The sequence below is a fragment of the Natrix helvetica genome (assembly GCF_964273705.1).
Source record: "Natrix helvetica genome assembly, chromosome: 1".
NCBI classification, from domain to species: Eukaryota; Metazoa; Chordata; class Lepidosauria; order Squamata; family Natricidae; genus Natrix; species Natrix helvetica.
In genome coordinates this window covers 4631882-4703970 of record NC_138548.1, presented here as the reverse complement: position 1 = coordinate 4703970, position 72089 = coordinate 4631882, and the positions used below count along the sequence as shown (strand labels likewise).

Genomic DNA, 72089 nt, shown 5'->3' with positions numbered 1-72089 from the left:
ATGACCATGTAGCAGCCGTGGCGAGGGGGGCGTTCCACCAGGTTCGCCTGGTGCGCCAAATGCGCCCCTATTGGACCGGGATGCCCTTCACACAGTCACTCACGCGCTGGTGACGTCCCGCCTAGACTACTGCAATGCTCTCTACATGGGGCTTCCCTTGAGATGCACCCGAAGACTACAGCTGGTCCAAAATGCGGCTGCGCGGGTGATTATGGGGAGTACGAGATACTCCCATATAACACCTCTCCTGCGCGAGCTGCACTGGCTCCCTGTGGTCTATCGCGTGCGTTTCAAGGTGTTGATCACCATCTTCAAAGCGCTCCATGGCACAGGACCTAGCTACCTGCGGGATCGCATCCTGCCACATACATCCCTACGACCAATTCGCTCTCACAGAGAGGGACTTCTCCGGGTGCTGTCCACTAAGCAGTGCCAGAGGGTGGCACCCAGGAGCAGGGCCTTCTCTGTGATGGGCCCAGCCCTCTGGAATGACCTCCCCCCCGACATTAGGATTGCTACCGACCTCCGCTCCTTCCGTTCAAAACTCAAGACCCACCTTTTTCAACTAGCTGGCCTGGCTCAACCATAGTTCCATTTTAATCCTCCTGGCAATCTTTTAAACTTGTAATTTTATATTGGGGTATTTTAATTTTTAATCTTATTATTACTATTTCTATGTATTGTAATGATTGTTGTGTGATTTTTATACCTCCTCCATGTAATGTTTAATTGTATAATATGTGCTTTTTATTTATTGTACGTCGCCCCGAGTCCCTTCATGGAGAGGGAGCGGCTAACAAATCTAATAAATAAATAAATAAATAAATAAATAAATAAAAGTTTCCAAATATTCTACCCTTTTCGTTTCCTCTAAATTGATCTTTGTATCTTTCCCTTCGTCCTCCCTCTCCTCTCCTTCCTTCCTTCCTTCCTTCCTTCCTTCCTTCCTTCCTTCCTTCCTTCCTTCCTGTTTCTCCTTTCCATTCAACCTTTCCATTTCCTTCCTTTCTGCAGTCATTCATTCATTCACTCCAGTGTCTTATTCAGAACATACTTATCAATATGGATAATGATCCCAACCAGAAAAAATGTAAAGACTCTTCGGAAGAAAATAAATGAAGCAAACTGTATTATTGGGAACTTATATCTATGTGTTTAATACTAAAGTTTACTTCTATCTTGATTACTGGGGGCTCACTGGGAACAGCAAGAAAGAATGAAGAAAAAAGGATGGGTGACTGTTGACTATTTCGTGATTAGTCACAAAACATTATTTCCAATTACTTAATGGATATTTTCTTGTATTAAATGATTTATTTTAGAAAGCAGATTGAATATAAAAATAACCCAAAATCACAGCATCCAATCCCCACATAAATCAGAAATTCTTCAGTCTCATGATATTCTCTCTACGATTCAGATTGGGTTTTAATAGGATAATGTAGCATTTAGGGAAAAAGATGCAAGCCAAGAGACCAGCCCCAGAGGCCAAGATGGAGAAGATCTCCACGGCCACCATGGACTTCCCTTTGGTGCTCAGGTAGGCAGGGAGGAAGGTGAGCCAAACACTGCAAAAGATTAGCATGCTAAAAGTAATGAACTTGGCTTCATTAAAGCTGTCAGGCAATTTCCTAGCTAGAAATGCAACTGTAAAACTGATGAGGGCCAAAAAAGCTAGATAGGCAAGGACAGCATAAAACATTAAATCTGAACCTTCATTACATTCCAAGATGGCCTCTCCTACCAAGGAGTGGAAGTCCATGATGAGAAATGGGGGAGAAATTGCCAGCCATATGATACAAAGAACTCCTTGGACAAGGGGACATACTAAGATAATGGAGATGGTCAGTGGTTTTCCTAAGAGTTTCCTTGTCTTGTTCCCTGGCTTGGTGGCCATGAAGGCAAGAACCACCATGACAGTTTTTGCCAAGACAGAGGAAACTGCAACGGAAAAGAGAATAGCAAAGGCAGATTGTTGGAAGAGACAGGTGAGCTTCCTGGGTCGACCAATGAAGAGGAAGGAGCAGAGGAAACAGAGCAGGAGGGAGACCAGGAGGATGTAGGTGAGATCCCGGTTGTTGGCCTTGACAATTGGTGTGTCATGATGTTTACGGAAAATCACCAAGATAGCAATTGTGAGCAGAGAAAAGAAAAGAGCTAAAGAGGATAAAGCATATCCCAGGGGGTCTTGATAGGAGAGGAAGTGGATCTTCTTGGCAATGCAGTGCACCTTATCCTTGTTGGCGTATTGGTCTTCTGGGCAAGGGTCACATTGAGCTGCATCTGAAATCAAGAGTTTTTATGTAAGCATTTAAGAGTCATCAGCCGTGAGTATTATCTCACTTTCAGAGGTGACATGACTGTCCCCTTTATGCTATGGCTACCCCCCCCCCCCCATGGAAGTGATGGAATTAACCACTGTGCATTTCATGGTGGATCAAAAAAGTCCAATCCTTCATTATTCATGATCCCGGGATACGTTTGACAACAACTTGCATCTGTTTATCTCTACCTGGCCTGATCAGTTTGCTGCGGAAAAAAAGTGTGTTCCATTCACTGTGCACTTCCATGACTATTGTGGCTTTCAATGTCAGAGTGATGGTTTCCCTCACTTCATACTAGAACCAGAAAAAGACTGTTATATCTTGGGTCCAGAAATTTTGCTCTTTTTGTGTCTCTGTACTTTATCATTTTATGTCTGCTGAGAATGTTCACAGTTCGACAGAGGAAGACATAAATAGGTGCACTGAATATCATGAGAGGGAATGCTCTATTTCTCTGATCCAAAGTGATTTATAGAGAAATTGGTTAGGGAGAGAGGTTATGCACCAAGTATTTTGAAAAGTGAAAAAAGTGATCTACAGGGAGAATCCATAAGATGTATCCTGAAAATTTGAAGATGATCAATTATATGAACAATGATTTTAAAATAAATCAATATTTTGATTCAGGGAATGATTCACTTAATCTGGGAGATCTATATTTGAAGTATATTTTACCTGTCTGATCAGAAACGCTCCCATCTGGACAAGTGGCGCATTGGTAGCAGCAAACCTGCTCGCCCTCTTGGACACTCCTCCTCTCTCCTGCATGGCATCTCTTCCTTCCACACCTGCCAAAGGATGCTTTCTAAATTAGAAAACAGAAATACTGTAGACAGCTAAAGTATTGAATATGATTCTTTTATCCATTTCCACATTCTGTGCCCATCTTCAGACGTGGTCTGTCATAAACCAAGAACAGCTCCTGGGGGATTCAGTTCAGTGGCATTCCTGATCCAGCAGTGGATGCTGGAGATTGAAACTAGGACATTGGCAGTGGTGGGTTTCACACAATTTTACCACTAGTTTGCCACAAACTGAAATTGTGATCACACACACATGCATGCTTGCTTCGTGAGCGTGCATGTCTTTTGTGCATGCACTTTGATCGCATGTGTGGCTTGCACACATGCACACAGTTTAGAAAATGTGGCTAAATAGGACAGCATAGAACCGGGGTGAGTGGGTGGGGAGGGTTAGGGTAAGGGTAAAGGTAAGGGTAAGGGTAAGGGTAAGGGTTAGGGTTAGGGTAAGGTTAAGGGTTAGGGTAAGGGTTAGGGTTAGAGTAAGGGTAAGGGTTAGGGTAAGGGTTAGGGTTAGGGACCCACCCACAGGTGGCCACTACCAGTTTGCCCGAACCGGCTGAATACCACCAGAGGACATTGGCATGGAAAAGAAGACTCATGACACTGAGCTGTAGCTTTTACAAAACAATGAAAGATCAGGATCCAAGGAAACATTGTGAGGAAATCAAGTTGTTGGGGAAGTCAGAGTGGGTTAGCAAAAGAGAAACATAAAAGAAATGTGTGCTAACTGAGGCAGCCTTAAAGAACTTGGTTCCCAGTATGCTTTATCAATGTTTAAGTTGAATATAACTGATCTATTTTTTAATTAAGATTTTTTTTCTGAGGATAGTAAGATAAGTAGAATAGCTGGGAAGTAACTTGAGCTGTACCAATTATGAATATCTGTGGTGACATCTTCTATTACTTGGCTAAAGGGACCTCTTCATGCTACACCTGGCAAAGGGTACCTTCTGAAGGAGGGTGAAGAGGGTGAAGGAAAGAAGTTCTTGGAAGAATTGGAATGTGTTAGCAAAATAGGAACATAGAAGACATTTCTGGTAATCCAGGCATACTGTGAAGATCTTTATTCTCAGTATAATTTAGCAATGTTTCTGTTGCACAACGTTTTTATCAATACAATACAATTTTAATGAGTATAGTAACAATTATAGTAACATTGTCCATGGGGTCGCAATGGGTCAGACTCAACTGTGACTAACAACAACAAATAATAACAGTAGATGGGCTGGGAATAAGCTTGATTTTACCAATGATGAATATCTATGCTTACATCTTCTATGACCTGTCCATAGGTGTAACTGTATCATTTAGAACTCCATCTGTCTTGAAAATTTTAAAGATGAGTCTACCTTATTACTTCCTAGAGGACATTTCTCCAATGCACAAGATCAAATAAATAATTAAAAAAATATTTATTGCACTGCATTCAGCCTCATTTATTGATTTTGAGTGTGGATTCTACAATGGGAATGGTCCTTCGAAATCACTGTTGCCTGCTCTAATGGCCAATTCAGTTACAAGTTCTTTCCAATCCTGACACAAATCAGACCTCAAATGTCTTATATTAAAAGCAGGTTTTTCACCAAATGTCATGCTGTCGTATTTCCTGATTCCGTAATTTCATTGGGAAGTTCTGCAACCCCAGGAGAGAGTGAATTTTCAAGCTCACCTTTATAGGCCAGACAATTGCATCGGAGCGCATAGTGACATCCTGGCCTGTGGGAGCCCCGGGATTTATTTGCCCAACTTTCAGAAGGACAATTGATCGATTGGGGAGGAGAATCCAATTGAGAAGGTCGTAACCAACAGTTCCCAGTCCTTTTTCTGAGAAGGAGACTTCCTCTCCAACACTGTTGTTGAACTGGACATTCACCAAATAAGGAAGAAGCTGAAACAAAAGAGATGTTCAGGAATTGGAATAAAGGACTGAAAGGCACACATAAGGCATCATGGCTTCTATCATTTTGCGGCTTCTCAGACACAAAACAGGTTATGTAGAAAACAAACATAGGGTAGGTCAAAAAAAATTCAAAAGCCTGAACAGCAAATGCACAAAATATGAGGGATAAACAAGTTGAACAAGAAATCCAACAACATGGAGGCACATATGATAGAAAGAACAGTTGCTAAAACTGGGTATGTCTAGTTTAATGAAAAGAAGGACTAGGGGAGACATGATAACATTGTTCCAATATCTCAGGGGATGCCCCAAAGAAGAGGGAGTCAAACTATTCTCCAAAGCACCCAAGGGTAGAACAAGAAGCAATGGGTGGAAACTAATCAAGGAGAGAAGCAACTTAGAACTAAGGAGAAATTTCCTGACAGTTAGAACAATTAATCAGTGGAACAATTTGCTTCCAGAAGTTGTGTATGGACTAAATAAAAAGTGACAGGAATTACCTGCCATGACTTAAAATTTGAAATCCTTTTTCCAAGATTCATTATGGCTGGTTTCACTCCTGATGCATACAGTGCATGTAGTCCATGTGTCACAGCATAAACAGCATTGTAGATATTGTAACTTTCACCTGTCATGCTTGTTTGGAACACGTAGGATGGCAAATTCCATAACTTCTCTTTTCCTGTACAGTATGTCTCCCATTTCATAAAAGAGTGACTTGGTTTGTAGAATTTACAGTCAAAGACCTGCTCCCACCACAATCGGAGAATCGTATCTCCTTGTGAGTTCAAAGGATCCAAAGAGAGGAGGGAATTGCTGAATTCTGAAACATCAACAGTCTGTTCCCTAAAATGCAGGGACCCATGGAAATGCTTTAAAACATTCCAACTGTCTTGAAGGTGGTTTATATGAGGTTTCCAAAAGGAAGTTAAGATCCAAACTTTTGGACATGGACTTTTATCAAGTAAGTTCAGAGTCAAAAGAAATCTTTCAACAATGTCAGGGTCTGCAAAGGAAAGAATAACTTCAACATTAGCCATCATTTTGGAATGTGAAGGGAATTTCTGGATTTCCAAAGGAGAAGCATCGTGTTTCACCAATTGGGTGAAGGCTAGGCAGATCTCCTTCTCCAAGAGCAATGGCCTCAGAGTCGAGATGAATCGTTCTCCGTTGTCGCTATCACAGGCAATAAACCCAACCCAGTTCCACTGGAAATACAGGAGCAGCCAGACTAAACCCACAAATAGAGGCAATTCCTTGGGATTAATCCGGAAGGAGGAAGGATAAAGTCTTTGGTCTCCCTGCATGAACTCAAAGCCAACACTGAGCTGAAAAAAGTGAGAATCTTCTTTAAAAGACAAAAGTAACGATTGATGGTGACTTCAGGGATCACCATTGTCTGGTTTATTCACCCTATCAGTCAAGCTGAGTCATTTTTGAGACAAGCTTCTTCCTTTCTTAGAAAGAGCCACAAATTAATATATTTTCACTGGTTTGATATTTCAAAATACAAGGGAAAAACCCTCGTACCTTCACATTTCGTATAGGGAATAAAATGCAATGAGAGAGTAACTGCTATTACTGTTATATAAGGAATAAATTCCTCTTGAAATATTACATTATATATCTCATATATTATGTAAATATATCTTAACACATAAAATATCCAAGGTATCCAATGACAGGATCAATTCTCTACATCATGTGCTATTGATATCTCCACTCCTTTTGGTGTCATCTTTGACTTCTCTGTTCACTTCCATAGATTGTCTACTCCATTACTGTATCTAAAAAATCCCCTTTACCTGTGGGACCTTGAAGATGCTGAGGATGGAGGCCATTGGCATTGAGTATTTGGGGTCATCACCTCCAATGACAGATAAGAGAGTGTCCCGTTGGTCACATTTGTAACCTGGAACCATTTGGTCTCGTGTGGAGAGCAGAAAGAGGCTGATCAAAGAAACTCTCTTGTTCCAATTGGCATTGTCATACATGTTGAAACCCAGAGAGATGTTGGGGAGGAGAGCCAGATCCTTGTTGATCTCTCTCACTGCAAACACCAGGGACATGAACTGCTGGTAGTTGATGGGTGTGGGTCTACAGTGAGAGAAGCATTGTGAAAAACATTACACCAAAGCTTGTGTGTGATAGTAGGTTTTGCCTTGTCTTCTTTCTTTGTGCGGTTTTCTTTGGAGCAGAAAGTCTCAAATATTAATGGATATGTCTAGTTTAATGAAAAGAAGGACTAAAAGAAACATGATAGCAGTATTCCAATATCTCAGGGGCTGCCACAAAGAAAAGGGAGTCAAACTATTCTCCAAAGAACCTGAGGGTAGAACAAGAAGCAACGGGTGGAAACTAATCAAGGAGAGAAGCAACTTAGAACTGAGTAGAAATTTCCTGACAATTAGAACAATTAATCAGTGGAACAACTTTCCTCCAGAAGTTGTGAATGCTCCAACACTGGAAGGTTTTAAAGGGATGTTGGATAACCATTTGTCTGAAGTGGTGTACGTTTTCTTGCCTAGGCAGGGGGTTGGACTAGAAGACCTCCAAGGTCCCTTCCAACTCTGTTATTCTATTCTATTTGTGGGTTTTTTAAAAAGATGTTTCTTGATTAAACTTGGATAACTTTGTAAGAAAAGAGAAAAGGCTTTCTATCCATATTATGGACCATTTTATATCCCTCTATCATCACCCACTTCTTCACTTTGCTTTAGTGTTTGCAATCCTATCCAATTTCTTCTCTAGTAAACGAAACTAACTTTATTCTGTTAAGTTATTTGTCCTCCATGGAACGCTTACAAATATGGGAGGAAAAAAACCAGATTTGGGTCTGTGTTAATTAAGTTTCCCAAATGCAAATTTTCATCAATAGAGACATCACCACACCTGTGATAGTGTTCCTGAATCTTGTAAGGTTGTGGCAGCACACAAAGGGTTTCTTAAGGTGTTGTCTATTGTCACACTTTATTGTCTTCCTGATGAAGAGTTTTGGAAAGATCAAAAATCTAGCCTATTTAGCCAGTTTGGCTCTTTGTAGAGAAAAGCACAAAGATGCTGACTACACTGGGAAGCTCAAATAGCACAAGAATAAATATTTCTGAGCAAGCACAGCAAATAATGATCTAGATATTTGTGCTCCAGATAAAACTTACAAATATGGAAGAGAAAATGGGTATGGGTCTTTGTTAAAGTCTAAATAAGGGTCCCAATAGTTCCCCAAGTGCAGATTCCCACCAATAATGAGATCACCAGGCCTGTAATACTGTTCCTCAACCTTGTAAACTTGTGGCAGCACACAAAGCCTTTGCATCCTCTTAGCAATGATTGGAGGCAGGAGCCAGAAGAGCAGCAGCAGCAGGAAAGGCAACCAAATCATTCTTGTCACTTTCCCTCCTAGATCAGAAACCAAGATTGTGCAGAAGTGCAATTGCAGGCATCACCGGGGCTTCAACAGGATAGACTCAGGGCACGGCACTTAGATGGATTCCAGGAAAGTATGTCAGATATGCTTCCTCTGACCTGTATTTCGGATGTGGCCAAAGGGAAAGGGCAGCCAAGTCTCTTCGAACCCAGGAATTAGCTCTTTGCAAGAAAAGGTGAGGTGGCATTGCCTGCCCCCACCTGGAGAACTCCGGGCTTATTTTTAAAGCAGGTTTTATCTTGGAAGATGTTTGTGGCTTGAAATCCCCCAGAATATCTTAACAACTATTCTTCTTCTGATAATTGCAAGGAAAGGAAATAGTCCCGCCCACTTAGCATCCCATTTTGTTTGTGCACCGGAAAGAGAGAGAGAAAAACACGTTTGTGTCTCTTGTTGCCTATCCACAGAGCAGCTGAAGTTGAAAGTCAAAGTGAAGAGAGTAATTCACTTAAATGAAACTGAGCACCTGCATCCCGAGGTGGAGTTTGTCCTGTTCCATAGTTTGTTCAGGTACTATGAGTGCTAATGGAGCATGGGGGCACATGACAATCCATCGTACTTTAGTAAGTGTGAGTAATTAATCCAACATTTGGATGGAATGCGTAGTTTCTGTATTCAGTGCCCACATGGCAAGGATGAAAGTTTAGTTTCCAACTTCTTCAGTGGTTCTTAACAATAGCCAGGAGACTTTGTCAGGGTTTTAGGCTGTCTTAAATTCTACAGGAGTGTTGCCTAAAAGACTAGTTAGAGCCGGAGCAGTTTGTGTGCTGTGTTTTTCTTGTGAAGTTTGTTTCCTTCATTGTTGTGCGAAAGATACCATCTCTCAGGCCTGCAATCTTCAGTTTATTTCATTTTGCTGGCATACTTCAAAAACAACAACAGCAACACAGGGAGTGGAGGAGATTAGGGAAGTAAAGGAATGATATGGGGAAAGGATATGGGGAAAGGAACCATAGGGGTCAATCTGGAACAGACCGGCTGATCAAGGACGGAGTTTCCGAAACATCTAATTTGAATATCATTGGAACTTTTTCCAATTTCAGCTGGATGACTAAGTCAGGGTTCCAAGTCACATACCCATAGCAAGCAAGCTCTGAGGCAGGCAATTTCCTCAAATAATGAGTTTATTGGATGTGTCATACTGGCACAGACTGGTGAAAACCGACTGAATATTCCTGCGGTTTCCACCTAATTAAAAGTTAATGTTTGTCACTTTCTCAAAAGATCCAGTCACATGGTCCAATCGGGATACTGTCCAGTTGCTACGTGATTCCAGTCCCCGCTTTCCGAGCACCTGCTGGGATGTCCCTGGTTCTCAAGATAAAGTATTTTGCTTCAACTACAACACCCCAACTATCTCTATTCCTCCCTTCCTATCCCTCTTCTCCAGTGTGTCAACACTGGAGACTCAAAATGGCCTCAGTCATGCCAGCTTCAGGGTTGACAGACTATTTCTGCACTTCTTTGCCTTATCTAGAGTGTGCCGGGTTCTAATCCCTGCATTCCAATCATCTTCCCTTCCCCTGTTACTAATGTCAGGCAGTTGGCTTTGTGAAGCTTGGGTTGGGAAAAAGGCAGCCATGACATAGTCATATCACATTATTTCCAATTATTTAGTGAACAACATTTTCTTGCATTTCATGATTTATTTTAGAAATCAGATCAAATACAAAAACATCCCAAAATCAAAGTCCCCGATCTCCACATAAATTCTACTTTGTTGAATGCCTTACTGAAAGCTAAGTATACTATGTTCATAGCATTTCAATCAATCAGAATGAAGCTAGAAAAGGTATTGGAGGCCTTCTAGTCCAGTCCCTTGCTCAAGCAGGAGACCCCGTACCATTTTAGACAAGTGACTGTCCAGTCTCTTTAAAAACCTACAGTGATTGAAGCACCCACAACGACTGAAGGCAACTTCTGTTCCACTGGTGAATTGTCCTCACTGTCAGGAAGTTTCTCCTTAATTCCAGGTTGCTTCTCTCCTTGATTGGTTTCCATATGTTGCTTCTTCTCCTGCCTTCAGGGGCTTTGGGAAATTGACCCCTCTGGTAGTAAGGCATAATGGCACCTTATGTTGTTACCCTAGTAAGTTTTTAGTAATCATACCAATGTCTGGATGGAATATCTGGTTTATTTATGTCAGCATGGCAGGTAATTAAATTAGAAACTAAGTTATCCCATTAATCTTAAAATTAGGCAAAAGTGTTCTTTCAAGAGGCAACTGGCCTTTCTTATTTTTCCCTCTTCTTTGAAGACATTTTGCTTCTTATCCATGAAGCTTCTTCAGCTGAAGTAGCATACATACATGCATATACTTTACTTTTACTTTTATTTAGACTTTTATACCGCCCCCTCTCCCCAAAGGGACTCGGGGCGGTGTACAGTCAGATAAAACACATCAATAGATAGAAAATACAAACATAAATACAAACATAAAGAGGAGGCAATAAGAAACTGTACAAAAAGCAAAGCAGTTAAAAACAATATTTAAATAACCCTAAAAATACCCAATTAAAATATCTGCCAGGAGGTAGAATAAACTATGAATGGGCCAGGCCGGCTAAACGGAACAGGTGAGTCTTCAGTTTTTGTCGGAAGGAGCGGAAGTCGGTGGTGGTTCTGATATCTTTGGGATTCACAGCTCTTATTTCTTTTAAGCAGGTTTTACCTTGGGAAAGTTTGTGAGTAGAAACCCATAGAAGATACATTAAGAATTACTGTTCTTCTGAATTGCAAAGAAGTCTAACATCCTGCCCTCTTAGCAATAGCTTCTCATTATGTACCGGAAAAGGGAAAACATGACCGTGTGTCTTGTCTCAGCAGGTGGACTTGAGGGTCAAGGTGCAGGTGGTATTCAGCTTACCTGAAACTGAGCATCACCTGACTTGTGATTAGGGGACTGGAGGCTAAAATATATAAAGAACATTTGCAGGAACTGGGCATGTCCAGTTTAATGAAAAGAAGGATGAGGGGAGACATGATAGCAGTCTTCCAATATCTCAGGGGCTGCCACACAGAAAAGGGAGTCTGGCTATTCTCCAAAGAACTTGAGGGTAGGACAAGAAGCAATGGGTGGAAACTAATCAAGGAAAGAAGCAACTTAGAACTGAGGAGAAATTTCCTGACAGTGAGAACCATTAATAAGTGGAACAACTTGTCTCCAGAAGTTGTGAATGTTCCAACACTGGAAGTTTTTAAGAAGATGTTAGATAACCATTTGTCTGAAGTGGTATATGGTTTCCTGCCTAAGCAGGGGGTTGGACTAGAAGATCTCCAAGGTCCCTTCCAATTCTATTCTATTTTGTTCTGTTCTGTTCCGTTCCATTCCATTCCATTCCATTGTGCTATAGTTTGTTCAGATAAGTGAGGGCTAAGGGCCAAGGTGCTAGCATATTGATCAATTGTAGCCTCATAGGTGTGCTCAGTAATGTCATTTTTTATCTGGAAGAACTGCTTTATTCTTCCATGTCAAGGAATGAAATTAGAACTCATTTGTAATCCCTTAAAAATAGGAGTGTTATTCAAGATTTGAGTTCAATTTAAACTCCGCAGGAGTGTTGCCTAAGAATTGGTTAGAGCTTGATAAATTAGTCTTCTCCAAAGCATTTTTTAAAAGTCAATTGAATGACAAAGCGCGAAGTTCAGAAAAGCCTCAAAGAACATGCTGAAACATAGTGATCATGAACTCAAATTGAATCACTTTTGATTACAATAAATAAAGTGTGAAACTTCCTGTTGGAAACTAATATCCACATCTTTATTTTATTTTAAAATAAATTAAAAATTTTATTTCTAAGTTGGTCATAGAATCCTCACTGGGGCAACTGACCTTAATGAAGGATAGAAGATTGGGCAATTGTTATTTATTAATAAATATTAGGTGATTAGTCATATCACAGTTTTTCCAATTATTTGATGGACAAGTCCTACTCTCATTTCGAATCAAAAATAAAAATGGCCCAAAATCAACGTTTCCAATCCCTGCATCAATCATAGGTACTTTTGCCTCATTATATTCTCTCTACAATTCAGATCAGGCCTCAGTAGGATAATGAATCATTTGGGGAAAAAGATGCAAGCCAAGAGACCAGCCCCAGAGGCCAAAATGGAGAAGATCTCCACAGCCACCATGGACTTCCCTTTGGTGCTCAGGTAGGTGGGAAGGAAGGAGATCCAAACACTGTAGAGACCAGCATGCTGAAAGTAATGAACTTGGCTTCCTTAAAATTTAATTTTACCATAAAAAAAGGAATACAAGCAGGAAATTATATAGAGTTCAGAAGACTATGGAAACAAATATACATACATGCACATTGATACAGCACCTAACTTTTTAAAAGACTAGAATAGCTAATTAAAAGGAATAAAATGGAAACATATACCTTTTGAAATAATGAACTTATCTTTAACAGAAAGCATTTTTCCACATAGGGAACTGGGCCCAGACATAGACAACTGGAAGGCATAGGATAAGAATGCCTGCATTGTTGCTGTTGATAGGAGGTTTATTTGTTTATTTATTCATTTACTTATTCATTCAATCTCTATATCTGTGCACCTCAAACAAGCAACTCTTTTTGTAACCAGTTATAGCAATTGATAAGGCATTATTTAATGGACATGTTCCTGTTTCATGGTCACCATGTTTTAGAAAACTCACAGGATGTGAGTTAATGTGCCTTAAAGATAAATTTAAATCTCTCCCTTGCGTGCATCAGACACTTTTGTTCCTTATCATATTTTCCCTACAGTTAAGATGGGGCCTCAGTAGCATAATGAAGCATTTTGGGAAAAAGATGCAAGCCAAGAGACCAGCCCCAGAGGCTAAGATAGAGAAGACCTCCACGGCCACCATGGTCTTTCCTTTGGTGCTCAGGTAGGTGGGGAGGAAGCTGATCCAGACACTGCAAAAGACCAGCATACTGAAAGTTATGAACTTTGCTTCGTTAAAGCTATCGGGCAATTTCCTTGCCAGAAAGGCCACTGTGAAACTCACAAGGGCTAGGAAACCCAGGTAGGTGAGGACAGTGTAAAACATTGAAGCTGAGCCTTCATTACATTCTAAGATGGCCTCTCCTACCAAGGAGTGGAAGTCCAAGTTAGGAAATGGGGGAGAGGTTATCAGCCAGGTGACACAAAGAATTGCTTGGATCATAGGACAGACTAAGACAATGGAGTTGGTCAGTGGTTTTCCTAAGAGTTTCCTTGCCTTGTTCCCTGGTTTGGTAGCCATGAAGGCCAGAACCACCATGACAGTTTTTGCCAACACAGAGGAAACTGCAAGGGAAAAGAGAATGGCAAAGGCAGTTTGCCGGAAGAGACAGAGGACCTTCATGGGCCGACCAATGAAGAGGAAGGAGCAGAGGAAGCAGAGCAGGAGGGAGACCAGGAGGATGTAGGAGAGATCTCTGTTGTTGGCCTTGACAATCGGTGTATCGCGTTGCTTAAGGAAAATTGCCAAAACAGCTAATGTGATCAGAGAAAGGAAGAGAGCCAGAGAAGTTAAAGTGTATCCCAGGGTCTCATGATAGGAGAGGAAGTGGATCTTCTTGGCAATGCATTGGTCCTTGTCCTTGTTGGGATATTGGTCTTCTGGGCAGGGGTCACAGCGAGCTGCATCTGAAATGAAGAGTCTTTGTTCTAGTATTTCATGGGCATCCACAGTGAGTTTTATCCTTCCCACTTAGGGTCTCAGGTGGGACTCCCATCTACAGAGGCCAACTCAAAAGGAAAGTGGTGGAAGGACCCCTGATCAACTTGTGTCCCTGAAAAGGGCAAAGCTTCCTGGTTCAAAATAAGCCTGGGCAGCATTTGTCAGAGATTGTCATTTCTCCCACTCCAATATCTGGGCACTTCCACTGTTATTTTGGCTTTTTTGTCAGATTGGCACATTCTTTCCCCTTTATTGTGGAAGTTGAAGAAGATTGACCTCTCAGTCTGGACTCCTACTTTTTGTTGATTACTTACTCATTTGGTGCATTATAAGATCATCAGTAGGTGCAAATATGTGCAACAGAGAGAGAGGGGGGGAGGGAGGGAGGGAGAGAGAGAAAGAGAAAGAGAGAGATCTGAAAGGCCTGAATGTTTCCAAGGAGACTGATAGTCCTGATAGAAGCAGCACATGACAAGTAACACAACTGTCAGGTTCACCATTGTGTCCTGCCCTTCTGCTGGAAGAGGGGGAGAGGAAGCTTGTTGGCCTTTTCACATTCTTTTGCTTTTCTTTGACTGTAATTGTTTGGGAATTAGGGAGGGGGACTGTCTTTGGAGATGGAGCAGATCCCCTCCCAGCCGGTTAGCAATAGCACTTAGATTTATATACTGCTTTACAGTACTTTACAGCCCCCTCTAAGCAGTTTACAGAGTCAGCCTCTGGTCCCGAACAATCTGGGTCCTCATTTTACCCACCTTGGAAGGATGGAAGGCTGAGTCAACCTGGAGCCTGGTGAGTTCAAACTGTCAAATTGCAGGCAGCCGGCAGGCAGCAGAAGTAGCCTGTAGTACTGCACTCTAACCACTGCCCCACTGTGACTCATTACAGTTTACAGCCTGACTTCAAGGCAGTCATGCCCTAAGAGTGAGCCATTATCTGCCTAACATCTCAGACTTTCCGTAACAATCTTGCGACATCACATTGGCTGCCAGTGGACTGGTCAGGGGGCTGGGTTTGGGGAAACGAATGAATGCTGTGTGCTTTGTGTGGGATTTTTCAGATCTTGCCTTGCTTTTGTGCAATCACTTTCTCTCAGTAAAATTTCTTTTCATTCAACTTAATGGATTCAAGAGCCTTGCTTTCCTGAGGGACTAGCTGAGGGGGGTCCTTACAACAACATTTGAATACTCAACCACCACTTTGTGTCATTCATTCAGAAAAGTGATCAAGAGTCATCCCCCCACCCCCGGTATGTGACAGGAGGATGGGAAACAAGCAAGAAATCAGAAAAATGTCTGCCTTGAGTTCACCCTGTGTGAAATTGAGTCAGGAGAGCAGTTCTGCCTATCATTCCTCAGATATGGAGAATTAGACAGGGGTTCACAATGATTTCCATCCGTGTTGTGAAGCAGGTTATACCTACCACGCATGACCAAGAATCCCTTCATATTTGGGTTTATTCCTTGATCCTGGAAGATCTACATTTGATGTACACTCTACCTGTCTGATTAGAAATGGTCCCTTCTGGACAGGGGACACATTGGTAGCAGCAAACCTCCTTGCCTTCTGGAACACTTTTTTTCTCTCCTGCCCAGCACCTCTTCTTGCCACACCTGGCAAAGGGCACCTTCTAAGACAGAAAAGAGAAATGCTTGAGATGGTCCATTCAATGATCATGCATCATTCAATTTCCGAAATAAGAAAATAACAGCGTTAGAAGGGACCTTGGAGTCCAACCCCCTGCTTAGGCAGAAAACCCTGGTTCTCCAATCTCTTCTTAAAAACTTCCAGTGTTGGAGCATTCACAACTCCTGGCTGCAACTTGTTCCACTGATTCATTGTTCTAATGCTACAACGGACCTTCCTTCCTGTTCTCCTTGGCAAATGATTATGTCTTTCCTGCCATATGCTGGGCTTTCTAATGTAATAAAGAAGTGTCATCTTGTGCCATGCATCTGGGAAAGCACTGTCATTGCCACGGTGTGCCAAGAGACTCCTGAGCCACAGCAGAGCCATAATGCATCCAGATGTTCAAACATTACAGCATAAAAGCTCAGCTATCCCAGCCCAGAAGCATGGTACGTAGGCCCAGTTACAGCCCTGCATTTCACTTGCTGTCATCCAGGACTCCATCACCTCTGCTGACTTTCACCATATTTTGCCTCCTGCTATGGATGAGGCATGTCAGGATGAGCCCTTCACAAGGCAGCTACCCAAGTCCTTATTCCCAAGGTCTCCTGAATGAACCACCATGAGCGACTTAGGCAGGCCAGGTGTGTGCATCCTCAGCAGTGGGAGGAAGAAGATGGTGAAGGTCAGCTGGAAGTGGTAGAGCATAATCTCCCTTTGAGCTGCAGCTTTTTCTAAAAGAAAGAATCATAATGCTGCAACCAAACAGGAATGATCCAGGGAGTTTCTCTGTTGCCTTCTCGAATTATACCCTGCATTTCAACCAGGATTCAAGAGGGTTTCAACTAAGATAGAGCCATGGTGCCACAGTTATTAGAATGCGCTACTATAGGGAAACTCTGCATTCCACTGCCAGGAGTTTGATCCTGACTGGCTCATTGTTGACTCAGCCTTCCATCCTTCTGAGGCTGGTAAAAGGAGGACCTAAATTGTTGGGGGCAAGAGGCCAAACTGCTTAGAGAGGACTGTAAAGCACCATGAAGCAGTATATAAATCTAAGTGCGAAGGAAAGGAAGGCAGGGAGGGAGAGAGGGAGGGAGGGGGGAATGAAGGGAGAAAGAAAGAAATGGCCATGGTGGCTCAGTGGCTAGAATGCATTCTGATTCTGCAAAGTGCCAGCAGCTCGATCCTTACCAACTGTCCTTCCAAAGACAGGAAAAGAAATACCCAGATTGTTGGGGGCAATAGGCTGACTCTGTAAACCACTCAGAGAGGGCTGTAAAGCACTGTGAAGTGGTATATGAGTTTAAGTGCTAAGTGGGAAGGAAGGAAGGAAGGAAGGAAGGAAGGAAGGAAGGAAGGAAGGAAGGAAGGAAGGAAGGAAAGAGGGAGGGAGGGAGGGAGGGCTGTGCTGCCATAGTGGTTGGAATGCAGTATCTATGGTGACCCTACCCACTGCCAGGAGTTCAATTCTGACTGGCTCCAGGTTGACTCAGCCTTCCATCCTTCCGATGTCAGTAAGATGAGAACCCCGATTGTTGGGGGCAATAGGCTGACTCTTAAACCGCTCAGAGAGGGCTGGAAAGCACCGTGAAGCAGTATATAAGTGCTAGTGCTATTTTTTCCTAATCCCAACCCTCCTTGGCCGTGGGACAAATCAGACTTGAATCCATTTCATGAAAAGAGCTTTCACTATGTCAATTTTTCTGGTTCAATTCATCTTTTTTTCCCCCAATGACAAGAAAATTCTGCATTGCTGGGAAAGAATGTATCATTTCCTGGAGTCATAGCATTTCCTTCTAGCCTACCTTTCTGGCCCAGGTGATTGCACCAGAGTTGATGGTAAAATCCTGGCCTGAGGGAAGCCTGGGATTTTTTTGTCCGACTTTCACGGGGACAAAAGACTGATTGCGGAGGAAAAGCCAGTTGAGAAGATCATACTGAGCTGTTCCGAGCCCATTTTCTGAGATTGTGACTTCATTTCCAAAGCTGTCATTGAATCGGACATTCTTCAAATAGGGAAGAAGCTGAAAGAAAAAATAGATCCTTAGCAACTGGGGTGATTGGAAATGAGAAACTATGGCTTCTAGCATTCCATGGTGACCATCAGTTTAGGAGATAATTGCAAGCCTGTGAATCTGGACATCAGGAGCCGTGTCAAATCACAGGAATGTATCATGGGGCATGAGAGAGTGACCCCCATTGCAAAAATATTCTATTATGGGGTGTTTGCATCATGGTTTCTTCACCCAATTCCAATAGAATAATTCTTACAAAACTTTTCATGCAAAATTCCAAATATTGGTGTTTATCTCAGCTGCTGTCATTCTTGGAATGCTGCATACAGTTTTGGTCACCACATTACAAAAAAAGATGTTGAGACTTTGGAAAAAGTTTGGAGAGGAGCAACTAAGATGATTAAAGACATGGAGACTAAAACATATGAAGAACAGTTGCAGGATTTAGGTTTGGCCAGTCTAGAGAAAAGAAGGACTAAGGGGGACATGATAGAAGTATTACAATATGAGAGGAGTTGCCACAAAGAGGAGGGGGTCAATTTGTTTTCCAAAGCACCAGAGGGCAGGGCAAGAAACAATGGATGGAAACAAAACAAGGAGAAAAGCAACCTGAAATTAAGGAGAATCTTCCTAAGGATCAGAACAATTAACCAGTGGAACAGGTTGTCTTCAAAAGTAGTAGGCGCTTCATAACCAGATGTTTTAAAGAATATATATATATATATATATATATATATATGTGTGTGTGTGTGTGTGTGTGTGTGTGTGTGTGTGTTGTATTTGTGCTGATAAAATAAAGGGAGACTAGTATAGATCCATTTCGAGCTATTTAGCTCTCATCAGCTAGCCATACCCTTACTGGGATTCGAACCTGGGCTGTATTATACACTAGGCAAGAGTTTTAGCCACTATGCCACAGGCTTCTCCTCCTTTATCAGCTGAGCCAGGGAAATAAGTATGTGTTTGTGTTACAACCCCTGGTATGACCCAATATGGGAGGGAGCTCACTCCTCCCTCTTTCTGTCCTTTCGGCTCATCACAGAAAACCATCCAGAAAACTCATCCATTTCTGTGATGAGCCGAAAGGACAGAAAGAGGGAGGAGTGAGCTCCCTCCCATATTGGGTCATACCAGGGGTTGTAACACAAACACATACTTATTTCCCTGGCTCAGCTGCTAAAGGAGGAGAAGCCTGTGGCATAGTGGCTAAAACTCTTGCCTAGTGTATAATACAGCCCAGGTTCGAATCCCAGTAAGGGTATGGCTAGCTGATGAGAGCTAAATAGCTCGAAATGGATCTATACTAGTCTCCCTTTATTTTATCAGCACAAATACAACACAAATATAAAAAGGCAACATTAAAAATAAAAATATGGGTTTCTGCCTGGATGGTTTTCTGTGATGTGTGTGTGTGTGTGTGTGTGTGTGTGTGTGTGTGTGTGTGTATATATATATGCATGCTTGTTTTGTTGTATTCGGGTCTTTTCCCGTGTACGATTGAGATTGTCTTTGCAACGTTTCGGCAAGATCTCACCTGCCATCTTCAAGCTTGGGATTAAAATAGGAACGGAGCTGCCGTCTTTCTGTAAATCTTGGTGGGAGGGGCGGCAGCTCCGTTCCCATTTTAAGCCCAAGCTTGAAGATGGCAGGTGAGATGTTGCCGAAACGTTGCAAAGACAATCTCAATCTTACACGGGAAAAGACCCGAATATAACAAAACCAGCATACCTACACCCGTGAAAATCTACTAAAACAAACATATATATATATATATATATATATAGATAGATAGATAGATAGATAGATAGATAGATAGATAGATAGAGAGAGAGAGAGATAGAGAGAGAGAGAGAGAGAGATAGAGAGAGAGAGAGAGAGAGAGAGAGAGAGAGAGAGAGAGAGAGATGTACGTCTTTGGTTGTTCGGGTTTTCTCCCACGTAGAATTGGAAGTATCTTCACGACGTTTCAATGAAGTCTCATTCATCATCTTCAGGCTGGTGCTTCCGGCTTGGTGCTTTCAGGAGCAAAGCAGCAAGCCGGAAGCACCAGCCTGAAGATGATGAATGAGACTTCATTGAAACGTCGTGAAGATACTTCCAATTCTACGTGGGAGAAAACCCGAACAACCAAAGACTTACATACAAACACCCACGAAAACCTCAGAAAACATATATATATGTTTATAGTATTTGTGCTGATATATATATATATATATATATATATATATATATATATATATATATATATATATATATATATATATATATATATATATATATATATGTTGTAATTGTACTGATAAATAAATAAAGAACAACACAAATATAAACAACACAAATATAAAAAGGCAACAGTAAAAATAAAAATATGGTTTTCTGCCTGCATGGTCTTCTGTGATAAGCTGAAGGACAGAAAGAGGGAGTAGTGACCTTCCTCCCATATTTAGTCATACCAGGGGTTGTAACACAAATACATACATACATACATACATACATACATACATACATACATACATACGTGTGTGTGTGTGTGTGTGTGTCTGTGTGTGTGTTGCAATCCCTGGTATGCTCAAATATGGGAGGGAGCTCACTACTCCCCCTTTCTGTCCTTAAGCTCATTACAGAGAACCATCCAGGCAGAAAAACCATATTTTTATTTTTGTATTTGTGCTGATAAATAAATAAAGGGAGACTAGTATAGATCTATTTCAAACTATTTAGCTCTCATCAGCTAGCCATACCCTTACTGGGATTTGAACCTGGGCTCAAATCCCAGTAAGGGTATGGCTAGCTGATGAGAGCTAAATAGCTTGAAATAGATCTATACTAGTCTCCCTTTATTATCAGCACAAATAGAACACACACACACACACACACATATACATACATACACACACACATTATACATACATACATACATACATACATACATACATACATACATACATACATACATACATATATATGTTGTATTTGTGCTGATAAATAAATAATTTATCTTTTATTTGGGCATACCAGGGGTTGTAACACAAATACATATATACATATACATATACATATCTACATACATACATACATACATACATACATACATACATACATACATATGACAATGTTTCCTTTTAACTTTTGGGATGTGTGTTTTTTAATGTTGTACGCCGCCCTGAGTCCTTTGGGAGAAGGGTGGCATATAAATCCAATAAAAACAAAACAAACAAACAAACAAACAATGTGATTAAATCAGTAGACCAGCCAAAAGCTGTGGACATAATTTACTTGGAATCCAGTAAGGCATTTGATAAAGTAGACCACAACCTACTACTTGCTAAAATGGAAAAAAATGTGGATTAGATAGCATCACCACCAGATGTATTAGTAACTGGCTGACCAACCACACTAAACATGTAGTCCTTAATAGAACTGCATCTACATGGAGGGAAAGATGCAGTCGCTCAAGGCTCTGTCTTAAGTATTCTTCAATACCTTAATAAGTGATTTACTTGAGGAGCCATGGTGGTGTAGTGGTTAGAACACAGTATGGCAGGCTGACTCTGCCCATAGTCTGGAGTTTGATTCTGATAAGCTTAAGATTGACTCAGCCTTCCATCCTTCCAAGGTCAGTAAAATGAGGAGCCTGTTGGTCAGGGCAATGTAATGACATTGTAAGCTACTCAGAGAGTGCTGTAAAGAACTATGGAGCGATATGTAAGCTGAGTGCTAATGCTAGAAGATGAATTCATCAAATTAGCAGATGGTATCAAGCTGGCAGGAATAGCCAACACTCCAGAAGATTGAATCAAGAGACAGAGGGATCTTGAGAGACTTGACCATTGGGCCCTATTTAACAAAATCAAATTCAGGGGTTAGACAAGTAAGGTTCCACACGGGCAAGAAAAAACAAATGCACAAATATGGAATAGGTGAAACTTTGCTCAAAAGAAGTATCTGTGAGAGAGATATGAGAGTCCCAATTGACAATTAATTAAATATGAATCAAGAAAGGTAACGGAGTCCTAGGGCTGCATTAATAAAAGGATAGGATCACGTGAAATAATAGCAACACTCTATAATGTCTTGTTAAGACTGCATTTGGAATATTACATCCAGTTCTGGTTGCCATGATATACTGTAAAATGATGTTGAGACTCTAGAAAGAGTGCACAGAAGAGCAATGAAGATCAACTTGAGGCTAAAACATATAAGGAACGGTTGCAGGAACTGGACATATATAATTTAATGAAAACAAGGACTAGAGGTGACATGATAGCAGCATTCCAATATCTAAAGAAGACTGGGTCTATCTATTCCCCAAAGCACCCAAAGGCAGGACAAGGAGCAATGGATGGAAACTAATCAAAGAGAGAACCAACCTAGAACTTAGGAGAAATTTCCTGGCAGTTAGAACAATTAATCAATGGAATGACTTTCCTCCAGAAGTTGTGGGTGCTCCATCACTGAAGGTTCTAAGAAGAGACAGGACAGCCACTTGTCTGAAATGGTATAGGTTTTCCTACTTGAGCAGTGGGTTGGACTAGAGGACCTCCAAGGTCCCTTCCAACTCTTTTATTCTGATACTCAAAAAGTACTGAATGTAGCATCTGGGTCTGGTCGTCTGCGGTGCAGAGTCTCTGACTTACATATGATATAGTCAGGCGAAAGTAACACCTGGACTGCATTTGTCCCTCCATGACCGAGAAGCAACTCAGGTTAAGCCTTGATGAAGGTCAGAAACCATTTTGCACAAGGGCCCTTTTGTGGGAGCTGAGATTCACAGAGGCTCCTTTCAGCCAGCAAGCTAAGCAGCACAACAAATACTAAATTAAACAAATGGTCTCTGCTCACCCAGGATGCTAAACCATTAAAAATAAAATGAAAATAAAATGTCCTGCTAGAGATTGGATTCAGGCTACATTCTGAAAGAAACTTTAGTGGTTCTGCAAAAGTGGCCAGAAGGACCGTTTAGTGACCTGTTGAAACAACACCAAGGACCAAGGAACCCATTTTGTCATCTTCCTCTTCCCTGGAATGATGCTTCATCCCCTAAAACTCAAGCAACCACTGAAGACCTTGTAAGACGAACTTTCCATTCTGGAACTTACTGACAATTTGTACGGTTACCCTTCCCTTTAAAAAAAAAATCAAATCATCATACTTACTGTGCTTTAATAATTGCTGATTTTGTTTATCTTCATGGGTGGCATGGAATTATTTAAACATCCATGAGGAAGCCTAAAAATAAACCTGGGTAGAAAGTCCCAGAATTACCTGCCATGACTGCATATGGGAGATCCTCTTTCCAAGCCTCATCACGGCTGGTCGCCCTCGTGATCCATGCATGTTGTGCAGGGCGTGTGCCACAGCATAAACGGCAGTGTAGATATTGTGACTTTCACCTGTCATGCTCGCTTCAAACATATAAGAAGGCAGACTCTGCAAACTCTCCTTTCCGGTGCATTCTCTTTCCTCCTTTGCAAGGATTACTCCTGGTCCAAGGAACTTGCAGCCAAAGAGCCTTTCCCACCATAAAGGGAGAAAGACGTCTCCTTGGGGGTTCGAGGGGTCTGAAGACAGGAGCAATTGCCTGAATTCTGGGACATCGTGGCTGTGGTCCTTGAAATGCAAAGCTCCATGGAAGGGCATTAGAAGTCTCAAAGCCGTGGGAGATGCACTGATTTCCCAATGGGAAGTCAAGATCCAAACAGTTCTAAATGGAATCCTAATATGTTCTTTAAAGAACTGCAGTGAGTTATATATAGTTTTAATAGATTTGGGTTCTCCAAACAAAATAATCACTTCAGCTTTGAACCAAGTTATGATGAAAGGAACTAATTTAATCCCTGCAATTAAAACATGTTCAGATTTGAACAGATGGGTGAAGACCAGGCAGATCTCCTTCTCCTTCAGCATCGGCATCAGAGTTGAGGTGAAACGTTCTCCATTGTCACTTTGAGGGGCTATAAGGCCGACCCAGTTCCACTGGAAGTGCAGGAGCAGCTGGACTAAACCCTCATACTGAGGAAATTCATGGGGATTGATCCGGAAAAAAGAAGGAAAAGCAATTCTGTCTGCCTGAGTGAACTTGAGGAAGTCGAACCCAAGCTGCAGAAAGAGAGAGTCTTGTTTTACAAATGATTTTTTTTCATGACAAAGTCATACTTTATGCTGAATCTTTATTGAAATACTACAAGGCATTTCGGAGGAGAAACCTCTGAAGTTGGTTTGCCAAGAGTTGATACGTCCCAGTGATTCTCTGACTCTGCCTAGCTAATTTTGCTCTGACTGATGAAGTTGCTTGGATGAGCAATGAAACATCTCAGATGAACAAAGTTTGGTCCGGTTGCCAGGATTCAAGACAGACACTTTGGCCTGGATGATTGAATCCTCACTGATATATTAACAGAGGGATAGACTCATGATCATGGTAAGAGTTAGTACATTTTGAAATGCATTAGTAAGACCACATTTGGAACATTGCAACCAGTTTTGGTTGCCATGATGTAAAAAAGATGTGGAGGCTCTAGAAAGAGTGCAGAGAAGAGCAACCAGAATGATGAGCGGACTGGAGGCTAAAACATGCAGTGAACGGTTGCAGGAACTGGGTATGTCTAGTCTAATGAAAAGAAGAACTAGGGGAGACATGATCGCAGTCTTCCAGTATTTGAGGGCCTCCTACATAGAAAATGGAGTCAAACTAGTTTCCAAAGCACCTAAAGGCAAGATGAGAGACAATGGATGGAAACTAACCAAGGAGAGAAGCAACCTAGAACTAAAGAGAAATGTCCAAATGGTTAGAGCAATCAACCAATGGGACAACTTGCACCCAGAAGTTACAGGTTCTCAATCACTGAGGTTTTCAAGAAGAGATTGGACAACCAATTATTTGAAATTATGTAGTGTTTCCTGCCTGAGCAGGGGGTTGGACTAGAAGACCTCCAAGGTCCTTCTCAACTCTGTTATTCTGTTATTATCATTATTCTATTATGAAGAGCCACCACTGGCATAGTTTGCCTGGCTCTGCATGTGAGAAGCTAAGAGAACAACCATCAACCTGATTCACACAATAAACCACACTGAAGCCTGGTTACAATTAGGTAAGAATTCATCCAGGAAAGCATTTCCCAAATACGTTATCACTTTCGGAGGGCAGCATAAAGTAACATAACCTGAGACATAAAATATAAAAATAAATGCCCCTCTCGCATGAGTTCTGTGTGTGCTTCTGTTCTGTTCTTACCTGTGGGACCTTGAAGGTGCTGAAGATGGAGGCCATCTGCCTTGAGGGTTGGGAGCTGAGCTCTCCGATGACAGAGAGCAGAGGGTCCTCATTGTCACATTTGTAATTTGGAACCATCTGGCCTCGTGTAGACAGAAGAGAGAAGCTGTTCCAGGAAACCCTCCGAAAAAACTCTTTATTGTCATAAATATGGAAGCCGAGGGTGAGGTTGGGCAGCAGAACCAAATCCTGGTTGATGTTTCTTACTGCAAGTCCCAAGGCCCGGAAGAGCTGATAATTCTTGAATGTAACACTATAAAGAAAAAGAAAGCATTTTGAAATATTACAGGGAACCTTTTGTATGCGGGTGGAGTTTACTTTTCCTGAGTATGTGTGTGTTGTGTGTGTGTGTGTGTGTGTGTGTGTGTGTGTGTGTTCTCCTGGACTTTGAAGTGGTGAATCCATTTGTTGTGAGCCATTGGACAAGAACATGCGATTAAGGAGGTTGTGTGGATGGCGCTGCCTTGAAACCCTGGTCAGTGTGGGGAGAGGTTGAAAGGTACCACATCTGCAACTCTAAGCAGCCATGGCTCATCCAGGGGAGAAATATCTAAGGAAGCTTTAGCAGTTTATTTGTCCTTTTGAAAAGGTGTCTCAGCTCTAGGAACCACTGCTCTTCACAGGACTCCACTGGAGGCTACAAGATAGAGTTGCAAAAGAGGATCACAAAAGACCATTAATTATTCCAAAGCACAGTTTCCCCTTTTTTGTACACCAAACCCTGTAAATGAATCAGCCTTTTGAGTTTTCCACCATGACTTTCTGTCCAGATTAACGTTATAAGTCAACTTCTTCACTCATACCACATATACACCCTTCCTGACTTTATCATCTTCCTGATGAAACTGCAGCATGGTAGTCTATTTTACTAAAGTGGTTCTTTATCTTGAAAAGCACCAAAGCTGCTGAACTGCAGCAGAATTTGCAAGCATCACCAGAAGAATCTCTGGAAGGAATCCCTGAATCTCAAACGAAGCAAGCAATCTCTAACACCATCCCCTCCCAGGTGAAACGTACCTGCTTGTAGTTAGCGTTTTTGATGGCTCACGGTCAAATTTCAACTCTCCAAACTCATACATCTTTTTCAGGAGCAAATTCCCCCCAATAATGAGATCACCAGGCCTGTAGTGGTCCTCCATAGTTCGCAAAGGGTTCCTCAGTACACATACAGTCTGCATTTCATTGTGAGTTGTTGAAGGCAGGAGCCAAAAGAGAAGCAGCAGGAGAGGAAGCCCCTTCATTATTTTCACCTTCCTCCATTGACCAAAAATCAATGCTTCTTGAGAAGCCGAACTTCACCTGCCTCCCATGCAATATCATCAGGGCTTTAACACAGAAGAAGCAGACGGTGGCACCTGGGTGGCCTTGGGGCAAATTAATATCAAGTGTGTTTTCTCTTATCTGGCTTGTTGCAGAAGAAAACATTGAGGTCAGTTAAGATTTGTTGATTGCAAGAAATTACTTCTTTGCCAAGCAACCTAAGGTGGCATGTCCAACTCCCCTTGGGAGGGCTCAGACCTTACATCATTTAAGCAGGTTTAGTCTTGAAGTGGGCAGAAATCTATGGAGAATACAAGAAGAATTACTGTTCTTCTGATAATTGCAAGGCTGAGTGCCACCAAACCCATTTAGGAATAACTTCTCTTCCTACTACCTGAAGGGGAATATATGTTTGTGTCTTTTGTTGTTGATCCAAGGAGCAGGTGGACCTGAGGGTCAAAGTGCAGGTGGCACTTGGTCTACCTGAAACTGAGCACCTGCATCCAAGATGGAGTTCAGCCAGAGTTTGTTCAGATAGGGGGGGATAAGCATGGTGATCAGCTGTAGTCTTGTAAGAGTGGTCAATAATGCAAGTGTGTGTGTTGAAGAAATAGATTATTTATTCCTGCTCGGTTAAAGATCATCTCGAAGCTCATTTCTCTTGTGCCACTTAAAAACAGAGAGGTGAAGGCTAACTTAAACTATGTGGAAGTGTTGCCTAGCAACTGGTTAGAGCCCAGGAAATTTGTCTGCTGTCACTTGGTAGGGGAAGAAGATCATCAAGCACAATATTCCTCTAGCCTTGTTGCATAGACTGAGATGGAGGACATGATGCAATGTAGCTCTCCTTTTTCTCTACCTCTGATTCCAGTCGGTGAATATTGATCTTGAAAGACAATTTGGGAGAATTCCCCAAGGCAGAGCTTGAAGAAGCTTCTTGGATGAGAAGCGAAACTTCTTCAAAGAAAATCCAGAAAGTCCAGTTGCCTCTTGAAAAAAAAGCATCTTTGGTGACAACCCAGACCTGAATGACTGAGAATCTCCATAGAATGTCAGGGTTCCAGTTAACACCCCCAACCAAAGGAAACACTGAAGCCAACAATTCCTCAGAACTCTATTTTATTCAAGATGCCATCTTGGCACATCTGGGAAAACCCAAATCTGAAAGCCCTCAGGTTTCTCCCACCCAAAGGAAAGTCAAAGATCAATCCCCTACACCCACATGTCCATCACATGGCCCAATCAAGAACCATCCCACCCAGAGATGATCCCCTGTCACACCTCTCCACGTGCAGGCAAAACGCCCTTGACCCCAAGGGAAAGGAATGTTGTTATGCCTATATATCTCTTCTAACTGTGCAAACCCCCTCCTGTTTTCCCACAGCATTGACTGGGGCAGCCCTGATGATTGATTAGATTAACAGTTGGAATAGGGTAGGGTAGGGTAGGGTAGGGTAGGGTAGAATAGAATAGAATAGAATAGAATAGAATAGAATAGAATAGAATTATTTTATTGGCCAAGTGTGATTGGACACACAAGGAATTTGTCTTTGGTGCAGATGCTCTCAGTGTACATAAAAAGAGAAGATACATTCATCAGGAATCATAAGGTACAACACTTAATGATAGTCAAAGAGTACAAATAAGCAATTTGAAAACAATCAATATAAATTGTAAGGATACAAGCAACAAAGTTACAGTCCTGCAGTCGTAAGTGGGAGGAGATGGGTGATAGGAATGATGAGAAGACTAATAGTAAAAGTAATGCAGCTTTAGTGAATGGTTTGACTGTGGTGAGGGAATTATATGTTTAGCAGAGTGATGGCGTTTGAGAAAAAAACTGTTCTTGTGTCTAGTTGTCTTGGTGTGCAGTGCTCTATAGCGTCATTTTGAGGGTAGCAGTTGAAGGGACCTTATAGGTCATCTAGTCCAACCCCTCACTCAAGCAGGAGACTCTACACCATTTCTAACAAATGGCAGTCCAATCTCTTCTTGAATTTCTCTAGTGATGAAGCTCCTACAAGTTCTGAAGGCAAGTTGTTCCATTAGTTGATTGTTCTCACTGTCAGAAAGTTTCTCCTTATTTCTAGGTTGAATCTCTCCTTGGTCAGTTCCCATCCATTATTCCTTGTCTGGCCTTCAGGTGCTTTGGAAAATAGCTTGACCCCCTCCTCTCTGTGGCAGCCCCTCAAATATTGGAAGACTGCTGTCATGTCTCCCTTGGTCCTTCTCTTCATTAGACTAGCCATGCCCGGTTCCTGCAACCGTTCATCCTATGTTTTAGTCTCCAGTCCCCTAATCATCCTGGTTGCTCTCCTCTGCACTTTTTCTAGAGTCTCGGCATCTTTTGTATAGCGTTGTGACCAAAACTGGATGCAGTTCTCTAGGTGTGGTCTTACTAAGCCTTTATACAGTGGTGTGGAAGCTAAAGATTGCTTCAAGGGCTGACAAGACATTTCCCCCGTCTAGGTTCTTCTCTTTCCTTTTAATTTAAGGTATATATGTAGCCATCATGTAGATCCTGTTTTGCTTTGAGGTCAGTTATCATGGCTATGTTGCTCACTTGTATGTGTTTGTTTTTCCTTTTTCATCTTTTCTTATTTCCACCTGTTTTATATTTATCATACTTTTGATATTTTCCTTATATTTGTTGCAAATGACAACATACAGGATGTCCACAGAAGAAGACTCTGGGAGGGAATTGCCAGCATGGCTGGAAGGAGGAGTCAAGGGAGGGCTGGGCTTGGAGCCATTATTCTGCCATAATCATGACTTCCCCCAGAATCCATGAAACCTTATCTGGGCTTTCCCAGAGGAAGGCAAGGAGGGTGGTGTGATTCTTGTAACGTAGGCGATAAACAATAAAGTTCGGCTATTCACAAGTGGTTCTGGTTGCTTGTGCCTGATATTAATCTCACCAGATTCATCTCTCCTACTTCAAGGGAAGACAAAATGATACCCCGATGGCTTCAGAACCACAGGCAACTGCTAGGCCTGCCCAGGACATGGTGGAAGCCTCAGTCCAGCACCTGCAGGAGATGGAAAAAGGAACCTGACCTTCATGGAACTTGAATCAGTTCAGCAACAAGCTCCAAACATTCAGTACTAGTCTCCGATCTACTGTTTACTATACCATGATACACAAATTCATTCACCGATTGTTAGAAACTGTCCCCCTCCCCAAGGCTAACTTGGGAACACAGGTTTTGGGACTTTCTGAAAGACTTTATTTCATTTCTTCACTCCATTTCTCTGTCAATCACAACTATATTGGTGTTTATACATTAAATTGGTTATATATTAAATGGTTATCCAATCTCATCGTAAAAACTAACAGTGTTGGAACATTCACAACTTCTCGAGGCAAAATGTACTTTCAAAGACAAAGTACCATTTAATGCTGAGTTTAATGGCCCCCATTGTGTGGTTGATTGCCCCACCAGTCAGGTTCATCCATTTTGAGTGGCAGACTTCATCTTCCTCCCTTCTTAGGAAGAGCCGCCAGCTCCCTATTTTACCTGGTTGTGATACATCAGAAGTCAAAGGAACAAACCATCCACCTGATATAAAGAATAAACTGCATTGAAAGGTGCAGAAAGATGATAAACTTCTATGAAAGTCAGGAAGGAATTCCTTTTTCAGAATTGTATCGATATCTCTTTGTAGTGTATAAAAATGTATCTTGACATATAAAATCCAGAAATCAATTCAACTATGGGGTGCATTATCAAACTCATATACTTTGATGTGTCATTCCCCCCAACACCATTGTTTTCATCCTTGGGTTCTGTGTGTGCTTCTTTTGTTTTTCTACTCCATACTGTCTCCATTGAAGCCCCTTACCCTTACTTCGGGTAATAAGAATGGGAGCAATGTGTTATGTGCTTCTCTCCTTTCTCCGAAGGTGGCTCCAGTCACTGTTGGTTGGAAGGGAGAGATTGAACCCAAACTGCAGATTCTTTAGGTGGCTCAGTGAGGCTTTCTCACTTCCAGCTCAGAGGTCAACTGTATGTTGATGATATTCAGTTCTAAAAGCATTGTGTTAACTTCTAAACTGTTGCCATGACTATTATCAGGTTGGCACTGGAGGGAGGATTCTATGCGTACTGGAATACTGCATACTGGTTGCCAAGCTGGCAACCCCCTTGCACCCGCAGACAGCTACAAAGCTTCTTAGGGTTCACAAACTTCTACAGGCAATTCATCCCCTCCTTTGCAAAGATTGCCAAACCCCTGACAGTCCTCCTGAAGACAGGGAGCCCAGGAACGAAACCTCGTCTGGGACAACCCCTACAGTGGGACCCAAACTGCCAAGAGGCATTTGAAACACTAAAAGGAATGTTTGCAAAGGAGCTGGTGCTGAAGCATCCTGACCCCGAACAACCCTTTCTGATCCAGACAGATGGCAGTGACGGGGCAGTGGGAATGGTGCTACTCCAAAGAAATAACCAAGGAAACTTAGAACCCTGCGCCTACACCTCCCACAAGCTCACAGACACAGAGAGACGATGGGCCACATGGGAAAAGGAGGCTTTCGCAGTGAGATGGGCACTGCTAACCTGGAGACCCCTGTTGGAAGGGAGCCAGAAACTGTTTGAAGTTTGGACCAACCACAAAAATCTGGAAGCGCTTAGGACCCCACGGAAACTATCACCCAAACAAGTCTGATGGGCTCAATACATTTTGATTTTGTCTTAAAGCACATTCCAGGCGGCAGGAACTTTCTAGCTGATGCCCTCTCCCGCATGCCTCAGTACTAATGCGAATGGGAGCACGTAGTGGATGCCATCATTCTCTCCACTCAAACAGCTGCCCAAGTGACCACCAGGCGGCAATGCCGTGACCGGCAAGACCAACTTGCAAGCGACCTAACCATGAGACTCAAAACTGAACTGCTAGCAGACCCCTGGTTCCAAACCAACTAATACATTTTGACAAAGAGAGATGACTTTACATGGAAGGGGATGAAACTCTACATCCCAGAATCCCTATGTACCCTAGTTCTCCAGAGGAGTCATGATGCCAAACCAGCAGGCCACTTTGGGTTCCTAAAGACTTTACACTTAGCCCAGAGGCAATTCTTGTGGCCTGGCACGAAGAAAGATGTAGATAGTTACATGAAAAGTTACACCATTTGCGCCACAATGAAGACGACCAGGAAAAAACCCCAGACTACTGCAAACAGTCGCAGAGCCAACAAGGCTGTGGGAGGAGATCACAATGGACTTTATAGTAGAGTTGCTGAAAAGTGGGGGAAACACAGTGATTTGGACTGTAATAGACCTGTTCTCCAAACAGGCACACTTCCTACCCTGCAGCAGACTACTCTCGACTCACAAGCTGGCTAAACTGTTCATGAAGCATATCTACCGACTGCTTGGAGTACCTTGAAGAATTATTTCATACAGAGGGGTCCAGTTCACGGCTAAGTTCTGGAGGGTGTTCCTGCGGTCCATTGGGTCATCTCAGGGTCTTAGTTCAGCTTTTCATCCGAGCACTGATGGGACAGCAGAGAGACTGAACGCCATGGTAGAGCAGTACCTGAGGTATTACGTGAAATATCAGCAGTCCACTTGGGCAGACCTTTTATTTTTTGCTGAGGTCATGTACAATAATGCTGTTCACAGTAGCACAGGACTCACGCCGTTCAAAATAGTGAGCAGTATGGACTTCATCCCAGTGCCTGAGTATCCAAGGGATCCCCCCTCCTCAGTCAGCTTGACTGATTGGATGTTGATGCTGAAAGCAACCTGGGAAAATGTCAAAAAAGCACTGGCTAAAGTGGCACAAATCTATAAGAAACAGGCAGATAAACACCGGGCTCCGCAACGGCCATTCCGGGTGGGAGAGAAGGTTTACCTCTCCACAAAATATTTGAGATTAAAACTTCCTAGCAAAAAACTGGGGCCAAAGTTTATGGGACCATTCCCCATAGTAAAGATCATCAACCCAGTCACAATGCAATTGAAACTACTTCGATTGTTGGGGAAGATACACCCAGCATTTCATAGTAGCCTCTTAAAACCTGTGATCGGATCCACTCTGAGATCACTACCCCAGGAGCCCTTGAGCCCTATGGTCATAGAGAGCAAACCCATTATGAAGTTCAACGAATCCTCAATTCAAGGTGGCACAGGAGACAACTCCAATACTTAATCAAGTGGAAGGGCTACCCCTTATCAGAGGCATCTTGGGTGAAAAGTAGAAATATCCAGGCTGATTGCCTTATAGCAAAATTCCATGCAGAAAATCCAAGCAAGCCTGGGGGAGGGACACATCCCTAAGTTATACACCTGTACTCAAATTGCTTTGTTTTATACAGGTCACTTTCAGGAAGTTAGGGGAGCCGGATGTCAATGCCTAAGGCGTTTCCATGACTACTATCAACTGGAGAAGGGAGGAGAATTCCATGCATACTTTTGGCTAGAGTAAAGTCTCATATTCTTGTAACTGGGGTGTTAATGCGCATGTCCAGAACCCTGCCATAACTTCCTGTTGGTGAATGTGTTTAATGACTTCAGGCAGAGGGGAGGGGACACACGGGTAAAGTTCAGATGCCATTACGTGGGATTCAGTTTAGGTTCCACAGAAGTAATGCTAAGATGTTGATCGTAATGAATGAATGAGTTTTGTTTGAACTCTGTCTCGAGGCTCGTAAATTAATTAGGTCATCTCTTGGGAACTTCACACCTAAAACATGAAGACCGAATACCTGCAACCATTCTTTGTACAGGTGAAACTCGAAAAATTAGAATATTGTGCAAAAGTTCATTTATTTCAATAATGCAACTTAAAGGGTGAAACTAATATATGAGATAAGACTCATTACATGCAAAGCAAGATAGTTCAAGCCGTGATTTGTCATAATTGTGATGATTATGGTGTACAGCTCATGAAAACCCCAAATCCACCATCTCAGAAAATTAGAATATTACACGCAATCAATAAAACAAGGATTGTACATAGAACAATATCAGACCTCTGAAAAGTATATGCATGCATATGTACTCAATACTTGGTTTGGACCCCTTTTGCAGCAATTACTGCCTCAATGCAGCATGGCATGGAAGCTATTAGCCTGTGGCACTGCTGAGGTGTTATGGAAGACCAGGATGCTTCAATAGCAGCCTTCAGCTCTTCTGCATTGTTCGGTCTCATGTCTCTCATCTTTCTCTTGGCAATGCTCCATAGCTTCTCTATGGGGTTCAGGTCAGACGAGTTTGCTGGCCAATCAAGCACAGTAATCCCATGGTCATTGAACCATGTTTTGGTGCTTTTGGCAGTGTGGGCAGCTGGAAAATGAAGTCAGCATCCCCATAAAGCTTGTCTGTAGAAGGAAGCATGAAGTGCTCCAAAATCCCCTGGTAGACGGCTGCGTTGACCCTGGACTTAAGCACAGTGGTCCAAAGTCCTGTTGCTCAGTGGTCCAAAGTCCTCTTTTCTGATGAGCAGAACTTTTGCATCTCATTTGGAAACCAAGGACCCAGAGTATGGAGGAAGAATGGAGAGGCCAATTGAGCACAGTAATCCCACGGTCATTGAACCAGTTTTTAGTGCTTTTGGCAAAAGTCCCTCAAATTCTAAAATGCTGCTATTGTGTTAACCCCAGTCCTTCTTTTCTCTAGACTAGCCAAACCCAAATCCTGCAATAGTTCTTCATACATTTTAGTCTCCGGTCCCCTAATCATCTTAGTTGCTCTTCTTTACACTTTTTGCAAATTCTCTATATCTTTTTTGTAATATGACTATCAAATTTGTCTTTTTTTTAAAAAGAACAGAAAAATAGTAAAATGATGGAATGGGATACCGCTGGGAACAGTTCATCCCCAAAGGTCATCTGGCTAGAGAGAAGTTACCTGAACATGGGCTCCAGCATGAGTCCGAAAGTTTGGAACTTACCCAGTGACTGACCCAGATTGGATCCTGCAACATTATCCTGAGACACATATATTCACTTCCATTTGTCCTCTGGGGATGTTTTCAGCTGCTTCCGAGAGGCCAGGGACATTTGTGCTTCAGGAGACGAGCAGTTCTAGATAATGGGGGGAGGGCTGTGAAAGACAAGCCCACCTCAAGCTACTTATGCCAAACCTCTTCCAACAAAGGTTTTTAGCAGCTATCATTGTTCGAAAATTTTGTGAAAGGGCCAAGAGAGGGGGAATATATACATTGGAAAGTTGATAGTCCTAGGAGTGAGCTTGCAGGCCTCACTGAACCAGGGTTTTAAACTAACATAATTGCAAAATGAATCATATTTCTAATGTGCTGACTTGCATGCTGCATTTGCTGCAAAGTATGTACCTATATGGATATATTTAGAGCAGGAACAATGAGACGGTGGAAAATGAGGAACTGAAAGTAACAAATGTCTGAGAGGCTCAAATGTACACGGGTGTTTAAAGAAAGGGACGGTCAGTAAGAAAGTAAGAAAGAACAAGGAAGTGAAACCATGGAATGTGTGTATGTCAGTTAAAAAAGGTATAAGAAATGTGGCTGGATATGAGAAGGGTGTCCTTTGCCCAATAGCATTCCTTGTAGCAGTGGTGAGTTCTTACCAGTTTGGACCAGTTTGGCTGAATTGGTAATGGTTTAACAACCTGGATTGCTGGAATCGGCAATGTCCCAGGCTTACCACGCCCCCGAACCGGTTCTCCATCTTGTTTTTTGCTTCTGCGCATGCACAGAACAACTCCCTTCGGGGAGAGGGGGCGGTCTAGAAATATTGAAAATAAATGAAAATAAATAAATTTATTGCACTGCGCATGTGCGTACAGTGCAAATTAAGTGCGTGCACACAAGTGAACTGGCAGTAATGCTTACTGGAAGCCATCCCTGCCTTGCAGGATCTGCTATTTGTCATTGGACCCCATTGCAATGGTGAGACGTGGTAAGTTTTCTATTGTTGTTATATCTTCTGCTCCTTTCTTTTGTTCCAAATTGTAAGAAACAATAAATCTCTGATCTTAAAGTAAGATTTATTGCTTTTGGTTTGCGTTTTTTTATCAGAATATTTTTATGACAGGGCCCAGTGCCATTGAGGTCTTCATAGGTAGCCATCAGAATCATAAACTGAGTGGGAGGAGAGTTACTCCCTGTTTAAATACAACAGCTGGCTCTCTCACTTGCACTGATGATGTTACCCAGTTGGGTAATGAAATGTTTGCAAGCAAATAGCCAAGCTCAGATTGCACCAAGGATTCCACCATTTTATCCCTGAAGCAAAATCTTTGAAGGGCTGATACTTAGTGCAAGATTTAGCCTGCAGACATCTTTAAGGGAGCCTTCTTGAATTGATAGAAGTCTACCTACTAAGAAAGGGAGCAGTGATCAGGGCTTCAGTTGGCTATCTGGCTTTGGTCTGACTTCTGGCTTTCAAGAAGAGATCGGCCAGCCATTTGTCAATAACTGTGTAGGGCAGGAGGTTGAATTAGATGACATACAAGGTCCCTTCCAACTCTGTTAATCTACTAATTAACCAAATAATAATTGATTTTTTTTTCAGGCAAAAAGGTCTGTTTCATGATTCTGTGAAACTTAGGTTAAAACATCCTGACCTACCTCAGACAACTCTAAATGAGGCCAATCCTTACATTAGCTAGAGATTTTTGTTTCTAACTATATTTTCTCTACAATTCAGATATGGCCTCAGCAGAATAATGTAGCATTTGGGGAAAAAGATAAAAGCCAAGAGAGCAGCTCCAGAGGCCAAAATAGAGAAGATCTCCACAGCCACCATGGACTTCCCTTTGGTGCTCAGGTAGGTGGGGAGGAAGGAGATCCAAACACTGCAAAAGACCAGCATGCTAAAAGTAATGAACTTGGCTTCATTAAAGCTGTCAGGCAATTTCCTAGCTAGAAACGCCACTGTGAAACTGACAAGGGCCAAAAGACCTAGATAGGAGAGGACAGTGTAAAACATTACAGCTGAGCCTTGCTTACATTCCAAGATGATCTCTCCAAACAAGGAGTGGAAGTCCAAATTAAGAAATGGGGGAGAGGTTATCAGCCAGGTGGCACAAAGAACTGCTTGTATCAGGGGACAGGCTATGACAATGGAGTTGGTCATTGGTTTTCCTAAGAGTTTCCTTGTCTTGTTCCCTGGTTTGATAGCCATGAAGGCCAGAACCACCATGACAGTTTTTGCCAAGACAGAGGAAACCGCAAGGGAAAAGAGAATGGCAAAGGCAGATTGTTGGAAGAGACAGGTGACCTTCCCTGGTTGACCAATGAAGAGGAAGGAGCAGAGAAAGCAGAGCAGGAGGGAGGCCAGGAGGATGTAGGTGAGATCTCGGTTGTTGGCCTTGACGATTGGTGTGTCATGGTGTTTATAGAAAATCAGCAAGACTGCAGATGTGGTCACCAAGAGAAAAATAGTGAGATAAATTAAAGTGTATCCTAGTGTGTCTTGATAGGCAAGGAAGTGGATCTTCTTGGCAATGCATTGGTCCTTGTCCTTGTTGGGATATTGGTCTTCTGGGCAGGGTTCACAGTGAGCTGCATCTGAAATCAAGAACATTTGTCTAAGGATTTCAGGGACATCTGCCATGAGATTATCCTTCCCGCAGAGATGATATGACTGTTCTCTTTCTGCTGTGGAAGAAAGAAAGGTCCACGTTTGAAATCTGGTCCACCTGTCTGATTAGAGATGGTCCCTTCTGGACAAGCATCACACTGGTAGCAGCAAACCGGCTTGCCCTCTGGAACTCTTCTCTCTCCTGCATGACATCTTTTCTTGCCACACCTGGCAAAGGGGATGGTCTGAAAGAGACAAGAGAAATTCTTGAGATGACCTAAGCAATGAACATTTCATTAATCCATTACCAAATTAAGGGATCTTTGGTACTCTCTGAGCTTGCTTGTTTTCTTGCCGATGTTTCATTATCCAAATTAGGTAACATCATCAGTGCTAAATGTTACCAAGTTTGGTTCATGAAACATTGGCAAGAAAACAAGGCTCAGAGAGCACCACAGACTCCTCAGGTTAACCCTGAATTACAAATAGTCTCTTTTATTGGTTCCAAATTCCTATTTCCTTTCCATATTCCTATATCTATGTTTTTCCAATGAAATGGTTCAACACTGTCTACAAGAAACCAGCAACAGCCCCTGGTGATTAAGGCCAGTGGCACTCCTGACTCATGAATAGATGCTGGAGATTGGAAGTGGGACCTACAAAAGAAATATTGTGACATTGAGCTACAGCATTTCTAAAACAAAGAGTCATGAGGCTCCAACTGAATCGGAATGGTCTTGGGAACTTATTGTTGCATCTTGAATCTAGAATCTAAAACAACAGAGTTGGAAGGGACTTTGGAGGTCTTCTAGTCCAATCCACTGTTTAGGCAGGAAACCCTATACCCCTTCAGACAAATGGTTGCCCAATCTCTTCTTAAAAACTTCCAGTGTTGGAGAATTCACAACTTCTGGGGCCAAGTTATTCCACTGATTAATTGTTCTAACTATCAGGAAATTGCTCTGTAGTTCTAGTTTGCTTCTCTCCGTGATTAGTTTCCAACCATTGCTTCTTGTCCTGCCTTCAGGTGCTTTGGAGAATAGCTTGACTCCCTTTTCTTTGGGGCGACTCATCTTCTAACTGTGTCCTGGGTTTCAAGCAGATATTCTTCCCAATCACAACCATTTGTGGCTTGACACAAATCAGAGGTTAAATTTCTTACATGCAAAGCAGGTTATTCACCAAATTACTGCCATATTTTCTGACTCAACTGACCATTTTTCAAGTTAGAAGGATGTTCTACATCCCTAGGAGAGAATCAATGTTGACATAAACTTACAACATTTCCTCCCTGCTCACCTTTGTGGCCCAGACAATGACATCAGAGTTCATGGTGAACTCCTTGCCTGGGGGAGCCCTGGGATCTATTTTCCCAATTTTCATGGGCACAAAAGATTTATTGAGGAGGAAAACCCAGTTGAGAAGATCAAAATTAGCAGAACCCAGTTGATTTTCTGAGAAACAGATTTCATCTCCAGCACTGTTGTTAAACTGAACAGTCCTCAGATAGAAAAGAATCTGAAAGAAAAGAAATCTTCAGAAATTGGAAACATTGGCTGAAAGCTTCACATGAAGTATCATTGGCTTCTATCATTCTTTGTTGGCCACCAGCTTAGGACATCTGCTTAGAAACTAGAGGAGTTCCAATTTCAATTTTTTACTCCTTCTCCATGAAAGAGGAAGCATTATGATTGGGCCTTTTGATCATGGCTTCTTCCACTCTAGTTTTACCAGAATGATCCCTCATAGAAAGATTTTAATGCCAAATTTTATTGCATGTTTTTGCTCCTGTGATACTTGGCTACATGAATTTTTTAATGTTTCCTTTGGCTCCAGGTCTAGTAAATGACAGATTAGGAGTGATTAAATCATTCCTATCACAACAATGTAAAACCCCACTAAATTTCTCTAGTTCATAGTCAAAGATAGCAGAATGCAGGAAGCAGGTCTGACCAGGTGAGGCCATGTAAAATGAAACACCTGTCCTGGTTTGTCACTTCAGTGTCCAGAGAGATTAAACTTTTATTCTTTGATGCAAATAACCCTCTGATGAATTTCATACCAAGAGCGCATTTGGATCACATTGAATCCTACTTTGTGTGCTGAGGTTGACAGAGGCTGTTTTCACACAACAAGCTGAACAATACAACAAATGGCAAACTAAACAAATGGGGTGAGGTCCCACAGGATGATAAGCCATAGAAACTTAAACCAAAGTTAGAATGAATAGAATCGAGTGTGTTCTTACAGGTGGGATGCAGGCTATGGGCTGAGGGAAACAGGTGGTTCTTCACCACTAGAAATTTGGAACTTACTTTTTATATATATTGACAGAAACAAGACTATTGTATGCACAGAAATGGAAGGACACTTTGATTCCTAACATGGACGAAGGGCTGCAGAAGTTGATGGAGTTGGCTGAAATGGCAAAATTGACTATTTTGATTAAAGAAAAGAATACAAGTACTTTTATTTCTACATGGAGACCACTTGAAAGTTTGATGTGGAAAAGAATAAAATTTTGATCTTAGTTTTTATTGATTAGTTTGATAGATCTTTATAGAAATGGCTTGTTCACATTATTATGAAAAGCAAAAAGTTGTGGTTTCATGTTAATGCCTTATTTTACTGCAACAGAGAGAATGGGAATTTACTGCTTTTCTTTTTCTTTTCCCTCACTTCTCTTTTACCCTCTTCCTTCCTATCCTTTTTCTATTTATTTTTGTATTTTGTGTCTTTTATCTTATAACCAAATAAAAAATGTTAACTGCAGATAAGCCCACCAGGACTTCAATTGACCTCTTGAAGCATCTCACACAAATGCACCCATATTGTCATTTTGCTTTTGAATGACAAGTCCTCTCTGAAACATCCTGGACAGCCAAGAAAGATTGTTCAGGGTTGGACAGTATTCTCCCCTCTGCCCCCTTTCAACAAAACCATATACTTAATCCGTATTATAGTTTGTAAGTAATTGCTGTTTTAATCTGCACTGAGATGGCAGCATGTGGACATTGAATCAGCGATTGAAGAAATGCATATGGGAAGCTTCCTGCCTAAAGATCTGTGGACTAGATAAAAAGTTACAGAAATTACCTGCCATGACTGGACTTTTGAGATCTTCTTTCCAAGCCTCACCAGGGCTGGTTGTGGTCCTGAATCATACATTGCATGTAATGCGTGTGCCAGAGCATAAACAGCATTGTAAATATTGTAACTTTCTCCTGTCATGCCTGTTTCAAATACATACATTGGCAGATTCTGCAAATTCTCCTTTCCAGTACATGGTTTTTGCTGGGCTGGAGAAATTCCATCTGGTTTGTAGAACTTGCATTCAAAGACCCTTTCCCACCATTGTGGGAGAAAGACGTCCCCTTGTGGGTTGAAAGGGTCTAGAGACAGGAGGAAATGGGTGAATTCTGAGATTTCCCCAGTGTGGTCCCTAAAATGCAGAGACCCGTGGAAGGGATTTATACTTTTCAATAAGTCTTGAGATCCCAACATACTAACTTTCCAATGGGAAGTTAAGATACAAACTTTGCAAAATCTTGTCTTTGTCCATTGTTCATGAACATTCATCACTGCCAGTATATTTGTAATGCTACTGGAGTCTCCAAAGAGAATAATTACTTCAGCTTTTGACCAAGTCTTGAAAATATGAAGAAATTTCAACTTTGTAGAAACGTGAAAATCCAATTTCAACATTCCAGTGAAGGCCAGGCAGATCTCCTTCTCCTGGAGCATTGGCATGAGAGTTGAAATGAAACATTCTCCATTGTCATCTTCAGGGGCTAGAAGCCCAACCCAGTTCCACTGGAAATACAGAAGCAGCTGGACGAAACCCACACACTGAGGAGATTCCTTGGGATTAATCCGGAAGAAGGAAGGATAAACTCTTCTCTCTCCCTGAGAGAACTCAAAGCCAACACCAAGCTGGAGAAAATGAGAATCCTCTTTCAAAGACAAAGTAAAGTATTATTGTAACTTTAGGAGTTATCACTGTGTGGCTTTTGATCCATAGATCAGGCTGACACACTCTGAGTGGCATGTTTATTCTCCTTCCCTTCTTAGGAAGAGCCAACAGTTACTCATTTTGACTGATTTATGGTATGTCAGAGAAGAAACAATCAATCTGATACAGAGAATAAATGGTATGAAAGGATGGCTAACCTTTCATGAAGCATAAACTAAGAGTCACAGCTCATGATGTGCCCTGCAAAAATACCTTTAGTTTAATCTTTGGGTTCTCTGGGTGCTTCTGATCTTTGTCTACTCCATAACTGTATCTAAAGAGGCCGTCTTACCTGTGGGACCTTGAAGATACTGAAGATGGAGGCCATCTGCCTTGAGGATTGGGAGTCGAGACCTCCAATGACAGAGAGTAGAGTGTCCTGCAGGTCACATTTGTAACTGGGAATCGTTTGGCCTCTTGTGGAGAGCAGAGAGAGGCTGGTTAAGAAAATCTCCCTCTCAATCTGGTGATTGTCATAGATGTGGAAGCCAAGGGTGATGTTGGGGAGGAGAACCAGATCCTTGTTGACCTCTGTGACTGCAAAAGCCAAGGCCAGAAACTGTTGGTATTTCTTGGGCCTGACTCTATGGTAAGAAAAACATTGAGGAACATTATAGGAAATTTCATATATGCTGTTGGAGTTTTTCTTGTCTTTTGTGTTGTTCTTTGGAATAACTCTCAAATTTCCTTGGGTTTGAATGTATTTTAAAGGATCTTTCTTGATTGAACTGTCTATCCTAATCACAGACCATTTAATACCCCTCTATCATCCCTCCCTTCCTCCCTTTGCTCTGGTGACACTAATCCTTCCCAATTTTTCCTCTAGCAGGTAATCAATTTTCTTCTCTCCTTGAGAAGTTTTTTCAGGACGGGTAACCATTGCTGAGCCCAAAACTCCATTGGTGGCCAAAGTGTAGATTTCCCAAAGAGCATCGTTCATGAGCACTGATGATTCCAAAACGGACTTTTCTTTTTGCATTTTTTCTTTATTTTCTTTTATTTAGGAAATTTATTCGCAACCCGTCTCATATCCAATGACTTGTATCTCACACTGGATAAAGATTGGGTTTTTAATTTGACTTTTTTCACCATGATCTTTTATCCAAATTAATATTATAGGTGTTCCAACCTAGGCTTCCTAAGAAAGCATACATCACAATCTTAGTCCCCCAAACCCCTCTTTTATTTATGTGGCTGTGGATTATGGTCATTTACAGCCCTCAAGGCTACTGTGACTGTAATCCTTCCCAATCTGTCCTGTAGCAGGTCATCAATTTTGTTTCCCCTTGGAGAAGTTTCTTCAGAACAAGTAACCATTACTGAGCACAAGACTCCAGTGGGGGTCACAGCATAGATTTCTTAAAAGCCATTGTTTATGAGCACTACTGATTCCAAAACTGACTTTTGCTTTTGTATTTCTTATTATTTTCTTTTATTTAGGAAATTTATTTGCCAACCCTCTCTTATCCAATGACTCGTATCTCATACTGGATAAGGGTTTTTTATTTGACATTTCCACCATGACTTTCTATCCAAATTAATAACTAGACCATCACAACTTCTAAAGTGTTATCCCTCCTTACTTTTTATGCTTCATCCCGTTCACCAGGTGGAATTCTGGAAAGAGTAAGGATTCTATCCTCTTTTATGAGCTTGGCTCTTTATTGAAAAGAGTGCAAAGATTTACTCTAGGATGCTGTAAACCTCATCAGGACCAGGGTTTCTAAAAGGAGTTCCTGAATCTCAAAGAAAGCAAACATTCATTCTGTATCTTTTTTAAAAACTTACAGAATTGGGAAAAGATGTTGGAATGGGTCTTTCTGAAAATGTAAGCTGTTGAAGGATAAAAAAAAAATGGTTGCCAGGGGCAAATTCCCACCAATAATGAGATCACCAGGGCTGTAATAGTCCTCCAGAATCTCCAAAGACCTTGTCAACACACATACGGTTTGCATCCTCTTAGCAGAAGTTGGAAGTAAGAGCCAGAAGAGCAGCAGCAGAAGCAGGAGAGGCAGCCCAGCCATTCTTCTCACCTTCCCTCCTAGATCAGAAATCTCGGTTTGTGCACAAGGTGAATTGCAGGTAGCACTTGAAATCTCATCACAGCTTTAGCACAATAGAGACAGGCCATTCCACCTGGATGGCTTTGTGGCAAATTTATATCAACCATCCTTCCCCTTATAAGTGTTTTGCCTGTGATCAAAGACAAAGATAAGGGCAGCTGAGTCTCATCAAACCCAGGAGTGAGTTCTTTGCAAGAGAAGGTGAGGTGACACATCCAGTTTTTTAAAGCCTTTTGTTCTCTCTGAAGGTTTTTGTGAACAGAAACCCACAGGGAATAAGAATTGTGGCTTCACGGATGATTGCAAAGAAGAGCAATTGTCCTCCCGAATTATTACTAGATTGGTTTGCATACCAGAAAGGGAAAAACATGTTTGTGTGACTTCATGTAATCCCCAGAGATGGACTTGAGCATGAAGTGAAGTTGGATATTTTGACTTATATGTAACTGAGCCCCTGTAAAAAAGATGGAGTTTCAATAGAGGAATTGTAGCTCAAGGTTAAAGTGAGGGGTTCTTGGTGCTGTCTGACATTGTGTAAGCTCCTGTCTCACAAGCTTTCCCAGGAAAGCAGAACTCTTGACATGAAAAACATTTCAAAGAGAACTTTTATTGGAAGACGGTGATAGCAGAGAGAGTGTAAGCAGAATCTGAATTTCCAGGGCCAAAGTGTTAGGTTAAACTGCTTTCTCTGAGGCCCCTCCTAATGTCCAGTTCAACTTCGAGCCAATCCCAAGGTGCGAAGATGTTGTGAGAAGTTCAGGCTGAGAAAGTGATAACAGGCAGTTCCCAGGTGCCACCGTCTTGCTTCTCCAGTGGTGAGACAAAACAGATGGCCAGAGGCACATTCTTCCCCTCCTCCCCATTTCCCGCAAAGGTACATCAAGCCAGGAAAGGAACAAAGGAAAACTCCATGAAAAGAATTCCCCAAGCCTTCCCCCCCACACACACACTAGAATGGAAGCTTCCTGAGAGAGATCTACAGGGCCTGAAACATTGCTGGTTTTCTGGCAGACATTTCATGACCAAACTAGGTAACATCATCAGTGCTAGAAGGTGGGGGTCCATTCTCATTTTATATTCTAGGACAGAGTTTCTGGTTTTGTGGATGGGGGGGGGAGAGAATTGGGGATGGTTCACACAAGTGGCCACCAAGCGTGTACGCACACAGCTCCCTTGTAGAAAGTGTGGGATCCTGCATGAGGCTATGTGCTATGATTGGTTGCTGTGGGTGTTGTGATTTACCTCATGATGCTCCTGTATGCCTGACAACAGAATATGGAATATGGAGAATAGAGAATAGAGAACAGAACGAGTCCCTTTTGGGAGAGGGGGCGGTCTATAAATATGAATAAAAGTAATAGTAAAGTAAAGAACAGAACAGCAGAGGTGAAAGGAACTGTGTAGGTCATTTATTCTGTTTTCTTCTCTGTGTTCTGTATACTTTTTGATTTACCTCATGATACTCCTGTGTTCCTAACTATCTTGTCTGTTAATGCATGAGGCAATCTACTCTGTGATTGGATGCTGTAAACCTAAAAGGGGAGTTTCCCTTTTTTCCCGCCTTTTTTCTTCTGTGTGTTCTATATACTGTTTGATTTACCTCATAATTCTCCTGTGTTCCTGACTAGCTTGTCTGCACCTGCATAAGGCAATCTATGCTCCTGTTTGCCTGACAATAGAATACAAATAATAGAAATAGAAAAGAATAGGAATAGAATAATAGAGTTGGAAGGGACCTTGTAGGTCATCCAATCCAACACCCCACCGAAGCACGAGACCCTACACCATTTCTGACAAATTGTAGGCCAATATCTTCTTGAAAGCCTCCAGTGATGAAGCTCCGACAACTTCTGAAGGCAACTTCTGTTCCATGGGTTGATTTTTCTCACTGTCGGGAAATTTCTCTTTATTTCCAGGTTGAATATCTCCTTGGTCAGTTTCCATCCATTATTCCTTGTCTGGTCTTCGGGTGCCTTGGAAAATAGCCCCTTCCTCTCTGTTTCAGTATTATCTGCTGTAAATACAAATCTCAAACTTATTTATTTATATAAAACTACAAGTTTGTTTCAGTGTCTATGACTGCATTTGGACACCTGCTGTGCAATTCCTTGACAGTGGGGCCGTTTTGATTATTTGGTTTTTTGTTCTGCCTTCTGGTCCTCTTCATCCACATCTTCCTTCTCGCTGTTCTCTGAGTCGCTCCGCACATTCTTTTCCATCTACAACAGAGAAAGAGAGCGGTCACCTCTTCAACCCTGCTTGGATGGAGTCCATCAGAGAGCAAAAACCCTTTTGGGGACTCACAACTGCCCTTTTGCATGGGAGATGGAACCCAAGGGCCAGGCTATGTTTTGCATGGGATACAGGCAAGCACATGGCTCTTTAGAAGAAAGCGCTTCAAAATGTTTAAGAGGTCATTGTTAATGGCAACTTTGTAGAATGAAAACGTATATAACATGTTTTATGGATGGCACTTACCACCGGCTAGGTTAGCTAAAGTGTTTAAAAATATGTCTAGCAAATGGTGGAAATGGGATAAAAAAACGGGCACATAAAAACTAGATTAGATGTTTGGAAAGCATGTAGTTTTTAAACCTGAACTATTTTTATTAGATATAAAATCAGGTAAACCTGATAAGAAAAGTATGCATTTCATATTGCGCGTCTTGACAGCAGTGAGGATTGTATTTGTGCAATGCTGGAGAAATGAAAAAACACCAGGAGATGAAGAGATAATTAAGAAGATACTAGAATGTGCAGAAATGGACAGACTGATGTTAAACACAAAACAGAAGGAAGACACAGAATATTATCAAGCCTGGAATCTGTTTTATCAGTGGTTGGAAAAAAAGAGGTGGAGATTAAGAATGTAACATGTATTGTTAAGCAAATTAAACACCCAGACAACACAATGTGTATTAAGAAATTTAATTAATAAAAAAACAAATTTAAAAAATGTTCAAGAGGCATGGGGGTCTTGAACCTCCTGCAAGGTTGAGCTATCCACAGTCTTAATGAAGGAAGTGCTTAGGCAGAATGCGATAGGTGCCTGAATGCAACAGTTAAATTGGTGGTAGCTCAAAGGCCAAGAGTGGGTCTCGTGCCTCAACAGGAAGTCAAAGAAACAGGGGTGCAAACTGGTGGGTGGGGAGTGTCTGCTTCTCCTTTGAGGAGGAGAGGGCATTTGTGAAAGTGCAAAGGATCATCTGCACAAGAAGTGGCAGCCTTTGGACAAACGAGGCACATATCCCAGCTGCCGTCCACAAATATTCCAAATGAATGAATGTAATCACGGCAACTAAGCAGGGCCTCTTTCACTCCCACTGAATTCCCTCCTGCCAACAGCCCTCTTAAATGATAGCCATGGCTCTTAGACTTCTATGCCTCTCCACTGTGCTTGAAGGCCCTCTTTAAGCAGTTTACAGAGTCAGCCTACTGCCCCCCCCTACAATTGGGGTCCTCATTTTTTACCGACCCCGGAAGGATGTCAACCTTGAGCCTGGTGAGAATCCAACTACCAGATTCAGTTCAGGGCAAGTAGCCCTGATGCGTAGTACTGCATTATAACCACTGTACCAATGTGGCTCATACATCTGGACAGAGAATATTTCACAGAACAAAATAGAGCAGACATCTGCCCTGCAGAGGTTATAGTCTACAATTCAAACTGGGGAAAATTAAAGAGAAGAGTGAGGATCAGCAGGACCAAGCAATCTTGCATCAGACTCAACGCAGAATGAAAATGAAATTGGAGCAGGGTTAAACCAAAGTAACTGATGGTCTTCTCCCTGTCTCCCCAACATGTGCCTTCTGTTCCCACTTTCCCGAGTGCTGAGTGCCCAATTTATGCCCTTACTTTGCCATGGATCAGGAACCTATAAATTTTGCAGAGGATCAGGCAAGACCAGGAAACACTGAAAAGATACAGGAGCATCAGGAGGGCGTTGAAGAAGTAGTAGCCAAAATAAGGCTGGTGGAGTTCCGCCAAATAGTAATACGTGTTGTAGAGAACCCTTGAGGAGGGAGAGGGGATGGAAAAAGAAAGAGGAAAATGATTATCTCCTCTGTATTTTTCAAGGCTGAGATAATCAATCCAGTTAGGAATTCAGGTTATCCATTAGGGCTTCAAAACAAGAACAGGTGATCTGAAGTGCTTTAGCCAACATTGATTAAGACTGAAGTATTTTAATAGACAATAACAGATGGTTACCTCCCAACTCTGGAAGTTTGATGGGTGACATGCAGGGTGAAACTTCTGCTTGTTTATATCAGTTACAAGCTGAGATAGAACATAGAATGGTAGACTTGGAAAATACCTTTGGGGTCATCTAGCCCAACCCCTGCTCAAACAGGATGTTCTATACCATTTCAGACAAATGGCCATCCAGCCTCTTCTTGAAAGCCTCCAGTGAGGGAGCACCCACAACATCTGAAATCAAGCGATTCCATTGGTTGATTGCTTTCACTGTTAGGAAATTTCTCCTTAGTTCCAGGATGCTTGTCTCCTTAGTTAGTTCCCATCCATCGTTTCTTGCCTTGCCTTTTGGTGCTTTGGAAAATAGTTTGCCCCCCCCCATCTTTGTAGGAGCCCCTTGGATACTGGAAGACTGCTATCATTTCACCCCTAGTCCTTCTTTTCTCTAGACGAGACATACCCAATTCCTATGACTGTTCTTCATATATTTTAACCTCCAGTCCCCTAATCATCTTTGTTCCTCTTCTCTGCACTCTTTCCAGAGCTTCAACATCTTGTTTATATTGTGGTGACCAAAACTGGATGCCGCATTCCAAGTATGGCTGTATGAAGGCTTTGTAAAGTGGTACTAACAAAGTGTTAGTACAGGCACACTTGGCTGTAGTTCTGGTCATCACCATATAAACAAGATGTCCTAAGATGTGAGGGAAAACGTCAACAAAAGATGCCACTGCAATTGTGTTGTCAAATTCCTGCCCTTTCCCCATGCATTCCCAAAACGTACTTGTAAGGAAAAACGATGCCACGAGCAAAGAGGAACCCCACTGCGAAAAGGATAAAGAGTGTGTCGAAGGTTTTCCACCACTTCAGGTACTTACACATCATTGCACTCTGGGGGAAAAGAGAGAAAAAGAAGGAGAAATTGTTGATGTCTATGGAGATTCTCGGTCATCCAGGTCCCAGTTGTGCCAAAGGTGCTTTTTCAAGAGGCAACTGGACTTCGTAGTTTTTCTTTGAAGATGTTTCACTTCTCATCCAAGAAGCTTCTTTATCTCTGACTGGATGTTGGGGAATGGAAATGTTTATACTCCTTGCAGACAGCTGGTCATTTGCATTCTTTTAGTGAGTCGTTGAGGCCACTTGGAGTTTGTGCACTTGGCTGCAACCAAGGAGGCTCCACACACATTTGCATTACTCAGGTGACTCTTGCTCAATAGTAGTAACTGTGAGTCCCAGTGCACAGTCATTTAAATAGGAGCCAGCAGTGTGCTGCAGCTGCCAAAAAAGCCAACACAGTTCTACGCTGCATCAACAGGGGGATAGAATCAAGATCACATGAAGTGTTAATACCACTTTATAAGGCCTTGGTAAGGCCACACTTGGAATACTGCATCCAGTTTTGGTTGCCATAATGTAAAAAAAAAAGATGTTGAGACCCTAGAAAGAGTGCAGAGAAGAGCAACAAAAATGATTAGGGGACTGGAGGCTAAAACATATGAAGAATGGTTGCAGGAACTGGGCATGTCTAGTCTAATGAAAAGAAGGACTAGGGGAGACATGATAACAGTGTACCAATAACTCAGGGGTTGCCACAAAGAAGAGGGAGTCAAAGTCTTCTCCAAAAGACCTGAAGACAGGACAAGAAGTAATGGATGGAAACAAATCGAGGAGAGAAGCAACCTAGAACTAAGGAGAAATTTCCTGACAGTTAGAACAATTAATCAGTGGAACAACTTGCCTCCAGAAATTGTGAATGCTCCAACACTGGAAGTTTTAAAGAAGAGATTGGATAGTCATTTGTCTGAAGCAGTGTAGGGTTTCCTGCCTAAGCAGGGGGTTGGACTAGAAGACCTTCAAGGTCCCTTCCAACTCTGCTATTCTATTTTCTGTAATGTATAAACAGAGATTTTGTTTGGGGGGTGGGGTGGGGTCAAATCTGGCAATCCACTTTATTTCCTCTGACAAAATTTGCAATAAAGAAAGAATGACTAATCTGGACCATGAGGACAGAGATAAGCTTTGAAGTGGTCTTAACAACTCACTAAAAGAATGCAAATGACCAGCTGTCTGCAAGGCGTATAAATTCTTCCTGTAAGTTCTTGCCTTTCCAATCTTCCCAAGAAAGCAGGACTCTTGAAACGGCAGTTGTTCCAAAAGGAGCTTTTATTGGACAGTTTGTGATAACAAGAGATCTAGGCAAGAACTGAAGCTTCTTACTTAAAACCAGCTACCATATTTTTTGGAGTATAAGACGCACTGGAGTATAAGATGCATCAAGATTCTGAAGAGGCAAATAACTTTTTTTCCACTTTGTAGAAACCCCCCACTCCTACAACAGCCTGTTTTTTTGCAAAAACGGGCCCAGAGTTTGTCAAAAAAAAGGGCATACATAGCCTTTAGGAGGTTTTTTTGCTCATTTTTGCCCATTTGTGCTCATTTCTTCCCTCCCCCCGCCCCCAGGAGCACTCTGGAAGCCTCCTAAAGGCTCTGTACCGCCATTTTTGCAAAGGGAGCAGGGTTTTGGGAGTCCAAAAATGCTGTGTTCAGTGCATAAGATGCACCAAGATTTTCACCTTTTTTTTGAGGGAAAAAGGTGCGTCTTATACTCCGAAAAATACACTATTTAAAGCAGTGTTAACCAACCCCCTCCCACACTCCATTCTTGCAGGGAAACATATACTTCATATCAGTGAGGTGCGGTGAGGTTTATGGCTGGTGAGGCTGGTGACGTCATCAGGAAGGCGGGGAATGGGACCACGTGTGCTGGAGGCGGAGGCTGCCTCAGCCTCCAGCACACGTGATCCCATTCCCCACCTTCCTGAGCGTGCTCCGCTGGCTCGCGCTCCACAGTCCTCGAAAGCAACTGGGGAATGACGAGAACCTTCCTGCCTCTGCTGGACTTGGCGCAAGTCCAGCAGAGGCAGGAAGGTTTTTGTTCCCCAGTCGTGCTGACAACATTTCTGCCTCCGCAGCTCTTGGGCGCGGCTGGACGGATGTATATAGTATTATAATATTTTATATATATATTTATATATATATATATAGTATATAATATTATATACTATTATTTCATGAAGAGAGGTGAGGCTCTGTCTCCCTTGCCTCCCCTGACCGCACATCCCTGCTTCATATACAGATCTCTCCATTCCTCCCCACTTCCTTCCAACAAAATGCCAGCCTCCCAGTAGAAATATCTGGGACCTGACACTTCCATTCCCCACCATCCAGTCCAAGCTGAAGAAGCTTTTTGGATGAGAAGCAAAACATCTTCAAAGGAAAAAAACCTAGGAAGTCTCGTTGCCTCTTGAAAAAGCATCTTTGGGACAGAAACTGTGGAGTGGCTGAGGGTCCTGTTGTGAGAACACTTGACCATCAGGGTATGATGGCAAATTTCTGTGGGTTTAAGCTGCAGCAGCACCTGTATTCTGTCTCCCAGTGGGATCCTGGGAATTGTAGTTTGCAGAATATGAAAACGCAAAAGAGAAACCTGGATGCAGACCAGCTTGCAAGCAAAGCCTGATGGGAATATTTTAGTCTCCCGCAAGTGAAGGTTAGCTTTCAAACTCAAAACTGGATATTTAAAATTTAAAACAATTTCAGCCCCCATTTTTTTCCGTGCTGCTTCTTTCTCTGAATTATTATTTTCTTTTTGTATTTTCTCAACCTTCAAAGAAGACTTCCAGATTGGGACTTATAGCTTCAATTATTTATCTGATCCCAGCACGTCTGGCAGACTGCAGGCAAGAGAAGGCTGGTATAAATTCTTTCCTAGATTGATTTCCTCTTTTCAAAAACATGGGTGAGGGTTTTGTTTTTTAAAAAAGAGAGGAAGGAAGAGAAAGAATACATTCTCCTTTTATCTGAGGGTAGAGGAAGAATACTTCACGGACATAAACTTACAAACAGCAGACAATTGGGAACATCGTGGAGGACCATGACAACTGAACCAACACGGATGAAATTGGTGCAATAGGAGAAGCCAATGAGCAACATGGCGATCACATGGTGGACAAGAATCATATTGATGTCCTGCAGAAAAAGGAGATAACTAAATTATTGATTTTGTAGCTCCTCTGGGGGGGGGGCACCTGTCTGGTTATGGGGAAGGGGTTGTGAGTGGAAATAGACAACTGTGCTTTGTTGAGTCATTGTTTCAGAAATATTTCCTTACCTTTGGGAGCCTTGTGAAGAGTATTGGAAATACTTCCTGTCTTCCTTCCTTCTTTCTTTCTTTCTTTCTTTCTTTCTTTCTTTCTTTCTTTCTTTCTTTCTTTCTTCCTCCCCTCCCCTCCTTCCTTCCTTTTCCCCTTCCCCTTCCCCCTTCCAGCCAACAGGTATCTGGCTACTACTGGGTGGAGAAAGGTAGCAAAGGATTGTGAGACTGGCTGGGAAACTGTCACAGAAAATTGAAAATGAAGATCATATCATATCTCACTAGCAGCACAGCAGCAGCCAGGAGCACCAAAGGAGGCACAACGTCATTGCTCCCAGATTTTGGGTTCATTCCATATGTTATTCCATTTGAGATACCCTGGTTCAAAAATCATTTCCCTATGATGCAGTTAAAAATCATAACAACAATATTTTTGTCATATATAAAATTTGTGTCTTAAGATGCACCAAAGCAGCACCCTTGCTTTGCTTTGTGTTACTTTTCGTCTACATGTGATTGATTGTGGAGTTTTCAAATGAACTACCTGAGCTGCAATGGCCAGATGGGCTGCTGCATAAATTAATTGAAAGGCATAAATGCTGGTAGCACACCAAAAGGAAGACACACATTTCCTTCCGGAATCTGAATGAGGCTTCCTGATCAGCTGCTCCGCTTCTATTCTGCCAGAGTTCACTCACCTTGTATTTGATATCAGAAGGAATTGTCATAACCTTGGACAAGTAGTAGGAGAACTGCATGAGGTAGTAGCCAAAAAGGCTCAGCTGGAGAGGCTGCAATGCATAAATGGACAAATGGTGTCATGCAATCCCAATTCTTAGCTTCCAAAGTGAAGACAATATTGTCAGGGTTCCAAATAGCATCCAAAAGCAAATCAGAGTCCAAGGCAAAGTATTGCTCAAAGTTCCAATTTATTAAGAGAGCCATCTTGGCACATCTGGGAAAACTCGAATCTGAAAGCTTTCCAGTTTCCCCCCCATTATTTGGAAGTTCACGATCTTGTCCCCACGCCCACAAGTCCATCACAGGGTCCAATCTCCCATTGCCATGCTGGCAGTTCCACCCATGTGAAGAGGTGCAAAGACAAAGGATGACCTTGGCTTTCTAGAAAGAATGTTCTTATGGCTGCATAGCATCTCACTCCTTACAATCCTCCCTCCCATTTTCCCACAATAGAAAATGCATAGTAGAATAATAGAACGTGTGGAAGGCCAAAGATCCAAAAGAAAAGATGGCTGCAGTCCTGGCAAATATCCTAGTACTATGTTCATGATGGTTGGAGAATTCTAGAAGTTGAAGTCCACATGTCTTAAAGTTGTCAAGTTTGGGAAATACTATCCTAGAGAGTCCTCATGTGCATGGGGCTTCTCTTAATATTTCATGCCTGAAAAGGATTTATCCAGACCAATTTTTGTTTGTCTTGCCCTCGGGTGCTGTAGAGAATAAATCTACCCTGTGATGGGCCTTCTAGTCCTCATAGACAGTTAACAAGTCTCCCATCAGTCTTCTCTTCATTAGCCTAAACATACATACAGTAGTTCCATTAGTCATTCATCATGCAATTAATCCTCTGGACTCCATATCATCTTTGTTGCTCTGCCTTCACTTTTTCTAGGGCCTCAGCATCTTTTTGGCATCATGGTAACCAGACTTGGATGAGGTATCCTAAATGTTAGCAATTCCCCCAATCTTAGTGTCATTCAGAAATTTGATGAGCACCCCTTCCATCTCCTCATCTAGGTCATTTATGAAGAAGTTGAAGAGCACTGCGGCCAAGACAATATTTTGAGATATTTTGCATGCTTCTATCTAGACATGGTTCAATTGAGGATCTCTTGCTGAGTGTGGTTGGACAGCTAACTGCAAATCCATCTGGTGGTGATGCTGTCTATTCCACATTGTTCTATCTTACCAAGTAGGAGGTTATGGTCTACTTTATCAAATGCCTTGCTATATCCACAGCATTTCTTTGGTCCACTGATATAGTCACTTCATCAAAGAAGGCAATAAAAGGTTTGTTTGGCATAATTTATCTTCAACAAACCCATGCTGACTTCTCATAATCAGTGTCAGCGTTCCAAGTATCATGCAGAATTAAATCAGAATCCAAGGCAAAACTTTCCTTAAAGTTCCAATTTAATAAGTCAGACATCTTAGCACATCTGTGGAAAATCCCAAATCTGAAAAGCTTCCTGGGATTCCACCCAGTTGAAAGTTCATGATTTTATCCCCACACCCAGAAATCCATCACATGGTCCAATCTTCTTCTTCCACGCTGGCATCTCCACCCCTCTGCTTCCGGTCAGGTGACGAGGTGCGGAGACAAAAGATGACCTTGGGCTTCTAGAAAGAATGACAACAACACATTCCACAAATCTACTCCTTTCTATTCCCCCCTCCCAACTACTACACTAATGAAACAGCATAGGAAAATAATAGAAAGTGTGGCAGGACAAAGATCCTAAAAGAAACATAACTACAGGCCTGACAGGCGGCCTCTCCTCAGAAGAAAAACGTTTCCTGTAAATTTTCCAAAAATTAACCACCTCTTCTCCCCCCAAGGGACCCTTTGACGTATCAGGAAACTTCTCATGGAATTGCTTTACTAACTTCTCCACTTTTAGGTTCCCACTGTTCACCCAAGTAGCTTCAAACAAAGGGTAACCCTTCCAGTGCACTAAGTACCGTAAGCGACCCCTATTCAGCCTGGAGTCTACGATTTTTTCCACCTCAGATTGTGTTTCCCCTTCTATCACTAAAGGAGGTGTGAAAGCTTGGGTGGATGCTCTTATGCTAGCCCCAATTACTGGTTTCAACTAGCTACAATGAAATTCTGGGCCAATTTTCCATAGACTTCTGGGTAGACTGAGTTGAACTATAACGGGGTTAACTATCTTCACTATTGGGAATGGACCTAGAAATTTTGGACCAAATTCCTTGCTAGGCATCCTTAATCTTATGTATTTGGTAGATACAAAAACTTTGTCCCCCACACGGAAGGGGGTTTGGAGCAAGCGATGTTTATCAGCTTGCTTCATGTAGGCTTCTGCCGCAACTGCTAGAGCCTTCTTCGTATTCTCCCATCCTTTCTTTAGCGTGTCCATCCATTCATTCAAAGACATGGAGGAAGGAAGTTCTCTAGGCAACTCAGGCATAGCAACAAATTCCATGCCACTGGTAATCTAGAAAGGAGTTAATTCAGTGCTGCTATGGACTGCGTGTTGTACGCCACTTCGGCGAAGGGTAGCAAGTCCAACCAGTTGTCTTGCTGATAGTCCGCAAAACACCGGATGTATTGTTCCACCACCGCATTGGCTCCCTGTGCTGCTCCGTTCATGCTGGGATGAACCTCTGAGCTCAGTTCTTGTGTGGACCCAATGGTATCTCAGAACCTCTCTCCAGAACTTGGCTGTGAACTGGACTCTGCGGTCTGAAATAATCCTCTTGGGTACTCTGTGCAGGCGATAAATGTGTTTCACAAACATTTTCGCTAATTTGTTTGCGGATGGCAACCCTAAAGTGCGCCTGCTTAGAAACCAAATCAATAACTGTCCAGATTGCCCTGTTCCCACTGCTCTGTGGGAGTTCCATGAAGAAGTCCATAGTGACCTCTTCCCATGGTCGGTTAGGGCTGGCACTCGTTGTAGCAGTCTAGGGGACTTCTCCGGCAGTTGTTTGGGCATTTCCTCCTCTGAGGAGGCCTCCCCCTTGGTAGGACTCTTCATCACCTTAAGTTGGGGATCCTCTTCCAGAGGTTGTTGGCCCTTTTACTCCTCTGGTGGTAGTGGCTCAACCACAACCATCAATTTCCTACCACCGTCTTCCCACTTTATCGTAGGCTTCCACTTGTCAAGCCATGCAAGCCCCAATATTATTTTTTCTGGCATCTCTGGAGCCACAATGAATCTGAGAAACTCATAGTGGCGGCCAACTTGTAACTTTACCAGTTCAGTTATTAGCGTGGCTGGGCCCCCTCCAATTAGCATTCCATCTACCTGCTCAACCCGAATGGGACAGGCTAGAGGTCTTGTGCATATGCCTAGTTGCTTGACAATCGACATGCTGATTAAGCATCGAGTGCAACCGGTGTCCACAACTGCTTCAACTTCCCCTTCCACCCCCGTCTCAGGTACTTGGAGGTTGACTTGGAAGGTGAAGGGGTGGATGGGTGCACTCACCATTGGGTCATCTTTGGCATTTTCCTCCTCCGAGGCCTCCCTATTGGTAGGACTTTTCATCACCTTATATTGGGGATCCTCTTCCAGAGGTTGTTGGCCCAGATGACTTTTTTCTGGTGGCATCTGGGGCCTTCTCTTTACCGCTGTGGAGGTTGGTGTGGACGTTTGTGGCATTGGGGCTGGAGCCAAGCACTCTGACGCTCTGTGGCCAAGTTGACAGCAACAGTGGCATTTTATTGGCCCCCACGAAGGAAGGAACCTAGCTACGTCTCTAAACTTAGGAACCGCCTCTACACATTGTTCTGTTATCCATCCTGCAGTCTTCCCCTCATTCATCCCTTCTTCCATTGTTGAGAACTCTTCTCTGTAGGAAGGTGGGGTAAGAACCTGTTGGGGCATTGCAGGTGCACATGGTCCTGCCATCCGTCCTGCAGCCCTTCCTTTGGTAATTCCTTCTTCCATTGTGGAGATTGCTTCTCCGTAGGAAGGTGGGGTAAGGTGTTGGGGAGACTGGAACCGGTGGGGAGGTCAATCCCTCGGTTGGCCACTGCCCAGTTATCTGCCATGGTGCCATCTGCTGAGGGAGGTGTCCACTGTCATCCCTTCCATCCATGACCTGGGGTTAAGACTCATCCCGGGGTTACCTGATTCACAGGTTGCAGTCCAATCAACGATGGCTGGCGGCGGAGGGGTTATGTGCCAAGGACCCCTCTGCTGGCTTGGAGGAGTTATGGGCCACGTAGGTGCCCTCTGCTGGCTTGGAGGATTTTCCCATGCTGATGGCCACGGATTTGCTCACTGGAATCTTTTCCATCCATGCCCTTGGAAGAAAGCCCAATTTGGTGGTGCTTCATTCACAAGCTGCAGCCCAATTTGCAGTGGCTGGCAAGTGAAAGATGCTGGCCAAATCCCTTCTTGCTGGCTGGGTTGAATTTCCCATTTTGATAGGGAATCTGTCTTCAACTCAGTTGCAGGATAAATAGTCATTTCATTTATCACTGTTTGGAAGGAGTAATTATCTCCACTCCAGTCCTCCAGTCCATTGCAGCATTTATTAGTGAAGGGGGGGAGGAGATTGACTCACGTTTGGCTGAAGAAGTTGGTCTGGGATTCCAAACATCTTGTCATTTCCAGCTCTGTGCAGAATCTTTCCCCCCTTGCATTCCTCCAGATGCTACAAATCTTAAACAGGAATTCTTTCACCTTTGAAGATTTGCAGAGAAGTGTCTCATCTCAGCTTCTTATCTCAAAAAGCTTTCTCATAATTGTTCGCTGATATTTTACGCTGTAAGTGGATCACAAGCTTCCTAAAAGACAGGAAGCAACAGGTAAAGCTAGGCAAAATCAAATCAGATACTTGCACAATTAGCACAGGAGCCCCTCAGTGCTCCGTGTTCTCACCACTTCTCTTCTCTCTATATACCAATGACTGCATCTCAAATGATACATCTGTTAAACTATTGAAGTTTGCAGATGATACAACAGTGATTGATCTCATTTGAGACAACAATGAAACCACTTACAGAAGGGAGGTTGAAAACTAGCCTCGTGGTGGGACCGAAACAATCTGGAACTGAACACACTAAAAACCGTAGAAATGGTGGTAGACTTTAGGAGAAACCTTCCCATACTACCATCTCTTACAATACTAGACAACACAGTATCAACAGTACAGACCTTCAAATTTCTAGGTTCTATATATCTCAAGACCTAAAATGGACACCTAACATCAAAAATGTCATCAAAAAAACATAATAAGGAATGTTCTTTCTGCACCAACTCAGGAAGCTCAAACTGCCCAAGGAGCTACTGATACAGTTCTACAGAGGAATCATTGAGTCTGTCACCTGCACCTCTATAACTGTCTGGTTTGGCTCTGCAACCAAACAAGACAGACACAGACTTCACAGGATAATCAGAACTGCAGAAAAAAACAATTGCTGCCAACCTGCCTTCCATTGAGGAGCTGTACACGGCACGAGTCAAAAAGAGGGCCGTGGAAATATTTACATAAATTGTTTCAACTCCTACCCTCAAAACGATGCTATAGAGCTCTGCACATCAAGACAACTAGACACAAGAACAGTTTTTTCCCAAATGCCATCACTCTGCTAAACAAATAATTCCATCAACACTGTCAAACTATTCACTAAGGCTGCATTACTATTACTATTACCCTTCTCATTGTTCCTACCAACCATCTCCTCCCACTTATGAATGCAGGACTGTAACTTTGTTGCTTATATCCTTATTGTTTATATTCATATTGATTGTTTCCTGATTGCTTATTTGTACCCTATGACTGTCATTAAGTGCTGTACCTTATGATTCTTGACGAATTATCTTGTCTTTTGATGTACACTGAGAGCATCTGCACCAAAGACAAATTCCTTGTATGTCCAATCACACTTGGCCAATACAGTGTTCTGTTCTATTCTGTTCTATACTGTTCTGTTCTGTTCTATTCTATTCCATTCCATTCCATTCCATTCTCATTCCTATTAAATTTCCAATATAGCTGTCACATCCACCTTTTGGATGATAAATTTGTCATCTAGAAAGTCTCCTGAAAGTTCGATGATTTTGCCCAGGGCCTATTGGTGATTTGTTTATAATTGGATTAATGTGGTATTTCTTATCACTGCTTAATCACTTGCTTTTCAGCTGCAAGAATATGAAATAATTGAATTTCTAAAGCTGGAATGAATGTCATGTTTGGAAAGTCACAGCAGGATGGATTCCAGTTTCATATTATTATTATTATTATTATTATTATTATTGTTATTGTTGTTGTTGTTGTTATTATTATTATTATTATTATTATTATTATTATTATTATTATTATTATTATTATTATTATTATTATTATTATTATTATTATTATTATTATTATTATTATTATTATTGCCAAAGGGGCTTAGTAATTGATTCACATTTTCCTATTGAAATGTTCATTTGAATGTCTCCTGATGCCTTACCTGTTGTGGGTACCCGTCCAAACATTCACGGACATTCCAGAACCAGGGTTTCTGCAAGAAGACACCATTCATTAGGAATGACATCATACCAGCCCACCAACACTTCTTTAGATCTGACATGAAGGGGACGATGGAAGGGAAAGGAGTCCACAAAGCAACCGTAGTCACTAAGATATTGGAAAGGGCTGAAAAATGGACCCTGTTTTGCTAATCAGAAATGTATCATTAAATGTTAGGAGGTGGGAGGCAGAGAAGGCTGCTACCTGTATTACACATGACCAGTTTTTTTCTTACAATGACCATCAGAAGTAGGGAAAGTTGGCACTTACATTGTAAATGGTGGCCAATTCAATGAAGAGGAAAATGAGGAATTGAAAGGCACCCCAGCTGGAAAAAAATCAGAAAAAAAGCATCAGGGTATAATTGGACAACAGGCTTGGAGTTCCAGAGCTTCTAGTGCTAGAAGGGAATATAAAATCTAGCTCACAGAGGAATGGGAGTGCTCCAGCCCTCACTTCCACCTTCTGAAGCAATCAATAACTTTCCCACCCTTCAGCCTTTCTTCTACTTGAACGCCTAGGCCCAGATTCTGGTCTCCAGAACAGTTGAATAGATCTCTTCCCTGAATGTGTTATGTAAATACTGAAAATAAAGATTTCATCAAATTGATCTCAACTTCTGGTTATGTCATAGAGACATCTACGTATCTTTTATTTTTTGGCCAGCACTCCTCTTCCCTGAGATGCTTTCCCATTTCCTGTCCAACCTGCAGCCCTGGAATTTTCCGTTCTGCACATATTTGACTCTGTTTAGCTTTTCCATCCACGTCTGAATAGGGCAAGGTGATTAGTTTGGTTATGGATCACAGAGGAGACATGACTGTCCATTCACCAAACGGTTGCCCTGCTTTGCATCACCAGTCACAAACACCCAACAGATGCCTATTTGGGGATTTTCATTCATCCAGGTGCTTTTCTTCAAGAGGAAACTGGACTTTCTGATTTTTCCTTTCAACACATTTTCACTTCTCTTCCAAGAAGCTTCTTCAGCTCTGATTGGATGGTGGGGAATGGAAGGATTTATGCTTCTCGTGGACAGCTGATCATTTGCATTATTTTAGTGAGTCTTTAAGCCCATCTGGAGGTTTATCTGTGTCCTCAGAGTCACCTGAGTAATGCAAATGTGTGTGGAGCTTTCTTGGCTGCAGCTAAGTGGCACAACCTCCAAGTGGCCTCAATGACTTAACTGGAACAGAAGATCCCTTCAGAAGCTGTAGGAGCTTCATCACTGAAGGCTTTCAAGAAGAGACTGGACTGCCATCTATCAAAAATGGTGTAATGTTTGCTTAGGCGGGGGGTTGGACTAGATGACCTACAAGGTCCCTTCCAACTCTGTGTCAGGGTTCCAAATAGAATCCAAAAGTAAATCAGAGTCCGAGGCAAAGGATTCCTCAAGAGAAACTTGTTGGCACATCTGGGAAAACCTGAATCTGAAAGCTTCCCAGTTTTCCCATCCAGTTGAAAGTTCAAAATCCTCCCCCCAAACCCACAAGTCCATCACGTTGTCCAATCTTCCACTGCCATGCTGGCAGTTTCCACCCATCCAGTTCTGGCCAGGTGTAGAGACAAAGATGACCTTGGCTTTCTAGAAAGAATGTTATTATGGCTACATACTACCCAACTCCCTATAATCCCCCTCCCATTTTCCCATAATAGAAAATAGACAGTAGAAAATGTGGCACGCCTGAAGTCCAAGAGATACATAGTTTACAGGCATGACACTCTGCTAATCTGTATCTGGTCCTAGTGATGCGAATTCATCTAGGCTGGACAGGTGTTGTTTTACAATTTTTACCTATTTGGACATGTACTACTAGTCTGTGTTGATGGTTCTACTTTTGGTAGGTTGGGGTATTGCTTTCCTTTTGCATTAAGACAGATGCAAAGAATGAATTAAGCAGTTCCATTCCTACTGCCATTCACTTTCTTGCCATCTTCTCCCATTGCCCCATCTCAGATGAGGACTCACCCAGTCTCTCTCTTCTTCCATGTGTCCAAAGCTTTCTGGCAGAATGCAACTACACAGGGGATCAATTGATTTCAAAGACTTTCCCTTCCCCAGTCAACTTTATTCAAGCTTAGAAACCCATTCTTAAGCATAGAAACTTTGGGAGAAGCATCCTTGATCAATTGATAAAGACTCTTCAAACAGGCATATTCCCACTACACATCCAACACAAACACCCTTCTTAAATCATCTTCTTGTAAAATCAGCAGTGACAAAGATCCTGTTGGGTACTAAGAGATGCTCTGGTCCATGTGGAGTGTACATGGATTACCATGCCCCAAAGGATTCCACTCACCTGGCTTCACAGAATTTCTTGGTTACGCTGGGCCGGTCCTGATTCAGCCGGTATCGGAACCACCTCTCTACCTGCCTCGGTTGGAGATCGCACTGCTTGGCTAAACCTCTGATTTCTTCCTGGAAGGCAGGACACAGAACCAGGTGAGAAAAGCTGCACAACCAAGTCTCAAGACCACTTTTCTGGGAAATGCAAGAGGCCACAGTTTTTAATTTTTCCTTAATTTTCTGTGCTATAAATACACATGCAGGGATACTCTCTATCTTTGTATCAGGCTCCCATTTCACTGATATATTTCACTTTCATATGATGTTTATCCTTTGAGCTGCCCATGTCCCTCTGAGAGCGAGATGGGTGGTATTTATCTGCAAACTCACCTTTTGGGGATTTGTCCTCTGCTTTGTATAAAAAGCTTCCAGGATCGGGTTTGGAGGAGGTTTCCACCTCACCTTTTCTTGCAAACCGAGTTTTTTGCCCACGGGGATGGCGACTTCCCTGGAAAAGGCAAAAGCTTCGGTCAGGCGAATGAAAATTGGCTAAAAGTAAGGTTCTACACTTGGGCAAGAAAAACCTCATTTCTAGGTACAGGCTAGGTGAAACAGGGCTTAATGCCTGTAATTGTGAGTGGAATCTTGGAGTCCCAATGGACAATCACGTAAACATGAGCCAACGGTGTGCAGCGGCAGTCCAAAAAGCCAATGCAATCCCAGGCTGCATTAACAAAGACATAGAATCAAGATTACATAACGTTCTAGTACCACCTTACACAGCCTTAGTAAGACCACAATTGGAATACTGCATAAGGCCACAGGTGGACAGTGAATGGCCCCTCCCATGGGGAATAAAAGAGGAGCGAAAGGGGAGTGGAGTTTGCAGGAGACAATTAGTTCATTCCTGCATTCTTGACAAGTATTGCAGTGTCTGAAAGATAATGGCCTCGCCACGCTCCAAGCCTGATAAAGGTTGGTAATTGGGAACTATCTTGCAAGACTGTGGGAGAGGAAAGACTTTGCTGGAGAGGAATTCATTGTAAATTAAATAAAAGGGGTTTATAGAGACAAGGACTCGGCTTTGTGCTGCTGGGAAAGCCTAGGTCAGAACAGGAAGCTAATGCAAACAACAAAGCAATGTCAGACATAATAATGCCATGTTCAACTTCCCTTGGCTCTCACATTTGTCACCCTTACAAATTCAGTTCCTCCAAAACGATTTCTAAAGGCAAAAGGTACATTCCACTGTTTCAAGCATTTGCGTAGGGAGGGAAGGAAAGGTCTCTACAAATAGATGGGAGGGTGTCTTCCTTCCACTACTCCTTGGTTTTGGTTGACAGAAGCAAAGGCAAGAGCTTGCCTTTCGAACAAGAACCGGAGGGCGACCAGCATGAGAGCCATGGGAAGGCAGAGCAGGAGGTGATGGGGTTGGGGATAGCGGATGTCCTCTGTCTCCTCCATGTCCTCCCAGGTGAACCCTGGAGGTAGCCAGTATTCCTGTCTCCAAAGCCACTGTGTGCGCCGAGCCATCTTCCTGGGAAGAGAGAAGAAAGGCAGGGGGTGAGATGAGATACTGATAGAGGATTTTTTCAGAAGGAGGGCCCCTCTCAGCCATTACTACTCCAGCAACACTACTCCGTCTCCTTCCCTTCTTGCAAGCGTTTGTAGTTAGGTCAAGTCAGGAAACAGACAGTTCAAGGATTTTTGAAACACTTCTGTGATCACCTATCACATGCCTAGCTTTACAATTTTGCGCCCCCCCCCCAAAAAAAAATAAAGTGGCAGAGAGAACTAGGGTCAGTTATGGTACATAGATTAAATTATTATCATTAGGGATGAAATGGACAATGGGTGGAAGTTGTCTTTTAGAGGACCCACCAGAGGATTGGAAAAGAGCTGGTGGGGTTCCAATTTTTTAAAAAAGTGGAAAAAATGAATTCAGGAAATTACAGACCAATCAGCTGGACATCACTAAATGGGAAAATCCAGGAAAAGGTCAACAAGAAGCAAAACTGAACAAGATGATTACAGGAAGCCACCATGGATTTGTTGAAAGTAGGTCATCCAAACAAACCCGATTGCCTTCTTTGTTTGACAGAATCAGTGGAGTAAGGAAATGCTAAGGATATAATATACTTAGACTCCAGAAAGGCATTTGATAAAGTATAGTGTACCCATCTTTTTGGTAAGACAGAACAATATGGCATAGAGCCACCATCAGATGGATTTGCAGTTGGCTGACCAATCACACTTACGGTGCAGTTCTCAATAGAACCACATCAACATGTAGTTGATGTATGCACGGGGGTAGTTCAAGATTCTGTCTTAGGTGCAGTGTTAGCAATAGCAATAGCACAGACTTATATATTGTTACACAGTGCTTTACAGCCCTCTCTAAAATATATATACTTTATTGTCATTGTACGTACTGTATATACACAGTATACCTGTTAACAAAATTCCCATAACACCCAGAGACCAGGTCCAACACACATGACAATCCCCAAACACACCCCAACCAACAAAATTTCCCCGCCCCTAAACCACCCAAGCATCCGCACAACAGACCAACACCTCACTGATGATGGCCCTTTAGTTCATTGTTGAGTGCAGTTATAGCTGCTCTGGGATAAAAACTATTCAGAAGTCATGTGGTCTGGGGAGGAGTTTCCCGTCACAGTGAGAAGATGACCTTTCCGGTCTCTCCAGAATAGTCGTCTAATTCGGATCATCTGGATGATCCAATCTGGGTCTAAGCCATCCCGAAGAGACGGTGAAAGGTAGGGGGAGATCCAGTGGTCCCAGAGACATTCGCAAAGTTGCTGACAGCTCCTACATGCAATAAGATATTATTGATTAAGATATAAGATGTTTTACAGGTGGCATCTACCCCCAACGAGAATTGCAAGAATGTCCAAGAATAAATCCAAAAAGTGTTGGAAATGTCATCAGATACCGGGTTTTTACTACCACATGTAGTGGACTTGCATTGAAGCTAAAAGATACTGGAATAAGATTCACATGTGGTTGGAGAAAATGATACACAAGGACATAGACCTTAAACCAGAGATTTTGTTATTGAGAATTATACCAGAAATTTACAATAAAGACTTGAAATATTTGATTATAAACATTTTAACAGCAGCTAGAATCGTATTTGCAAAAAATTGGAAAAATGAAACAATACCACAACAGGAGGAAGTTATAATGGAGTGTGCTGAAATGAGTAAATTGACATTTGATATCAAAGAACAAGAAGATGAGCAATTTTATAAGATATGGGACTTGTTTTATCAGTGGTTGGACAAAAAAACCTGGAAATGAAAAATGTTTTATGTATATTTTAATTGAAGGAAATAAGTGATAATACAATTATGTTGTTAAATAGATTAATAACAATACAATGAAAGACTGACATACATATGAATTGAACAATTTAGAATACTTTCTCTTAAAATGAAGGATAAGGATAATAATGAATCTGTGTACATTTAATAGACGACTGGTAATATTATGCATAGCCCTAGGTAGTGATGTATATTATAAAGATATCTTGTTGTTGATAAATAGTTTAATAAGGAAGTAATTAAAGATTGGTATATTTATGAAGTGCGCATTTAGAATACTTTGTTTAAAAATGAAGGAACAATATTTTTGTTTGAATGTATGATGTACAAGGACAACAATGAACATAAACATACTTAATGGATGATTAGTTGAACTATGCATAATTAAAAGAAGTGATATATAAACATAAATAGTTGGAAAATTCTTTTATACTGTAAAAATAATTAGAACGAGATAAGTGATTACATAAAAGTATATTGTTATTAAATAGATAATTAAGAATACAAGGGAATTAGGTTTGCTGAAAGGAAAGAAATATTAACTGTAATTGAATATATGATGTAAAATGAAAGTGAGGTACCTAGTCATATTAGATGGAAAAAATGTGACTGTATATGTAATTGAAAATATGGATGCACAAAAGCTTGTAGCCAAACGACATGCTGTACGTAATGGATGCGAATTTTTTATGTTGTCTTTTATGTTAAAATAAAAATAAAAAAACACATAAAAAAACTGCACATGGCTCACTGAATTGTATTGCGTATTCTACGTATGACCAGATGTCTGCAAGGAGTATAAATCCTTCCATTCCACCACCAGTCCAGTCAGAGCTGAAGAAGCTTCTTGGAGGTGGAGCGAAACGTCTTCAAAGGAAAACCAGAAAGTCCAGGTGAGTCTTGAAAAAGCCCCTTTGGGACAACCATGACCTGGAGGACTGAGAACCTCCATAGACTTGAAGAATCATCTGCAGCAAAGGGAGCCTTCAGGGCTGAGCCTTCAAACCCAGGAAAGCCGGTCCTTGCAGTCAAGCAAGCGATGGGGAGACGCCTTCCATCAAATCTCCCAGGCTGCCTCCAAGCATTGCAAAAGAGACGTCGCAATGCAGCTCCTTCCGAGAACAGCGGCTGCTCACGAAACCTCTGATGTTCAACAAAGTCCACCAGGGCTCAGACCCCAGTTGGTGCCCCTCAATGGGCTCAGCCACGAACCCTTTTCACCCGAGACAGCAGCCCTGAAGCTTCTGCAGACACACACACACACACACACAGTGCCCGTCACACAGCCTTAGGACAGCCCCAAAATTGTGATAAAAGTAAAAAGGAGTTGGGTGTGGAAAGTGTTTTTTTTTAAACTGGGTGTGGAGCATTTCCCAAGCATTAAATAGCCACAGCTTGTTTACTTCACAAAGATGACCCTGATCTTGCTCTATAATATCCAGCTTACAGGTAGTCTTTGACTTACAACAGTTCATTTAGTGACCGTTTGAAGTTACAATGGCACTGAAAAAAGCACTTACAAACATTGTAGGCAGACACACACACACACACACACACACACACACACACACACACACAGCCACATAATCAAAATTCCGATCCTTGGCAACTGGTTCCTATTGACAATGGTTGCAAAATCCTGTGGTCATGTTGACTCTTAGATCACCTTTTTTGACCTTCTGGACAAGCAAAGTCAATAAGGAAGTCAGATTCACTTAGCCACGTTACTAGTTTAACAAATGCAGTGATTCATTTAACAACGGTGGCAAGAAAGATAATAAAATGGGGCAAAACTCACTTAACAAATGTCTCACTTAACGACATGGGCTCAATTGTGGTCGTAAATTGAGGATCTCCTGTATTTCTCTAACCTTCAGACAGACCTCACAGGGGGACATTCCCACCCAATGGAGCTTAGAAGAAAATCCCTGCATGGCCTGGAGCCCATCTGACAAAAGGTGTCCTATAAAAGCAGCTTCAGCTGAGTTTCTCCTGATGTCCAACAGCTGCTCTTCTCCTGTCACTGGAGACACCACAGAAAGCAGACGTGGCAGTTGGCAGGCTGCCATCAACCCCCAGCTCTCCTCCCCATGTGCAGGGCTACCTGGTCTGCAGAGTACTAGGAGTTGCAACTCCAGAGTTGTATCAGGAGAACCTCTGGTTGACTGACGGAAGATCTTTCATTCAAAATCAAGAGAAAAGCTTTGCCTTCCTTCTTGAGATGCAAGCAACATCTGGACACCGAAGGGACAGAGCATGGATAGCAACAGGGCAGAGCTTGCTTGTCACCTGCCCTGTTTCCCCCCTACACAGCCAGGAAGACCCCCCTCCCCATGTCAATGGGGATTCTCAGTCCTCCTGGTCCTGGTTGTCCCAATGGGGCTTTTCTTCCAGAGGCAACTGGTTTTTCTCTGAAGACGTTTCCCTTCTCATCCAAGAAGCTTCAGTTGCCTCTGGAGAAACCACCTTCCCAACCACGTCCCCAGGTGAAACCTTTGATTTTGCTGCCCAATTGAACCAAGTGGATTTATTATTATTATTATTGTTGTTTATTATTATTATTATTATTATTATTATTATTATTATTATTATTATTATTATTATTATTATTATTATTATTATTATTATTATTATTATTAGCAGCAGCAGCAGCAGCAGCAGCAGCAGCAGCAGCAGCAGCAGCAGCAGCATTTTTGAAGAATTTGAGAAACGGTCCAACAAGTTCTTTTCCTAACATCTTCGGTCTGGCGGCGGAGGCTCTGAAAGGGAATTTCTGGACAGGAGAGAGAACCCGGGTTTTCCGCCCTTTCTCTGCATTCACACGGGAACCCGGAGCCTGAAGGAAACCCACCCGGAGCGACCCCGCAACAGGCTCCACCGCGGGAGCCCCAATCGGGAAAGAGAAAGGAAACTCAGCCGGGGGACAGCGGCGTCCCGTCCATCTCGCAGCCGCTTCTGCTCGGGCTGGTTGGGCGAACACAGGACGGGGGTCTCTTCTCCCCCCTCCCCCTCCCATAAACAGCCTTGATGCCCCCTCCCAGCGCTTACTCCAACCCCTTTTGGGTGCCCGGACTGATGCCCTCCAGGGTTCCTAACCCCCCCCCCCCCCCAAACCCCTACCGTCTTCTCCGTCCCAATGCCAGACCTGCCGCCGTTGCCGTCGCTGCTGCTGCCGCTGCCTGGAGCTCGGGCTGCTCTTTTGCCAGCTCCGATCCGGGGGAGAAAGAGAGTCTTTGGGTGGGTGGAGTTCAGCGTGGACGCCTCCCCGGAAAGTGGGCAAAATGTAAGCGGCCTCGCAGGGCAGGAGCAGGCAGGGTGGCTGGTCTGGGGCTGATCGAAGTCCCTTCCTGGAGTAACTCTGGCGATTAGAGAGGGGGGGGAGAGAGGCTGGGAGAATTAGAGAGAAAGAATGAGAGAATGAGACAGGGAATGAGACAGAGAATGAGAAAGAGAGAGAGAAGGAGAATGAAAGAGACAATGAGAAAAAAAGAAGAGAAGAGGGAGTGGGATAATATGAGAGAGAGAGAGGAAGAGGAGGAAAAGAGAATGAAAGAATGAGACAGAGAATGAAAGAGAGAGAGAATGAGAAAGAGAGAATGAGAAAGAGAAAGAGAGAATGAGAAAAGAGAGAGAATGAGAGGGAATGAGAGAGAGAATGAGAAAGAGAGGGAGGGACAATATGAGAGAAAAAGGGAGAGGGAGAAGGAGGGAGAGAATGAGAGAGAGAATGAAAGAATGAGAGAGAGAATGAGAAAGAGAGAGCCTTGAGTTTCACACCCCTGCTCTAGCCATTCTTCACATGTTTTAGCCTCCAAATCACCCACCCACCCCCCAATAATCTTTGTCGCTCTTCTCTACACTTTTTTCCCAGTGTCTTAAAATCTTTTTTTTTTTATATTGGTGTAGGAAGTTATCACCCAGCCCTCTCCCAAAAAATGAAATATCCTAGGAAATATTGAAAAGGCAGAATATCTCTCTGGATGTGAAAAGAAACATGTTTCAAAAGGACAAGGTAACTCTCCCCGCAGCTTCCTGCCCCCACCTTTTGTCCATGAGCCATTAAAGCCCGAGATAGTCCACTTTACATAATAAAAGACTTCTCCCCTTCACCTCCATGGGGAAGGTAATAAAGGCATGGTAATATAACTGACCACATGGCATCTGAACTCAACGAAACCTGGATTTAAAACAGCCTAGAGGATTGCCCCTGCATGGGCCCATATGAGTCTGAAACCAATCAGAATACATTTCTTACACAGGAACAGGAAACAGATAGGTGGGACCGAACAGATTATAAAAAGCCCTGCAAGCCCTTCTTCGACCCCTTTTTCTTCTTCCCTTTTTCTTTTTCTTCACCCAACACCTGGAAGCATGTGATCACCTTTTTCCCCAGGACCTCCAGCCATGCGGTCCTGTCCTCCATTAAACCATCTTTGTAAGCAGCCTCCATACCTCCAGTGTATTTTTCCCCACTTGGGGGCGAACCCAGAAGGACATTTCTTCCAACAATTGGCACCCCAGATGGGACCCCAAGCTAACCTGACCAAAGGATATGGCCCAGGTAAGTCTCCCTTGCCGGCACAGACCCCATTGAGTCTGTGGGAGAAATTTTCCTGGACCTTACCCATTTGGAACTAGGTTTTAAAGGGGTTTTGAGTTTCGAGCTCAAAGGCTGCTTGGAAAGAAGGTGAGTACCATGCTAAATTTAAATTTATAGAATTAAGCAATGTGAGTGTGTGTGTAATCTTGCCAACAGAAGCAAAGCCCTAAACCCTAGGAAATTAGAAAAATTAGACTAAATTAATAGGAGCGCCAGTACTTGTCTGCAAACAAGTCCTCCTGGATTTGAACTCTTCCAAATCCAAAAAACTTGGCCTGAACTGAGGAGTGTCAGTACTTTTCTGGTGGGGGCAGAAAAGTCTCCCGGACTGTCCTTTTTTTCAGTCCGAAAACCGTGACCTGATAATTCCCTCTGCAGAAGAGTGCGCTTACTTTGACAGGGAATCAAAGTCTCTTCCAGACACCTTTTTGTCTGCAAACAGATAGCCTGCTGACCTGACTACGCCAAAATGTAAAAATCCCACATCGGAAAGGGAAAAAAACATGGGAAGCTGTAGTTCGAAGGTCCTGTATGAATGGAACCGCCCTGGGAGAGTTAGGTAATGGGCTTTGCTGAGGGATGATACAGGAAAACCATTTTGGCTAAACAAAGGTACTTAATAAAAAGGGAAAATGGCTTTTTTTTGTTTTGTTTTTTTGTTTATTTGTCTCTTTTCTATCTTCTATGATACCACGTGGTTTGTTAAGATTTGTGCCTTCCCCAATTTAACTGAGATCCATGGTGGGAATGATTTTGTTTGTGAAACTCATCCCCTCGTTGTCTGTGAGTGTGTATGTCTAAGTCTTTGTGTGCCCTCGAGGTAATTGTAACTATAAAATGTCTCCCATCCCCCACCCCACCCCTAAGAAAAAAGAACCTTTGGTCTGTCTGTTTGGCCAACACACAGAGTAAAGAGAAATATATATGCTTTCTTCCTTCCCTCTCAGTACCTTAAAGTAACAAACCAGGGAATGTTTTAAGTTAATTTACAAGAAAAGTTTTCATTCTTGCATTTATTTTGTGCTTAAATGATTTTACCTGTTCATCTCTTTGTTCATCTCTTTCCTGAAGCATGTGAATCCAGCTCCCTTTTCTCATCTGTGATATACCAGTTTATCTGTTTGGTAACTGCAATACTTTTTTTCCCTCAAACTCTGCCCGCAAGCTATCTACTCCCCTCACCCCCCTTTTGCCTCCAATCCTCCAAGGATGCCTTTTCGGTGGGGGAGGAGATCTTGTTCCCATGTCTTTCAGTACAGATGAGCAGAGCACATGGATCCAGATGACTCCAGAGAAGACCCTCCATCCATTTCAGCCAGTAATTGGGTCTGGATCCAGTCCTCCACTGAATGTCCAGCAACTAGAGTGAAGCCTAACTCACCAGCCTTATCACCAAACCAAGCATGCCACCCTTGCAGATATGAAATCATCCTGAGATGGAGAAGTAAAGACCAAAAGACTCTTTTCAATTCCCAGAAGACAGCTGAAAAGACTATAGGGAGGGTGGAATTTGATAAGGTTTTCAATTGATTATGCTTTCTTCCTTGTCTCATTTATATTGTAATCAGTTTAATGTACTCATGTAAGAATTGTATTTGAGAATGGCTGGCACTGCAAGATCTGAACACCTTAAATTTCTGTCTGGTGGGAGGGAAATTCGTCCAAAATGTCTGTATTTTATGTATTATCGAAATAGCTACACACAAACACACACAGAGAGAAACTCCATTCAGAATTAGATTGAAAGTATATCCTCCACTTTACCTCAGCAGAAAAGCTTCTCCTAGGTTGATTTTTTGCCCTTGTTAATCCCATGGGGGAGGAGAAGTTCCCCTCAGGCAATCCCCCCCTTGAAGAGCTAGCAGAGAGGATCTCCAAAAACCCCAAGCCCTCACACGGTGACGAAGAAAAAACCACACTGCCCAGTAAAGCAGGATATGTTGCACTGGTGGTCTCAGGAGGAGGAATCCCAGGGCTCATTGTGTGTAATTTTAAAAATACTAAATAGTCTAGCTAATCTCAATTTGGCCTCACTAAAATAAGAGCTAGGGCAGATTAAAGAACCATCCCCTGAAAATGGGTAGCCTGTACTTCTTTAAAAGGCAGAACCATGGCTGTGAAGGATTTTTGGGAATTTGTGGTTGCTTATACCCTGTCTGGAAGCTCACAGAAAGTGATATCAAACATCTGAAAATAATTGGCATGGTAAATTGGATATTGTAAATTTCTTTCCAGAAATTGTGCCCTGGTTGCTAGACCTTCATGGTTGAAAGCTCTCTGGGAGCCACTGAAGGGATCCTTCTGCTGTCTCTCTCAATGCTTTTCCATCAGAAAAATTAAGTTTCCCTGATCTGACCAATTTTATCTTTTGTCAAAAACATGTGCATTCCACTCACATGTTTTGAAAAAAAAAAAGGAGGGATTGTAGGAAGTTATCACCCAGCCCTCTCCCAAAAAATGAAATATCCTAGGAAATATTGAAAAGGCAGAATATCTCTCTGGATGTGAAAAGAAACATGTTTCAAAAGGACAAGGTAACTCTCCCCGCAGCTTCCTGCCCCCACCTTTTGTCCATGAGCCATTAAAGCCCGAGATAGTCCACTTTACATAATAAAAGACTTCTCCCCTTCACCTCCATGGGGAAGGTAATAAAGGCATGGTAATATAACTGACCACATGGCATCTGAACTCAACGAAACCTGGATTTAAAACAGCCTAGAGGATTGCCCCTGCATGGGCCCATATGAGTCTGAAACCAATCAGAATACATTTCTTACACAGGAACAGGAAACAGATAGGTGGGACCGAACAGATTATAAAAAGCCCTGCAAGCCCTTCTTCGACCCCTTTTTCTTCTTCCCTTTTTCTTTTTCTTCACCCAACACCTGGAAGCATGTGATCACCTTTTTCCCCAGGACCTCCAGCCATGCGGTCCTGTCCTCCATTAAACCATCTTTGTAAGCAGCCTCCATGCCTCCAGTGTATTTTTCCCCACTTGGGGGCGAACCCAGAAGGACATTTCTTCCAACAGAAATAAATCTAGTTTACAATTATATATGCAGCAAATTAGATAGCCAAGAAAACAGGAGCATCATGAGGTAAATCAGGGCACACAGAAGAAAAAAGCAGGGGGAAAGGGAAACTCCCCCTCCCCCTCCCCATCAACCAATCACAGCACAGATTGCCTCACGTAGGAGCTGGCACTCTGGTGTCAATCAACCATCACTGAGTTCTGGCTCACTGCAGAACCCCTCACTGCTCCAGCTATTAAATTTAAACATCTTCACAGTATACCCTTTAAATGAGAAAATAAAATACACATATTATTGACCTCTTGATTTTCTCCGGATGAAATGGGGAACATCTAAATGATTTTATGGCTGAGTTCAG

The 72089-nt window shown here is 42.4% G+C and overlaps 2 protein-coding genes across 2 annotated transcripts; both read right to left on the bottom strand.

Annotated features, from left to right (window-relative positions):
* Positions 1-13171: 13171 nt before the first annotated feature.
* LOC309383811 (vomeronasal type-2 receptor 26-like) lies at positions 13172-44125 on the bottom strand (the record flags this gene model as incomplete). The annotated part of the gene is made up of 5 exons (XM_081936746.1): positions 13172-14076; positions 36922-37048; positions 38103-38321; positions 41108-41399; positions 44121-44125. 5 exons carry the CDS (start codon positions 44123-44125, stop codon positions 13172-13174), a joined length of 1548 nt encoding a protein of 515 aa, XP_081792872.1.
* Positions 44126-44294: 169 nt separating this feature from the next.
* LOC309383757 (ceramide synthase 4-like) lies at positions 44295-67347 on the bottom strand. The gene is made up of 11 exons (XM_081936606.1): positions 67245-67347; positions 62113-62286; positions 61140-61257; positions 60763-60881; positions 58730-58787; positions 58401-58451; positions 51925-52017; positions 50974-51102; positions 47858-47964; positions 46735-46891; positions 44295-45097 (listed from the first exon to the last, which is right to left on the bottom strand). Exons 2-11 carry the CDS (start codon positions 62280-62282, stop codon positions 45008-45010), a joined length of 1092 nt encoding a protein of 363 aa, XP_081792732.1. The 5' UTR covers positions 62283-62286; positions 67245-67347; the 3' UTR covers positions 44295-45007.
* Positions 67348-72089: the final 4742 nt, after the last annotated feature.

Coding starts and splice junctions, on each gene's coding strand:
- LOC309383757 (XM_081936606.1), bottom strand. CDS start 62,282: ATGGCTCGGCGCACACAGTGGCTTTGGAGACAGGAATACTGGCTACCT. Junction 52,018..58,400: donor TGGACGGGTACCCACAACAG/GTAAGGCATCAG, acceptor TATGCATTGCAG/CCTCTCCAGCTGAGCCTTTT. Junction 51,103..51,924: donor CTTCTGATATCAAATACAAG/GTGAGTGAACTC, acceptor CTTTTTCTGCAG/GACATCAATATGATTCTTGT.